Source organism: Oryza sativa, chromosome 9 (assembly GCF_034140825.1).
Source record: "Oryza sativa Japonica Group chromosome 9, ASM3414082v1".
NCBI classification, from domain to species: domain Eukaryota; kingdom Viridiplantae; phylum Streptophyta; class Magnoliopsida; order Poales; family Poaceae; genus Oryza; species Oryza sativa.
The window spans coordinates 10,461,614-10,533,702 of record NC_089043.1 but is presented as its reverse complement, the minus strand read 5'-3'; the positions used below and the strand labels follow the sequence as shown (position 1 = coordinate 10,533,702).

At 44.3% G+C, this 72,089-nt stretch overlaps 2 protein-coding genes, 1 long non-coding RNA gene and 1 pseudogene across 3 annotated transcripts; 3 read left to right on the top strand and 1 right to left on the bottom strand.

The window, feature by feature from the left end:
- The first annotated feature begins 3,290 nt into the window (after positions 1–3,290).
- On the top strand, positions 3,291–5,404 carry LOC9266502 (uncharacterized). Its single transcript, XR_001539853.3, has 3 exons — positions 3,291–3,466; positions 3,725–3,826; positions 5,034–5,404. It is a non-coding gene; the product is annotated as an uncharacterized lncRNA (long non-coding RNA).
- Positions 5,405–7,164: 1,760 nt separating this feature from the next.
- Positions 7,165–9,015, bottom strand: LOC4346618 (E3 ubiquitin-protein ligase RSL1). Its single transcript, XM_015755538.3, has 2 exons — positions 8,043–9,015; positions 7,165–7,674 (listed from the first exon to the last, which is right to left on the bottom strand). Exons 1-2 carry the CDS (start codon positions 8,930–8,932, stop codon positions 7,569–7,571), a joined length of 996 nt encoding a protein of 331 aa, XP_015611024.1. The 5' UTR covers positions 8,933–9,015; the 3' UTR covers positions 7,165–7,568.
- Positions 9,016–17,799: 8,784 nt separating this feature from the next.
- Positions 17,800–33,049, top strand: LOC136351675 (uncharacterized; annotated as a pseudogene).
- A 5,196-nt stretch (positions 33,050–38,245) lies between these two features.
- On the top strand, positions 38,246–43,402 carry LOC136351674 (uncharacterized). Its single transcript, XM_066303939.1, has 3 exons — positions 38,246–38,671; positions 42,502–42,691; positions 42,951–43,402. The coding sequence occupies exons 1-3, from the start codon at positions 38,246–38,248 to the stop codon at positions 43,400–43,402; spliced, it is 1,068 nt and encodes a 355-aa protein (XP_066160036.1).
- The last annotated feature ends 28,687 nt before the right edge of the window (positions 43,403–72,089 follow it).

Below are 72,089 nucleotides of genomic sequence, written 5' to 3'. Positions count from 1 at the left end.
AAATTTTTTTGCCAACTAAATAGGCCTTAAATGTGGGAGAGGGCAGAACAGTGGTGCCCTAGGGAGGATAAGAGTCTGCTAGGGGATCGGACTAATGGACGACGCGTCTTAACATTGACAATCATGCATTTTGATCAGGCCGCCATCATGGAAAGGAGAAAAATGTCTATCGAATAGAGTTTTTCTGCTACCAAATAGGGATGGTAAATCAAGTTTATATTGGGATGATTTATGGAATGGAAGTGTCAGAGCCTTACAATTTACAAGAGCATGTTCTTATTCCACAAACAAGACAGATTCAATTTATAAAGCTGTTAATAAATCTCTTGCACAAAAATATGCTTCGCCGTACTGTCCCGGCAAACTTATGAAGAGGTTACTCAATTGCAAAGTCAGGATGCTTCCTCTGAATTTACCCATGATAAAGATGAATGGAGATATATATGGGGCAATGCTAGTTTCTCTTCTCAAAAGGTCTATATGCTATGAATTTTATGGGAGTGCAGCCACCAGAATACTTTTTTTTTTTTGAAAACGCCACCAGAATACTTGAAATGGATTTAGAAAAGCAAATGTTCTATGAAAATTAAGGTTTTCAGTTAGTTATTGCTCATTGGCCGTCTAAACACTGGAGATTTGCTAGATAGAATGAAGTATGCACTTGAAAGAACTGATCATACTTGTGTCCTCTGTAATCATCAGATAAGAGAGACTTATATGCATCTGTTCTTTGAGTGTTCTTTTAGAAAGGAATGTTGGCATAAGCTTCAATTTTTTTAACACATCTGTTGGTCCCGGATCAATGCTTCAGCAGGCTGCAAATTAATCTCTTCCAACAGTCTCATCTCATTGAAAAGATACTTTATGCAGCTTGAAATATTTGGAAACAAATAAATAGGTTCAACTTTCAGCAAGTAACACCTTCTATTCAATCTTGGAGCCTCTTTTTAAAAAGGACATCCACCTTTTTGTTTTTAGACTTAATCTTTTTGTGAGATCGATCTATATATTGTATCTTTGTGGCTTGGAACGCTGTAATTATTTTTATTACAGGTATTAATTGTGGAGGCTTCCCCTATGGTCTTGGTCAAAATAATAGAGTTGAGGAGAATGTTGTGGATGGGGTCAAGTTAAGGATTATAGAGCATTGTCCTTGCCGATCGTGCTGGCTAGCACTGCCTAACACCAACCAACCACGCACTATCTTCGCCACCCAACAAGAATTACCCACCGCTTACCCCTTTGCTTTTGCATGCTAGTCGGATCCTTAGAGCAAGTATACTATTGTAGTCTATAAGCCAACTATAAGCTTATGTGGATAAAAGAGAATTTGAAAAATAGAGAAGGTTAGCTCTCATACAAGAACTAGCTATTCACATAGTTCAAGATAAATACATTAAATGCATAGGTGAGAGATAGAGAGAGGATGAGAAAAAAAAGATAACCTTGTAGCTCACTTATTATATATGTTAACTATTTAATATAAGCTTTTTTTTTCAGGGAAACTATTTAATATAAGCTATAAGCTCATAGTTGGCTCTATTATTAAACTTGCTCTCTCATAGTTGGCTTCATTATTAAACTTGCAAGCCAACTATGAGTTTATATGAGTTTATAGCTTATATTAAAATTAACATGTTAATAAGTGAGCTACAAGGTCACCTCTGTCGGGTCGCCTCCTCAACCAGGCTTGCCCTCATGCTTCGTGCAAACTCCAGTTACCGCCGTTACCTGGCACTGAATCATGTTCCTATCCTCATCCTCGATCTGCGTACTCACCAGACCTTGTGTAGAGGGAAGGGGATAAGAGAGGTCAGTGGTATGTGAGCAAATAAAAACATGTCTGGTTTGCATCCAATTAATTGTAAAGCGAATGACATTGAAAAATTCAGGATGAATAATATTACATATTCATAAAATGGACTTTTTCTTATTTGAAATGTGAGAAAATGTAAATAAATACCTTTTTTCTGCCCGTGTTTATAAATCCCCATCTCTAGACCACTCGAATATTCAATCAAACACTCATTTAGTTATAGATCCACCGACATTACATTTTTCTTTTACATGCAAAGCATTCGTTTCCATTGTTATAATGACTCGTGACAATTGACTTGGAACAAAGTAATTATCTATAGAGTGAATTGTACTATGCACTAATTTAGTAATTTTGATTTCCTAAGTTACATTGGATTAGGTATTAGCCAATTAATAATGTAACTTTAGACTAGGTTTTTTGTTAACAATGTTTGAACTTCTTCCTCCTCTCATGTCGCCTCGCCTCTACCAATGTCAAGCGTTCTAGTTGCAGCAGCTGGACTCCCATTACTTGTGGGCATCGTGGAAGGTCATAAATATACAACTGTAAATCAGGATGAGACCTCACCTCACAAACTATTTCCTCTATTTCATATTATAAGTCACTAGTCAAATCTTTTCAAATTTACTAAGTTTATAGAAAAATATAGCAATATTTCCAACACAAAACGAACATATTATCAAAACATATTCAATGTTACATTTAATGAAACCTGTCCATATTATATATGGGGTAAGGCCTATATAGAGATTAATTCATAGGAAAATCACAAAGGCCCACCTCATTGTCTATTGTTCAAGTTATGAGTAAGTGTTGCATGTAGTTCTAGATGGATGTTCAATCTTAACCAGTCTCTGTCAAATTGTTGGTATATAAACAGTACGTTAAAAAAGGCAGATCTCTAAAAAAAAAAAGGCAGATCTCTATATGACTTTGAGATTTGGTGTGGATTGTTGAAATTTCCAGTGGGCTAAGGCCCATATGGAGATTAATTTTTAGAAAAGAAATTACAAAGACCCACCTCATGAGAAGGGTTGCATCTGAACATTTAGAATCACCTTGCTTATTGTAAGAAAGAGAGATATCCTTATTAGGGATAGTGCTCTTCTAGTCACTTGAGCCATATGTGGTAGAACGAACTAGAAGATCTCGCCTCGCCTCTCCAGGCCAGACGCATATGCAACATGCGTGTGCGTGGTCCGTCAAAATTGGCACCTCATGCTTGCGCAGACGCGACTTCCTTTTGTAGTTTTGTTTTGTTGCAAAAATGAGTGTTTGTTTTTGAAAACTTAAACACACCGGGTTATCCAGTGCGTGGAGTGGATTGGTTATACGCGACTTATCTGGTTCGGTTATGCGTTATGGAGATTGTGCTGGCATCCTAATCATGTGTGTTGTTATCTCTATATAAACCGAGCCGTCACATCTAAGCAATATACATGAAAACAATCTAAGATTTGCATCCTCCTCTGTACTGCGCCATCGTTCGTCGTCTACTATGTCTTGCCCGTATGACGTGGACAGGCGATTGGGCGAGCAGGCTCTGGAACGTTCTCCTTCTCCCATCCTGCATCGGTGCTTTTATACTTTCGGTTGAATGTCCTGTCAGCTAACACGATCACACGTCGGATGCATGCAGGCACTAAGGTGGTGTTCTTTTCTCCTGTAGATGAAGATTAAGTTTTTTATGCAAAACGAGGTGATATTAACGTATGATTGATTGAGTTTTAATTATTACAAACTTGAAAAATAGATTAATATGATATCTTAGAGTAACTTTCATATAGAAAGTTTTCGCGCGAAATGTACCGTTTAGCAGTTTGAAAAATATACTAAAAAATCTTAATCTTCATCCAACTCTTATTGGAGAAAAGAACGGGACCTAAATCCTGCTTTGTTGGCTAGCTGAGCCACCTGGTGTGGTGTCCTGGATGGACGACCCATGGATGCATGATGCACACCGAAGTCAAGGTTGCTGCTTGGTAGCGAAGGAAGAATCAAGTAAAGGTGATAACAAGGCTATCTTTCATCCTCTTTAGGAGCATTTTCTTTTCAGAAAGACAAACCGTCCTCCTTTCATCTGCGCGTTCATATTACTATCGGAGAAGAAATGCTTTTCTATCTTGCAGGTTTAATTACGTAGCGGACGTCTTTGTGAAGAAAATACTGTGATATTTAATAAAGCCAAATTGCATGTTCCAATTGGTTGTGATTTTTGTCCGAGTAATTATCTTGACTATTGTAATATAACAAGTTCCAAGATACGTGCTGCAAAATGTACCTAACCTTAACCAAATGAATGATTGCTATAAGGAGAAAAGATTAGAATTAGGTTGGTTCACAATATGTATAACATGTATGTTGTATTTTTTACCAAATATTTTTTTTCAATAATAATCATATATATGACATTTATATATCTAGTGCATTGTATTTCTCTAACCCTTATTTTGTTTATAACATGATATTTAGTCAAAATGAGAAAACAATATATCTACTATATCACCAAATTGTCATCTTGCAAAAATAATACTTACAAAATGATATATATCCTACCATCAAAAACTACATAAACAAGGTAATTTATATAAACAAGGTAAAGTACATGAACAAGTTTTGCATACAAGAAATACAAAAATTACATAAACAAGGTATTTTACACTTGTAAAAAATATAGTATAACGTAAACATCATGCATGTTACATTTTGTTAGCACCTAATATACTTGCCCTAAGATTCGTGCAAGCTACATATAAGGTGCAGATTGTGGGTACATGTGATATATACACACACACACAAGTGCCTGTTTAGTTCGCGAACAACAATTTTTAGCGTATCACATCGAATATACGGACACATATTTAAAGTATTAAGCGTAGTCTAATAACAAAACAAACTATAAATTCCGTCTGAAAACTGCGAGACGAATTTATTAAGCCTAATTAATTTTTCATTAGCAAATGTTTACTATAGCACCATGTTGTCAAATCATGACGCAATTAGGCTTAAAAAATTTGTCTCGCTATCTGCATTCAATTTATGTAATTAGTTTTTTTCCATATTTAATACTTGCATGTGTCTAAACATCCGATTTGATATGGCGAAAAATTTGTGTTTGAAAACTAAACATGGCCTAAGGCGAAGGCTGGACCCATTTTAGTCCTGACCTGGAGCACTGGAGAGGAGAAGAAATTAAGCAGCTTCTTCCATTCAGACAAAGGTCGATCCATCGCGATTCTTCCATGGACGTCGACGAGCTTTTGTTGGTAGCAATCAGCCATATGGAAACAACGAAGACGATGGCGGCGGGGTTGTCAGGATATCGGACGAGGTGGACGCCGCGGAGATTCAGCTCCAAGAGGTAATCATGTCGTCCGCCATGGCGGCCACCGCTGCGGCGGCGGCGGCACAGCGGTAGTGTGTTAGTGATACGCATGTGTGAGTTAGTATGCTTAGTGAAAGCGGGATGAGTCTACGGGTCGAGCGTCCAATCGGTTTAGAGAAAAATCGGGCGCTGACGTCGCGCCCGATTTATGTGTAAAATATTTTAAACTGATTTTTCTCTTAAATTACTTATTCTGATTCAAATTATGATCCGATTGCATCATTAAATTCGTTGTAATTAAATCTTCAAAACAAGACCACGCATTGATATATTCCGACGAAATTTTTTTTAGCTTATTATTGAATTATTTTTAAATGTTGCACGATGTTCCACTAGGTATATCGGAATTGTTTCACTAAGTAGATCGAAAATATTTTACTCGTTTAAATCGGGTGTTGTTTTACCTTATATAAAAACAATGTTTCAGCAAATAGCGAAAGAATGTTTCAGTTCGCTGCAACATTTGATCCATACATAGTGAAACATTATAAGTACACTAGGTAAAACATTTTTCGGTGGAACAAGAAGTAAAACGAATTTCCTTAATAGGGGGTTTCCAAAATATATGGGTTTTATGTTGCAATGGAATATTTCAGTTCACTGCAACATTAGATCTATATATAATGAAACATTATGAGTACACTAGGTGAAATATTTTTAGCGGAACAAAAAATAAACCAAATTCCCTTAGGGTTTCCAAAATATATGGGTGATTTGTTGCAATGGAGTTGTTTGTGTGGATAAGTAGCAGGTGAGGACAAGAGATATGTGGTGGGGGTCCAGGTGCACACGTGATGGGGGGAGGGGGGAGCGACCGATTTTTCTCCCCTCCCCCCGCACCCCCGACGTTGAGCATTCTCGGTGAAAGCCATGAGTTCCGTTGTAGGGACTGTCTATACATCATTTGACAACAAACCCCCTAAAAATCTTACAAATTCTTCTAGACCACTTGATTACTTTAAGATTTGTGCAGAGAAACCCAATCCTAAAAATCTCCTTATCCTCCTTTCTCCCGACACCGCGCTGCCGCTCCCTAGCGCTCTCGCGCGATCCACGCCGCGCCTCCGCCTCCGCCGTTGCCGCCCGGCCTCATTGGCTAGCGGGAAGGCGTTAACAGCACTGGCGAGCTCCCCTATCGCCCGCCGACCTCCTCCCCCTCCCTACTCTTCCCTCTCCCTTCTCCTCCCTCCTCGAGCCACAGGCGGCGAGATGCCCCCACCGCAAACGCTGGCCCACCACCATCCTCCATGTAATCAGAGGTGGGATTAAGGTGTGAGGTGAATACATGCGGAGACGACGCCGTCCTCCTCTCTTCTCCGAGCGCCGAGTACCCGTCCTCCTCGGCCCCACAGGCCGGTGACGCAGCTGCGGCCCTAACCCTTGTCGCTAGTGTCGTCAAGTCCTCCTGCTCCTCGTCAGCTATGGCGCCGTCCGTCCCCACCACGTCGTTCCTCTTCTGCAAGATATGCATGGAAGACGTGCCGACGTCCCACGTGCACAGCAGCAGCCACGGCAGCGTGCGCGCCTTCTTCTTCTGCGCCGCCTTCCTCGCCAGCCACATCACCGCCTAGCTCCACTCTGGCGGCGTCTACTGCCCCGAGGATGGCTGCGCCGGCGTGGCCGACCCGGAGCTCTGCGAAAGGACACCTTCGAGCGCGTTGTGCCGAGCCATGGTGCTCGGAGCCCGCCACGTCTACTGCCCGTTCACCGATGTTTCGCTGTGCGGTTTCCGAGGGCGAGGACGGGGAGGGGGTGGAGGCGCGGTTGCCCACGTGGGGATAAATAGAGGTTAATTTCCAGTTGTGTGTATCATTGTACTAGTTATAAGGCCTGGGAATTACCAATTTCATTATCTAAAATAGTTAGAGAAAACATATACATTGAGTTTAATGTACTGACTAATTAATCATACTCCATTATATCTTGAAAAGTTAATCATACTCATGCGTGCTGAAAGTAGTAGCTAGGGAATACTCGGATAAGTACTATAAATTTGGCACTCTGTGAAGTCACAAAGGTAATTAAAATGTGACAAACAGAGCATATCTAAGATATGAGTACATGACATAAATTCTCAAAAAAAAATAATACATGACTTAAACCACCAATTAAATTGGATAGAAAACAGCTAACAATACTAGCAATAGTAAAAAATAGTTGGACTGCACACTTGTTTTTTATCTATCTCAACGACTATAATTACTAGATACCAAATTTAGGTGTAAAGAGCTGGCACCGAGATTTAAACCTAAGATGAATTAAATTCGGATAGATAGCAGATTAACAGGTGATAACATAACACTAGTTATAATAGTTTGACTGACGGGGCATGTCCAGCATCCGAATCCCGACCATCCAGGTGTTTCAAGGTCGCTGACACGAGGAATGACCAGTAGGCCCCCATTCCTGGCCACACCCGTAGCAGAACTCCAGCCCGCACCTGCAGGTGATGTGCGAGCAGCCTTCGTACCTGAAGTTAAATTTGAATTTAAGCGATTTATCATATACTACCTTCGTCCCAGAATAAGTGCAGTCATTGAAATCCGTGTCCAACGTTTAACCGTCTGTCTTATTTAAAAAATTTATAAAAATTTTTAAAAAAATTAGTTACATATAAAGTATCATTTATATTTTATCATCTAATAACAATAAAAATAGTAATCATAAAAAATTTTCAAATAAGACGAACGGTCAAACGTTGAAGATAAATAGTGCAAAATTGCACTTATTTTAGGACGGAGATAGTATTAACCTATGCTATTGATTTTTTTAAAATATATTTTATAACGATCGGAATGACATGCGGATAAAGTTTAAAATAGTTTCCCGCCTTCGTACCTGTCCACGAAGAACTTGCACCGCGGGCACCGCCGCCACCTGCTCCCCTTGGCCATCTCCACCACCGCCAGGTCCCCCTCCCCCCTGTCCCCCACCGCCAGCTCCCCGTACTCGCCGCAGCTCACGCCTCCGTGCCACGCCACGCCGCACCGCTCGCAGAACCGCCTCCGGCACGCCGGGCACTCCGTCGGCTGGCCGTCGCTGTCGCCGCCCCGCTCGTCGGCGATGATCTCTGCGCAGTCCGTGAACGGGCAGTACACGTGGCGGCCTCCGAGCACCATGGCCCGGCACAGCGCGGCGCACCACCGCTCGAAGTTGTCCTCTGGGAGGATGGGTTGGCAGAGCTCCGGGTCGACCGCGCTGGCGCAGCCATCCTCGGGGCAGTAGACGCCGCCGCCGGAGTGGAGCTTAGCGGCGATGTGGCCGGCGAGGCAGGCGGCGCAGAAGGCGTGCGCGCAGCCGTGGCTGCCGCGGTGCGCGTCGGACGCCGGCACGTCGTCCATGCAGATCTTGCAGAAGAGGAACGACGTGGTGGTGGCCGACGGTGCCATAGCTGACGAGGAGCAGGAGCACTTGACGACGCTGGCGACAAGGGTCATGGCCGCTGCCGAGGAGGACGAGCACTCGGCGGCGGGGACGAGAGCGGAGGATGGAGACGTCTTCGCATGAGCTGCAGCTGCTGCGTCCTCGCTCGACGCGTGGACGGCGCTACCGCTGTCAAGCTGATCTGCCGCCGCCGCAGCGGTGGCCGCCATGGCGGACGACATGATCAACTCTTGGAGCTGGAGCTCCGCGGCGTACACCTCGTCCGATATCCCGACAACCCCGTCGCTACCGTCTTCGTTGTTTCCATGGCTGATTGCTATCAACAACAGCTCGTCGACGTCCATGGAAGAATCGCGATGGATCGACCTATGTCTGAATGGAAGAAGCTGCTTAATTAATTTTTCTCTCCAGTACTTCAGGCCAGGACTACAATGGGTCCAGGCTTCGAGTTCTATATATACTACTCCACTACGATCCTGTTTAGATTTTAACTTTTTTTTTCAAACTTTCAACTTTTCCATCACATCGAACTTTCCTACGCATATAAACTTCCAACTTTTTCATCACATCGTTGTAATTTATTCAAACTTTTAATTTTGGTGTGGAACTAAACACATCCATAGCAAAATAGATTGTATGGAAAGTGTATACCTGAGTTTACCACTTGTTTTCCCAAATAGTCACTGTTGATCGATAATGTTTCAGCTTTGATCATTAATAATATTTTAAACTGTCAGATTACCCATAAGCACTCAAAACTATCCCTTTCCAAATTAACTCTCTTTTGTTTCAGTGGAAACCTCGCTGCAAGAAGGGGGAGACTGGTGAGATGGAGCGCCTGACAGGACGCCTCAAGATCGTAGGTGAAGAGTTGTGACTGAACTGAGTTGGAGTAGGGTAATCTTTCGTAAGGGCACAACTAGTTCGGATATAACCATAACTACCTTATATATTAATCAACCAAAGGTGCATATGTTCTATATTAGATTTACTTGTTATATATTTAAACAAACGTTGCTACACAGTGAGTTTTTGTGTTTTCGTTTGCAGAGGTACTTGCTTGAGCGAAGGAAAACAGACCGAGTGTAACGAATGCATGGATGATCAAAGAAGTTGATTGGGGACCAAACCAAGATCTCTTTCAAGTCTACTTCTACCTCACCACGTCACTTTTGGTCCATAGAAGACCAGAGATAAAATTCTACACGTTTTCGATTCGGATTCGGGCATCCTGACAGCATCAACTTCAAACGGACCTACCCGTTGATCTAGAAGGAATTTCGGGGCCCATGAGTACTTCTTGGAAATCTTATGGAGTCTACTTTCAGATGGTTTTGGTCCCATGTCAAAATTCCTACTGAGCTGCCGAGAATCTGTAAAACAAGCCACGTACCTTATCCAGTTCGAATCTGATTTGGGTTATAGGCCTTGAAATTGTGTCGTGGGCTTAGCCCAAGGGGGTGTGCACCCTAGAGCAACCCTAGGACGTCCCTAATTATATTTATTCAGTAGCCGTCATCGTTTAGAGGGGGTTTTGCTTAGATTAATCTATCAAGAACAGTTTCGCCGTTAGATCGGTTTGTGGAACCCCAAATTTGAGTGCTTAATCATTCATATGCAATTTGGTTGCAATATATCTTGTTCTTGCTAGTGTTCTTCGATTCGCATATAGGGATTAACCTTCTCGGCGAGGTCAATCGGGTTTCGGTACGGTTGATAACCAGAGGAGACGTGGTGCTGTGATTGCGGGGCTCAGTAGCGTGTTCGTTCAGAAGCTGGCTGGATCGATTTATGTCATGACTCCGCTCAAATCAACCGTTTATGAACACCTATCGAAAGATCGGGACCTAACACCCTCATCAATCTTCCTCAGCGTTTTGCTGACAGCCAGAAGGACAGAAAAAAAAGGAGTTGATGTCATTAGTCTTGTCTCCCTTGTGTAGCTTTGAGATGATCCTACAGAACTGAAATGCTGTGTTTAGCTCGTCTTGCTTTTGTGTCTATTGCAGTAGTGTTCGCATCCAGGGACTTAACTTTAGTCTCTATATTTAAGCACTAATTTAGAGTATTAAATATAGACTACTTACAAAACTAATTACATAAATGAAAGTTAATCCGCGAGACAAATTTTTTAAGCCTAATTAATCTATAATTAGATAATGTTTACTGTAGCATCACACATAGGCTAATCATGGATTAATTAGACTCAATAGATTCGTCTCGCGAATTAGTCCAAGATTATATATGTGTTTTATTAATAGTCTACATTTAATATTTATAATTAGTATCCAAACATTCGATGTGATAGGGATTAAAAGTTTTAGTCCCATCTAAACAGGGTCTAAGGGTAGTCTTCAGAGCTCGTTGCTGCCGGGGTTCTCCCCTGTTTTCTCTCTTGTCTGGCTGTAATGAACCCTATGTAAAGCTGGTCTCCCTAGCGAAACTGGGCCGCTGGCCTTTTCTCTAAAAAAAAACTCAAAACTTAATGCTTATATGTACTACCTCTATTTTTTAATATATATGACGCTATTAACTTTTTATAAACATTTGGTCATTCGTCCTGTTCAAAACTTTTATGAAAATATAAAAATATTTAAGTCATACTTAGAAAATATTTGATGATAAATCAAATCATAATTACATAATTTTATAATAAAATGAATATGTATGTATCTCAAAAAGTCTATGTCGTATTATATTAAAAAGCCGAGGGAGTATTTAATTAGGATGTAACACATTTTGTTAATACATCATCTTTGTTAGTATTATAAATATTTTTAACAAGAACTATAGTGCTTAAAGACCGGAGGAACTTCCAATTTCACAAAATATGATTTCTAGGAATATAAGCTGTTTTCTAATTTAGAAATTAAGTTGAGGATTTGACACGCTTCAATCATCTGTGGAACTTCCTACAGGCAGTGCACATGCCAGGAGAGGTTTCATATACAGGTTCACTTCTAATTAACATACAAATTTTACCTTGATTTTCGTTAAGACACTTTTCGAACTATTAAACTTAACTATTTTATGCCCTGATAGTTTTCTCGATTTCCATACTCTAACTTTATCTTCACGAACAGGGTTAGTAGGTGTTTTCAAGAGGTATTAAATTAGAACCGTAGGGAGTAGGTGTTTTCGAGAGGTACCAACATATCTATATTGTTGTACTTCTCAGTATAACTCCCAATACATTGGCCGAGTTTAGTTTCAAACTTTTTCTTTAAACTTTCAACTTTTGCATCACATTAAAACTTTTCTACACTCGCAAACTTTCAACTTTTTCATCACATCGTTTTAATTTTAACTAAACTTAATTTTGATGTGAACTAAACACACCCATAGGTCAAAACAATCAGGCAAGTATGGCCAAAGAAAAACTAGTAGCAAAAGCATTACCCAAAACTATTACTAGATGTTTTAGGTTTGTCGTAAATCAAAATTTATGCAACAAAGGGCGTAACAGACATGCTACAATAATCAAGTTAAATTACTCGGAGAAAAATCACAACCAATATTGGAACATGCAATTTGGCTTTATTAAATATTGCGGTACGTATTTTCTTCACAAAGATGCCAGCGACATAATTAAACCTGCGACATAATATGAACGCGCAATGAACGGAGGATGGTTTGTCTTTCTGAAAAGAAAATGCTCCTAAAGAGGATATTGAAAGATAGCCTTGTTATCGCCTTTACTTGACTCTTCCTTCGCTACCAAGCAGCAAGCTTGACTTGGGTGTGCATCAGCATCATGCATCCATGGGTCCATCCAGTACACCACACCAGGAAGCTCAGCTAAAGGCCTCTATAGCTAGCCAACAAAGAAGGATCCGACGCGTCTATAGTGCTTGCATGCATAATGCATCCGACGCGTGATTGTGTTAGTGTTTTTTTTTTTTTGCGTGATTCTGTTAGCTGACAGGACATTCAACCGAAAGTATAAAAGCAGAGATGCATTGCATGGCTTCGATGCTAAGCCAAGCGCATACAAAACACGATAGCTAGCGGATATATGTCGTTGCCATTAACCAGAGATAATTTTGTAGTACTGATATGGATACCGGGTACCCATTCGACCTGCATATCTTACTAGAGATAAGAGATAAGAGGTTGGCTAGATCCATATATTACGTAATAGAGTATAACTCGGTTGTAACGTTGGCTTGTGTTATGTGACAGGACCTAGAGTCCCGATTGAGTACTATCATATAACATATTAGGAAACAAATACCAATTTTTACAGCAAAACAAAACTGTAAAAGCAAACCACATCTGCGCAAGCATGACATGCCAGTTTTAGCAGACCATTCACACGCATGTCACTTACGAGCTTGGCCTGGCCTAGCGAGGCGAGGTGAGGCTAGCAAGAGCACGCGTGTTCATCTTGTTCTTTCCACCACAAAAGGCTCAAGTGGTTAGGAGAGCAGCCTTTGTGATTTTTCTAAAAATTAATCTTCATATGGGTCTTAGCCCACATATAAATTCCAACAACCCTCACCAAATCTCAAAGTCAGACAGAAATTTGCCTTTTTCCAATGTATTGTCTATATATATAGCAGCGGTTCGATAGAGACCAGTTAAGATTGAACATCTATATAGAACTATAAGCTCCACTTAGGTTGTGTTATTTTGGAGGGGTTGAGACCCCTCCTCTTCGCATGGAAAACGGAGCGACGCATTTTCTCATGATTAATTAAATATTTACTATTTTTTTAAAAAAATAGATTAATATGATTTTTGAAAACAACTTTTGTATATAAGCTTTTTTAAAAAAATGCACCATTTAGTAGTTTGGGAATCATGCGTGCGAAAAACGAGGTGGAGGGAGTTGGGAAGAAGTTAGAATGAACACAGCCTTACTCACAACTTGAACAATGGAAAATGAGGTTGGCCTTTGTGATTTTCCTTAGAATTAATCTCAATATACGCCTTTGCCCTTGATATCAGTCCTGGGGAGCCACAGGTCCTCAGGTAAGGCGGCCCCTGGGCTCTCCACCCTATTTTTAATAGGGGATGAAGTAGAGGAGCCCAGGGCTCCGACTACCACGGACGACCTTGATTATTTTCCTTGTTGCGGCAACTGTGTCCCAGGTCCCCCCTAAAAAGGGGACCCTGGTTCCTATTTCTTTGACAACGTTACAAAGTAGTCGTGCTGAGCGCTCTCCAAAACTTGATTGCCTGCTTCTCTAACAACGTTGCAAAGCAGCTGCGCTGAGTGCTCTCCAAAACTTGATCGCCTGCCTACCTGTGCAGGTACTCAAGCGAGCGGAGTTCCTAAGGCCGGCTTGTTCCAAACATTTGTGCGTGAAGTAATCAACAGGTCCATTACCAGAGTAATAATGAGAGAGAGAGAGGAGTTCCTAAGGCCGGCTTGTTCCGAACATTTGTGCGTGAAGCCCAGGCCCGGCCCGGCGCAGGCCACCATTTTAACTGGTCAATAGGTGCTCTCTAATAGCTATCTATTAAGTTGAGATCCTTCCACATCAGTTTTCCAAGATGGTATTAATCGCTTAACACTAATTGTGTATCAACAGAATTTATTAGGAATAGCCCAATTTATTCTAACAGTGAGAGCACAAAAATGCAGCAGCAAAAAACAACAAAGTCAGCCTCGGCCTTTTCCAAGCATCAGAAGGAACTCTTGGGCCGTAGTTATTTGAATATTATCTGGACATCACATATATATTATTTGAATTCTCCATGCCCACACATCATAGAGCCGCACTTCACACAAATGTTGACGAGGAGGGGGTAATATGGATATTTTCATTTGCACGCAAAATCGATGCATGGTAATTTGGATATTTTCATATAATGTTTTTTATAGTGCAAAAATTCAACAAACAAACCACCAATAATAGTAACTAATGTAAAAGTACATATATAAAAACGTTGCCCGTGATGCACATTGTTGGTGGGGTGGGTGATGTGTGGAAGGCTTCTATTACAATTTCTGTTAGTGCTTTACATATTTTTTGTGAAACAATGACACCTTGCTACCGTAAAAGAGAGAGGAAAAGAATTAGTGTGCTTGTTGCATGTCACTACCACACTTGGGAGTTACCTGTTGGTCATTACTTTTTCTGCGGGTTCCACGGTCAAACCACAAACATATTAATTATTGTGATGGGTTCACTTAAACCTACAGAAAAAAATAGCATTCCATTATTACCCCCTTTGAAAAAATGTATTTTTTAAGTTGTCTTACCGTCACTGATATTTGTAACCCCACAAAATAATAATGGCATGAGGGAGAAATAATATAGCGCTAAAATTACAGAATCACGGTATAGTTCAACAAATATTTTTACTTATTCATTGTGTAACATATCGAATGGTCCAAAATCAAATCTGATGAGACGAGGCAGCCGAAGGGGTTCTGCCTCATCTGCTGACACAACCATGGTCTGACGGTTCCGCATCCTTCACCATGCCTGGTGAACAGCCCGTGCCCACATGCTCACGCCCACGCCCTACGGTTCCGCACCACCACCGCCGCCCCTAGTGCATGCCACTGTCTCCGTCCCGTCCTCTCCATCGCACCGGAGGATGACGATTCTGCAAGGGGCACCGCCACCATCACCGTCGTCGACGATCCCGGCCCATCGTATCCTGACAATTCTGTGACTGCGAGTTGTCCTCGCCTGCAGTATTGCATGGATGAATTGAAGACGAATATGCAAAAACCAAGATGATTCTCTTATTCCCAATCTCTCTTGATTTCTCCTAGTAGTGGCGGGCCCAGGATTTTCAGACTGGGTAATCGAAATGTGAAGGAGTAATTTTTTTTACCATGTATCACATAGTACTAAACTACAAATTGTGTAACATGAATTGGGTATAATTTCATATATTTATATAATTGATTGAAACTACTAATTGCCAATTGTTCAACAAATAGAAATTACTATACTACTACTCCTTCCGTCCCATAATATAAGGGATTTTGGCTATATCCCTTATATTATGAGATAAAAGTAGTATATTTATAAGAGTGGCAATATGTGAAATAAATCTAAAGTAGTGAAATTACTAAAGTTTCTCCAATCCTGATTGTGCCACGTCATCAATTAAACATAGACCGTTGGATACACAAGGAAATCAATAGCTGCCATCAGATGCAAAGTAAAGTTGAGTTGAAAAATAAAATCTGGTCAATGGTAGAATCCTCCAGATTGTGGCAAACGGCCCATGGGCCATGGAGCCGAAGCGTCGTGTACGTATATAAAGATAAAGAGAATCACGGAGCAGGTAAGAGGATACGAAAAAGAAAAAAAAAAGAGCGCATAACCCATCTCCTCCCGAAACCCATCGCCGCCGCCTCCCCATTGCCGTTGCCTCCTCTGCCTCCTCCTCCACCACGCCCACTCGCCCCCTCCATATCCACGTCGCTTGCGCAACCCCACCGCCTCAAATCCTCCCCCTACCATCCGGCGAAGTTCCTCATATGCCTTTCTATCCACCCCGACTCCCACGATGTCGCCTTCTCCTTTCCGCCCCCGGCGTCGTTTCCCCTCCCCCTCTCTGCAACCGGCATTTCTTCCTCGCACAGTCCACCGCCTCCTCCCCTCACCCATTGCCGCCACCTCCTCGCCTCCACGCACCCTCCACTCACTTTCTCATCCCCATCCCCATCCCCATCCTATGATCCCAATCCCAATCGCAGCTCCAAAACAGCATCGGATCACAACTAAATATTTTGGTAAGTCACAAACTCAGATAATCCCATCACCTCCTATCTTTGCTTTCTCACACTGTAGCCAGGAACTACATATAAGGTCAAAAAAATATCAGTAATAGGATGGATTGACAAAGAGCAATGCTATAAAAATATATTAAAAAACACATGTACAATTATGTTTCTGTTAAAAAAGGATTGTTGTTGTGTTTTGTTCAGCAAGGGAATATTAATCTTAAAGGCGGATAGCCAACTCAAATGATTCTTTTTTCTTGGACGATGGTTTTTTTTAGCATCATCAGCAATGATCTAAAGGTTTGGTTTGGTTTGACATTAATGTGCCTTCGATGACGGTAAAAGACACTTGGTTTCTTGCCCTGCGTCAGTCTGTTGTGCAAATATGCGAATCAAGGACATCGATGTATTAGAAGTTTAGGACACAATTAAATGCTAAGCAGATAGAATATCTATTATTACCTATTCACTTTAATATTTTTGCCTTCTGAGTTTTGAAGCTAAAAACCAAGCAAACAGCTCATGGTCACTATGTTATTGGTTCTCTGGTGTGTTCATGAGGCCTGATGGCACCTTAACCTTAACCTGTTAATTAACAACAAACATCGATGGCACCTTTTTAGTTGTACACCAATCACCTGAATAGTGTAATTTCTGACTTTGCATTTAGCCTATGTAATTAGTAAATGTTAATCATATCTACTTTCTCAGGCCTACAGGGAAGAGTTGAGAAATCCTCCTTAGCTTTGGGCTGAAGGGTTTTTGGTTGGCAACAATGCACAAACAGACAAACTACACTAATTGTGATGACTCTGGATTTTTTACTACACTTCATAACAAAATTGTGCATTTTTATTTTGGGATGTTTATTATGTTATTTTCTTGAGATACTCAGAGGTCCAATGATCTTTGAGCAATTTGTGTTGGTTTCAAATCATGGACTAGATTGCCGTTTAGTTTGCTAATGTGTATTGCGTTAGGTTTGACTATTTTATGCCTTATGCATCATATTGCTGAGTAAACATTATCATCTTTTGATGGTATACGGTAAGAGGTTGATCCTGGACATATTATTTGAACCTTCAGTTCAAATATAGCTTGAGCTGAATCTATAATTCTAACTAATAGTTTATCAAGTTGTATGATTCTTGAAAAGAAAAAAAATCAAAATTAAGTATGATTGTACATTACGGGCACCCAAAGTCGTGCAACGCACGACTAAGTGGCTAGTAGAGGATTGAAAATTGTGCAGTGTTTGAGGCAAGGGACTCATGAATTGCTGATTTAGGATTCATGAACAATTGTTCAAGAGCAATACCATTCTTTCTCTTCATACTTTAGACCTAAAAATCCAACAATATGGGAATGGGATTAATGCCTCTGGATTCTTGACCAATGGCAAGCCGGCCTAAATTCTAGCTCTATTGATCAAGTGAAACTAACACAAATGATTAGCGGCATTGGAACTACTGAAAGTCTGAAAGAGACCTGAGAGTAAGAGGATGAGACAGGGAAATGGCGTCGTGGCGAGATGACGCGCGGCTGCCCTGCGGGCTGCGGCGGTGCAGCCTTGCCCCGCGCGGCCGATCGGCCGCGCTGCACTGCTGCCGCCACCACGCGCCCGTCGCTCGTGACCCCGCGCACTGCAGGTTTGGAGCCAAGCCGCACGCGCCGCGCCCGTGTCTGTCCGTCAATGCACTGCCCTGCCGCTGCCGAACGCCGTGCTGCACAGCCTTCCCGCCGGCCGCCGGCCACCAGCGCTTCACCGTCGGCCTCCGGTCTCCAGTCTCCAGCTAGGGTTTGGGGAATTAGGGGAAAGGGGAGAATCAAAGAAGCAAGGAGTCGGAATGGGCTGAGAGGGAGAGAAGAGAGGGGGAGCGGAGTGGGAAATTTGGGCCCAATAACTTGGGCCAATAGATGAGAAAGGGTGAGGTAAGGCCTAAAATGAGTGGTTTGTTTACCTATTGGGCTGTATAAGGCTTTCTTTTTATTGTTTTGAATACATATATGAAATCTATAACTAATATAAATATTTGGATTTTTCCGATCGTCACAGGTTGGACGAAGGGCGTCTTCGTCCCTCGCGGGCGCCTTCGCCCTCAACCCCCGAATCCCAATCCCTCTTAGAATCGGATACAAAGGAAACAATGCCCAAAATTGGTACAACCAAATCACTCAATAACAAAATAAACGTCCAAGAAGAACTACAATATGCATCACAACTACAAAACTACATCACAAAATTTCACTCGCCTGCGCCGGATCCGACCTCGGCCGTCGCCACCACCGCCCTCAGCCGTCGCCACGCTATCCATCTGCAGCCGCCGCCGCCGCTGCCACCGCCACCGGAGGGAGCCTTCGCCGCTGGATCCGCCCGCCGCTGCCGCCGACACTGCCACCGCCGCCGGATCCACCGCAGGAGGAAGGTGAGAGGGGGCGGAGGGAGCCGCCGCCGCTGGACCCGCTTGCCGCCGCCTGATCTGCCAGCGGCTGCTACCGACGCCGCCACCGTCGCCGGATCTGCCGCTGGAGGAAGGCGAGAGGGGGCGAAGGGAGCCGCCGCCGCTGGATCTGCCCACCGCCGCCGCCTGGAACTCATCCGCGCCGAGGCAACCTCGCCCTGAGCCACCGTCTCGCGGCAGCTCCCCTGCAACCTCCCACCCCCTCTCCCCCACCACCTCTAGCTGCAGCTGGTTCTGCGCCCCACCGCGGAGCCAGCAGGTGAGGAAGCTAAGGAGGAAGCCCTCCCAGCCGTCAATGGCCCTGGCGGCGGCGGCGAAATGACCGTGGAGGAGTGGCCGTGGTTGAGTACATCCTTGCCTCTCCCGGCTATGGTGGCTTCTGTTGTTGACGAGTTTCTTGAGAGGAGGAGGTGAGCATGGACGGAGAGAGAGGAGGAGGATGGACGTAGCGGGGAGGGGGATGGATCGACCATCGACGAGAGGGAAGAGCCGGATCGAGAAAGGGAGGAAGATGCAAGAAAGAGAGAGAACGACGGAGAAAACAAGAACCGGAGAGAAAGAACGACAAAGGGGATCGATCCGAGGGATCCCTCGATCTGATCCGATCTGGTTGACCTTATCTGCACTCGGTTTAGAAAAAACCGATCGGTCTTTTTGTTTCCGTCGTCTGTGCGAACAATATCGAGAGAAAAAACCGGGCGAAAAAATTCGGCCGAGAAAAACCGGGCGAAAGAAAAGGGGAAAAAACGAATCTGATTCTGGCAACGTGGTAAAAAAAAGGGTGAAAAAAATAAAACAAGAATCTATCCGATTAACAAAAAGGAATTATATGTGATGTGGTAAAAAAAAATCGAATCCTATTATATGTGACACTTAAAAAAAAAGCGACGCGGTAAAAAAAACAAATCAAAGCCCTATCCCCATCTACATCTTAGTATATTTAACATGAAGCACACCATTCTTTATAAATTTTCATGCCATTTTATAGCAGCAGTACATTAAATGAATTTACATTAGTACATGAGACATGTGAAAATAGCAGAAATACAATAATAAAGAAGTTGTGGTCTGTATTCTTACTTTTTTTTTACATGTTGTAAAATATCTACTTCTAGATATACAGGTTATTGATCGGCCGAAAAAAACTGGGCGAAAGAAAAGGGGAAAAAACGAATCCGATTCTGTCGACGTGGTAAAAATAGAGCGAAAAAAATAAAAAAAAGAATATGTCCGATTGAAAAAAAAATAATGTGACATGGTAAAAAAATCGAATTCTATTATATATGACACAGAAAAAAAATGCGATGCGGTAAAAAAAACAAATCGAATCCCTATCCCTTTCTACATCTTATCTTAACTAATTAAAATATTAGTATTTTTCCGTTCGTCACGAGACGGACGAAGGCTGCCTTCGCGCGGGAGGAAAGCGAGAGGGGGCGGAGGGAGCCGCCGCTGGATCCGCCTGCCGCCGCAGGATTCGCCCGTGGCTGCCGCCGGCGGATCTGCCGCGGGAGGGAGGCTAGAGGGGCCGCCACATCCGCCCTCGGCCATCGCCACCGCGGCCCTTGGCCGTTGCCACCGCCACCGGAGGGAGAAGAGATGGGAGGGAGAGAGGGAGGTGGAACGTTGCCGCCAGTGGGGGGGAAGGGGAGCGGCGCCGCCGGTGGGGAGGGAGAGGGGCAGCCGGTGGGGAGGGAGAGGTGGAGCGGCGAAGGGGGAAAGGCGCCGCCGACGCAGTAGTTTGAGAGAGAGAGGAGGGGAAATGATTTAGGGTTAGGATTAGGGCTGCCGACTTTTTATATATATGTCCGGGTCAATCATGACCATCGATCAGATCGGACGGCTGCGTATTCTCCCGTATCAGGCTGCCGTTCCCGAGCCACCACACAATTGGGTCACATGTACGGTCCGCACGGATAAGTTCAGTTTTGGTCCCTCAAGTTGTCCTCGAAACTTACTTAGGTTCTAATCAGTTTATTTTTCAAAGCAACTGATTTAATTTTTTTAAAATTTACATAAAATTGTTTGGCACTATTTTAAGCCATTTAAAATTGATACGAAATTATGATCAATTATTTAATCACTCAGTAGATTAGATTGTTTCATGTCAAAATAATTATTATTTCCTTAAATATTAAATTATTTCTAAAATTCATATTCCACTAGAAAATGCGTGTTTCTTTGCCATTGCAGATGTCTTTTACCTTTTACCTTTTGTAAAACTAAAAAAACTAAAAACATATAATAATAATAGAGTGTAATGAAACGTTTAACCCCTTTTACTAGTTCCCGTTGCAAAGCATGGGCATATTTGTTAGTACATAGTATATATACTTATTTTTTGTCTAAAATTCTTGGGTATACATCTGAATACTCTTGAATGACTAGGCCCGCCCCTGTCTCCTAGGGAATATAGAGATTACGAATCCCTGTTAACCTGTTTACAGTGAGAATTATCTTCACGTTTGCACAAGTGTGGAGATCTGGAAGTTAGAAGGTATGCAACCCAATTTATCAACAAACTTCTATTGGAGATTTCCGATATTTGTAAGAACAACCTTCTGAATAAAATTCATGTCTTACTTTACTTGCACTGTCCGTCCATTCCTGCTTATATAAGCAGTTACTCCCTCCGTTTCAAAATGTTTGACACCGTTGACTTTTTAGCACATGTTTGACCGCTCATCTTATTAAAAAAATTGTGAAATATGTAAAACTATATGTGTACATGAAAGTATATTTAACAATGAATCAAATGATATGAAGAGGATAAATAATTATTTAAATTTTTTAAATAAGACGAATGGTCAAACACGTATTAAAAAGTCAACGGTGTCAAATATTGTGAGCTTTTGTCTGTGTAGATCTGGCATAGGTAGCTTACTTTCTACTACAGAAATTGAGCGGATCAATGATGGAATTGCATTCTACTGCAAAGTGATTTGTGTCCATGCCAGATCCTAACAGGGGACAAACATGGCTTTTGAAGGCCACGGCGACTGGAGATTTATGATAAAGTAGCGGTCAGTGGAATTCCTATTCTCCATAGCCAATTAGCCTCCCATTTCAAGATCACTCTATGTTTGATGCGCCCTCTAATATTATCTCAGGATTGTTTGAACTATCGATAGTTGAGATGAGTGCTCGTGCCATCATTAATTTTTTTTGTGTCAACAGTTTTGCTTGTCCCAGGTTTGCCATGTACTTAAAATTTAGTGTTACTGTGAAATTTGCAGCTGTGACTATTTGCAAGATCATGCTGTTTTAGTAACAACCTATATAAACTCTGTTTCATCTGCATTTCATCTGTATTTTTCTCTCTCATTATGATGTCCATGATATTTGTTTCAGATTACAAGAAATTTAGGGATATTGTATACGAGTTTTATTAAGTCTCCTCTACTATTGGGCTGGTACCTGTTGAACCATCTATTCCCCTTACGTAACACACTAAAGGTCCACGATACTAGATTATTGGAAACAAATATCTATAACAAAATGCTTCTGTTTTAAAGTTGTAGTTGTATATATATTATTGCTTTTGCATTGTTTTTCTTTTTTGATTTAGTACAAAAATATTAATTTCATTAATACCGAGCATAATATTCATGAAAATCTCGTTGACAATTTTCTACAGAATATTCTTGATTTATTTGTTACTCGTTTCTGCCTGTCCACTTTTATGGGGATGATATGGAGTGGCAATGTTGTGTTGAGCCCCAAGTTCTTGCAAAAAGCTTCGGAAGTCTTATCAATGAAGTGAGACCCTCTGTCACTTATCACCATCCGCGGAGTTCTAAAACGAGGGAAGATAATCTCGTGGAACATCCGGCGGGCGTGCTTGCCATCTGCGACCCTACCCACTTTGACACGTAGTCAATGGCCACCAGGATATACTCGCAGTCATAGGACTTTGGGAAGGGTCCCATGAAGTCGATGCCCCCATACATCAAATAGCTCGACTTGAAGGTTGTATGTCAGTGGCATCCCATCCCGAGCAGTGATCCCTCCATGCTTCTAGCACCTTGGGTATCTCCGAATGAATTATTTTGTGTCATCATATATTGTTGGCCAAAAGAATCCACTCTGCCAGATCTTTGCTTGTGTCCTGAATGCTCTATAGTAACCTTCATATGGGGCAACACGACACTTCTCAATGATCTTCATGCCTTCATCTACCGGAACGCATATCCGTAGTAGACCATCTGAACAGACTCTGTAAAGGTAAAGTGCATCCCACAAGTACGTGCGGCTCTTGTAGATCAACCTCTTCTTATTTTCTCCCGGTGGCACATGCCCGCGACCATGAAGTTGATGATGGTTGCATACCATGGGTTAGAGTATGACTTTTAACAGCATGTCGTCTTGCAGATAGTCATTTATCGGTAGCTCCTACATGTTAGTTATTTGCATACGCGACAAATGATCTGCAACAAAAATTCTCCACTCCCTTTTTGTCCTAAATTTCTATGTCAAATTCTTGGAGTAGAAGAATCCATCTAATTAGCCGAGGTTTTGCATCTTTTTTAGTGAGCAGGTATTTTAGTGCAGCATGGCTATAGTGTATACTATTACCTTAGCTCCCACTAAATACGACCTGAACTTATCAATGGCAAACAGTACAACTAGGAGCTCTTTTCAGTTGTAGCATAATTAAGCTGAGCTCCAGTCAAAGTTTTACTAGCATATGCAATAGCATGGTGTTTTCTATCCTTAGTTTTCCCAAGGACAGCTCCTACTACAAAATCACTAGCATCGCATATGATTTCAAACGGCAGCGACCAATCAGAGGGTCGGATGATTGGTGCTGAGATGAGTGATTCCTTGAGGATTTTAAAGGATTTTAGACACTCATCATCAAAGTCAAACGAAACACCCTTAGCTAGTAAGGCATTTAGGGGTCTAGTGATTTTGGAGAAATCCTTTATGCAGCACATATAGAACCCCGCAAGCTACGGACTCCCTCGACATTGACAAGAGGTGGGAGTTATCGAATTACTTTGATTTTTTCTCTGTCTACCTCAGCTCCCTTTTCGGAGATTAGATGTCACAAGACTATTCCTTCATGAACCATGAAGTGGCACTTTTCCCAATTCAGTACCAAGTCTTTTTCTTGACATCTTTGTAAGACCATATCTAAGTTCTCCAGACAATGATCAAAAGTTTTAACATAGACTGAAAAATCGTCCATGAGGACTTTCATGATATCCTCGATCATGTCGGATAAAATAACAATCATGCATCTTTGAAATGACGCAGGTGCATTGCACAACCCAAATGACATTCTTCAGTATACATATGTTCAGTATGGGCACGTGACCGTGGTCTTACTTTTATCATCGGGATGGATGGGGATTTGGTGATAAACAGAATACCTATCAAGGAAACAAAAGAAAGAATGGTTCGCCAACAGCTCGAGCATTTCATCAATAAAAGGCAGCGGGAAGTGATCTTTCTTAATAGTTTTGCTGAGTTTTCTATAGTCAATACATATCCTCCATCCCATGATGGTTCGCTGTGGAATCAACTCATTGTTCGAGTTTTCAACAACCTTCATTCCTCCCTTCTTAGGCACTACTTGGACAGGGCTAACCCACTCACTATATGATACGGGATAGATAATCTCGGCATGTTAGAGTTTCAAGACTTCCTTTTTAATGACCTCTCTCATGGCATTATTTAGCCTCCTCTTAGGTTCCCTAGATGGTGTGCAAGACGGGTCTAAGGGAATGCGATGAGTGCAAAGAGTCGGACTGATGCCTTTTAAATCTTGGAAGGAATAGCCAAAAGCAGCACGATGCTTTTCTAAAACGGCGATAAGTCAGGTCGTCTCCCTCTCAGAGAGTTTGTCACTTATAATGACTGGAGACTTCGTATCACCGTTCAGAAAAGCATAGTGCATGCCTGAAGGTAAGGGCTTTAGCTCAATTGGGATTCGTGATGGCTGATCTGTTTTTGGCAGATCAATCGTTTCTCCAGGTTCATCTTCCTCTTTATTGAATTCTTCGATCGATTCATCGAGAGTAGACTCTAGGGGCTTGAATAGGGAAATGGCCAGCACTTCCTTAATTGGCTCGGGAATAGGAAGAGGCTCCATTAAACAATTGGTCGATTGCAACACAGGGACGAAGCTGATGATTATTTCTATTTTCAAGTTGAGGACACCAGTTTCGGGTACATCTATGAGTTTCTCTATGGGATGACCTATGAGTACGTCGAAATCAGAGATTTCGAATACATGAAAATCTAAGATAGCCTTAACGTTGTTGTGCCGTGTGGGCACTCCAGAGATAATCACTAAACCTTCGGTCGCAGAGTTTGTGGAAATTCAGAAGGTTTAGATGGTTAGTTCCAATGGTCTGTCCCCTAAGCAATCAAATGCAAAGCTTACAGACATAACAGTGGCACCAATAGAGGGATTATAGAGAGCACGGACCAAATTTCCTCCAATAAGACACGTAACGGTTAAGAAGGGGCAACGGATCTGAATTGCTTCAGAGGAGAGCTCTCCTTCCCTCAACCATTCGTTACTCATGATGGTGGTCAACTTCTTCACCGTCTCTTTAAGCATAGCTTTATTGAGAGGTTCATCATAATTGTCCTTGGTCGGTGGTCTCTTCTCGCAGGTATAATTCAAGGTGTTCCCATAATCTTCGAAAAGATCTTCCTCGAATTGGAATGGAATTTCTGGAGGATGAATTTCTTCTTCCTCTGGCTCCTGTGACTGGAATGAGGATTCGGCAGTTGAGTCGGGTTCCGACTCCACGTGCAGAGGTTTCTCATGGATAATCACGACCTCCGGGATGATTTCGCTTCAGCAGAAAGAATCGTTTTCTAAGATGAGATCTAGGAGTTCTCTTTCTTCAGCGGTTGTCTTGTGTGCAAACGATCCTCTGGCGGAAATATAGAGATATGTAGTAGATTACTTGTCTAACCCATACCAAAAATGTTGTAACAACACATGCTCGGGTAGAGACAAGTCTAGGCTAGACTGAGTTAACTGTGAGAACCTAGCCTAGGCTGTTCCGAGAGATTCCTTCTCGTTTTGTCGGAAATAAAGGATGTATAATCGAAGATTAATTACACGGGTTAATGGAAAGAAAGTAAGACAAAATGTGCACTTTAGCTCCTCCTATTCACCATGGAATTTCTTGACTGACAGAGTGTACCATTGCTTCGCTTTATCTCTATGAGAAAAATAAAACAATTTCCACTTTAGAGTTTCATGTGCCATGCCTATAATGGATAGGCATGAACACACTAGCTCAAAGTCCCGAAGATGGAGGTATGGGTTTTCACTAATACCACCAGAGAAGGTTTGCTCTCGAATGATGGGCTATAAAGCCAAGACTGGTTTTGTAGCCATCCGATAGGATTGGTTTTGAAGAATAGGATGGCTTATAAAGATCAGCCCCAGTGCGGGGCGAAGCCTCAACGGCCGGCGGGGTGGCAACCAGGACAGCGCGGCCAGTGGCAATTGTGAGTACGGGTGTGGCTCGGGCCGGCGCCGTGTGTGGCAGTCGGTGGCCGGTGGTATAACTCCGTGAATCGGCATTCGCCGGCGACTCGCAGTCGGTAGTGACGGAATCCAACAAAAACCACAAAAACGGAATCGAGAGGATGCAAGGAATTTGATTTTGCAATTCAATCTACAAGATGCAAAGCGGATTCTTGAGTTTCTTACCCTTCTTCTTCCTCGGTCTCCAGTAGAACGTTGCGCTGATAACGTATTATGCAACCCTTGTGCTACATCTATAGTCTAGAGGGGTTGCATAATGTCTACAAAAGTAGAGACATAAGATATAGGGGCGAGTCACTCTTCTCATTCATTGTTTCATTCTCCTGAACCACAAGTGTATCAAATGAGCAGCAATTAGTGTCGTAGGTTTAGGTGTGGGCCCAATTAGTGTATACATGGTAACTTTCCATACTTCATATATGGAAGGTTTCCTAACAGCAATGACGGTACGCTGCTGCATGCTAAACCAAGTCACAAATGAGGAGATTAGAGGGAAGGCAATGCGAGTAGAGTATTATGCAAGCAATGAAGAAAAAACTGGAAGTGACCTGGAGCTTGTGCGTAGTTCGAGTTCTGCTTTTGCTGTAGTCTCTAATTTGTAGCTGCTACGCAGTTCGACTTCTGGAGCTTGTGATAGCATCACTGACACTGAGCAGGCTGTTTCTTTTTCTTCGTTTTCTCTTTACCTTTCATGCTGGATGTAATGAACCTTGATGCGTTTGTACTAATGGAAATGGGAGAGGCTACATCTCTCTTCTTAAAAAAGTAGTATAGTGAGCTAGTGACATGACACTAAGTTCATATTATATTATGTTTAGTTCCCTTTAAACTTTCAACTTTTCCATCACATCAAATGTTTGGACACATGTATGAAGCATTAAATGTGGATAAAAAAACTAATTGTACAGTTTACATGTAAATTGTGATATGAATCTTTTGAGCTTAATTAGGCTATGATTTGAACGTAGTGCTACAGTAAACATTTGCTAATGATGGATTAATAGGCTTAATAGATTCGTCTCGCAGTTTACAGGCGGAATCTGTAATTTATTTTGTTATTAGTCTAAGTTTAATACTTCAAATGTGTGTCCGTATACGTCAATTTTTTTTTTTTGCCAAAACAACTAAACACAGTCTCAATAAGAATGTTACAAACTGAGTCGCAACACTTCGTAACTGCAATGTCAACTTGAGGATATTCAGATGATTCCCTTGCATCCTTTCGAAAAATTACTCGGATGGTGAGATCGAAAAGTTATTCAAATGGTTCATGGCATTCTTTAGGAAAAAAACTTACGGATGGTTCACTGCATCCAAAGAAAAAAAATATTCAGATGGTTCACTGCATCGTCCTAAGAAATACATATGGCATATGGCTAGGGCTTTTGAGCCCCATGCCTAAGAGCATCTCCAACAGCCCCTCTAAATCGGACTCTCGAAACATCCATATACCCAACTCTCCATTTGATTTGGCTAGTCAAACTAGTTGTTCACTGGGACCCACGTACCAGCCTCTTTCTTCTCCTTCCTCCTCTTTCTTCGCATCTTCCTCTTCTCTTGCTTTGTCCATCACTGATCGAGCTCCTGCCCAGCGAGTCGTGCCTTCGCCTGCGCCGCATTCGCCGCGGCATCCTTCTCATCACCCGCCTCCCGGCGTCGTTTCAGCGGCTGAACAACCAGTACGACACGGCGATCCCGAGACGAGCAGGTGGAGCAGCTCCTACACCTTGGCAAGAAACGCCTCCCCGCGGCCGCTGCCATCTCCCCCCGCCGCCGGCGCTTGCAACGATGGCACGAGAGGGAGCAGCAGCACGCACGCGGCGATGGCACGAGAGGCCAGGAGCAGCACGCACCATGTGTTGGAGATGCATCTAGATTACTAGAGATGGTATCTCATCTCATCTATTCTCTTTCTTTTTTTTTTCTTCCCCTCTACTCTCACAGGCAACTAGGCAAGTGTGTAGTTTGAGATGGTGAGAGAGGCTTGAGGAAAATGGTTAGGGCGCAGGGCCATTACCGAGCAGGGCGCCGTCGGCCGGAGACAGCTCGACGATGGCCGCCGAGTACTGCGCCAGCGACTGGGGCCGACACGCACACATTGTAGCCGTCGGAAGGGAGGCCATCGGCGCCGGCAAGGTCGCAGAGGCGCACGCGGCCGAGGGACGCGAGGATGTTTGCCTCTGCGTCATCCATCCAGGGAGCTCAGGGTCAGGGGAACCATCCAATCATTGCTGAAAAAGCCAAGATTCGTTCGCCGGGAAGATGCGGCCGCGGCTGGATGGCTGGGGGCAGAGGCGGCGGCGGATGTGGCCGTGGACGAAGGCAGGGATGCTGACGACGGCAGGCACGGGCGGAGATGGGGACGATGACGGTGTGTGTTCTAGCGGCGCCGGTCGGAGAGGGAGGATGGGCGTGAGAGAGGAGAGAGATGGTGGGTCCTACGTTTGGCAAGTATGTTTGGATGGCCAAATTTGGCCAGTTGGGAGAGGAGTTTGGCCAGTCATTTAACTTGACCATCCGAGTAGAGAGTCTGTTGGAGTGCTATTTTCTGTTGAAGTTGTCAAAATTTAACTTGGAGAGTTTGATGGAGAGACTGTTGGAGATGTTCTATGGGCAACCATTATATGTAGGAAAAGTAGTCATTATAGGTCTATATTCTGGTTCACCATTGTAAGAGTGGTCTATATAGTAGTCCTTATGTTAAGCTACCCATATGCATAAGACCTACCTTTAGAGAAAAAATAACAATAATTTCTCCCTCATTTCCTCTTTCCCCCTCTCATGGATGTTGATTAAGTGGGACCCAGACTAATGTCTCATCTTCCATATACATTGTACTCCCTCCATGCCATACTATAAGGGAATTTGGAGGGATGTGACACTTCCTATTGGTAGTTCTAGGAAGTGTTATATCCCTCCGAAATCTCTTATATTATGGAATGGAGATAGTACAATTTTATCTAATATCTGGACCCACCTTATGACCCAAGAAGGTATTATAAATTGATGGTGCTCTAACTTCATAATCCCCATTTTAATCTTAAAAAATGGAGTAAATTTCACTTTGGGCCAGGTTTAATAGCCAAAGTTTCAATATGGACCATTCCTAGGCTCATATTTTCACATAACACCGGGCAATATTACCTTCCATTGCACTTTGTACCAGGTTACACTGATTTGGGCTGCCATGTCATCTTCAGCCCAATCCACGTGAGCAGCGGCTGATGGACTTAGTTCACGAAAGAATTCTGCGGAGCCGCCGAGACACGATGCGTGGAAAACTCTGTAAAACAGAAGGCGTGAAAAACTATGGTTACGGCAAGAGGAACCGTGCGGGAAGTCACGCGGGAGGGCGTGAAGCCGACGCCGCGAGGGTTCCAGCGCCGCGCAGCCGGCAGCGCCGCCACCCACTCAGCAGATGGCAGCCCTCCCTCCCCCAGGCTGTAGCACTACCCTGATTTAGATTTGGTCGGCCTAATCAGGATTTTGCCAGCGCTGCTCAGTGTGGTGTGGCCGCTCGGCTGCTCTCCTCTAATCAGGATTTGGCCATCTGTTGTAGCCATCAAGCAGCAGTGGCTCCATCATTCTTGATTCTTGCACGGATTGTAAAGGTAATCTACTTTAATCTTCTTCTCTCCTGTGTGTTGGTCCCAGAAGGAGCACATTTCAAAGTTCAATCAGTGCACTTTGTATGCGACGCAATACTAATTAGGATTATTACATAAATTGCACACACTACATAGATGCACTAATAATAGAGCTTCTGCAATTGTGTACTGAATGAATTAGTTTAGTTTCTGAATGTGTGTGCATTTGCACAAGTAAGGTTGCAACCAACTATGTTGTAAGATGTAGCGGTTAGTTTTGACACTGAAAACAAACAAAGGAGGGCAGGTATATACCTGATGATGAGATATGAGATGAGGCCTTGTACAGTGAATTATTGCCACAACATAGCAAAGATTGTACTTGGGACAATTTCTCCTTGCATTGACTTCTTGTCTTTAGTGGTACTTACTACAAAATAAAACAACTTAAGTGACTGGTATCTTAATTGGCTAGTAAACTACTTATAAATTAAAATAAACTAATCATTTAAACATTTTTTTCCTAAAACATAATTTCCGATGTTATATTGGTTTAAATGAAGTTGTATTATATATGTTAGCTTCTCCTATGATTTACTTGAACAATTATTGCAAAAAACATTTATATATATACATATGTTGGTGATATAGGATGGCTGGTGAGTATTGGACACTCCGAGTTTTCAAACATGACCGTGGACCAAACACTGATATTTTAGAGAAAAAGATAGAGAGACATCCCCGTCGGATTATAGTACCCCGTCCCCGCCCCCGGACAGGTAGAAATCGCCCATCCCCCGACCCCGCCCCCGCCCTCGGGGCTACTTTTTCACCGTCCCCGCCCCCGTACGGGGTTCCGAGGGCCCACGGGTCCCTAACCCGAGAAGAATAAACACAAAATTGGGGGCATAAATAACATAAGAAAACAACATTCAAAGTGAACAAACAAATCTCCGATAATGGATCCATACGCAACAACAGATTTGGTAATACATATGGATGCACAGAGATATCAATTGGAAGTTGATCGATTCCATCCCCACAAGCACAAATAGATGAAATCAATCAACACAAAAGTAGCTGGATTGAAATTTGAACATGCTGCAGCTTCCAGAAAAAAAGAAGAGAACATGCTGCAGTTGAGGCGTTTGGGCTTGGGGCAGTGCTTGGTGGCGAGGACGGCAACGTCGAGCTGGATGCCTGGCCCTGCTTGGGAGCGACGGCGGCCTCCTCATGGAAGACCGACGTGGATGCCGGCGGCGTGGCGGGGAGGCCAAGGCACCGAGCTCGCGTCGGCTGGCCTGTGCGGCTGCTTGTGTGGATACTCACCTGTGGTGCCGACTGCCGAGAGCGCTCATCGGCTGGCCCTACCGCCCTAGGCATGTGGCGGCTGAATGGGAGGATTATTCATCAAGACGTGAGAATGACCTAGGGTTTGTTCTGAATATTTATATGCACCCATGAGATGGGCCACTCGTTGGGCTTTATTTCCTATATGGCTTGTGTGCATGTCACCTGTGAAATAGGGGGATGTGGTATACTCGGGGCCCCATGGGTATGCGGGGACGGGGACATGCTGACCGTTCCCAAACCCGCTCCACCCGATGGGGGTCTTTTTCAGCCATTTAGAGCCCCATGGGGGCTAATTTAGCCTCATCTACACCCCCTAATGGATGATTTCCCCACCGGGTATCAGGGTTCAGGGCCCCATTGCCATCCCTAAGAGAGAGATAATATATGCTACTCCAACTTGATCAGGCTACTGGAAACAGAGGGTTATGAAGCAAGTGATGACTTATTTTTCACAAGTAGCGATACATACTGTCGTGGCACTTTGACCAAGATTGAAGGTGAAACACATGTGAAGGACATGATCATGGAGAATGACAAGAGCAAGATGGCTGATCTACACTTGTTCAAGGCAATTCAGAGAACACCCTTTTCTCCTCTAAAAATTGATAATGTTGAGGTCATTGCAGGGTCATCTCTGCAGGAAGATAACATTGATTACAACCCTGAAATGATAGGCGTGGCGGACGACCAACATAGCATTTCAAGTGATGACACAGATCATGAACAAGAAAAGGTCGATTATGTTGAGAAACTAAATGAGATGAAGAGGCAGAGGGAAGATCCAATGACCCATTGTGAGGGTGACACTGATATTGATGATTTGTATACCCCTGAGGACGTTGATGTAGTTTTGGGTGTTGCAGACATGGACGATATGTCATGTGAGCTGTCTGATCCACCTAGTGAGAATGGTGGATTGAGCACACTTGAATGTGATACAGACGAAGAAAACAAACCACCACCAGGGAAAAGGAGGAGAGGAAAAGGAATTCAAGTTCAGAGGACTTATTTTGACGAGAGCAATATGATGGACACAAGCCAATTGTGCAAGGGCATGTGTTTCACCGACGCAGGACAATTTAGAAAGGCTTTGAAGTCGTACCACATTGTAAAAGGGAGGGATTATAAGTACACAAGGAATAAAGCTGATAGGATAAAAGTGAAGTGTAGTCAAGATAAGGTTAAGTGTGATTTCTTCACAAGTTGGGAGCGAGAAAACATTCATGGTTAGAGAGATGATTGCTCCCCACACATGTCCAAGTCATAGAAACTGCACCCGAGTTGACAGCACATGGCTAAGCGAAAGATATGAGGATGACTTTCGGAGTGATCCAAATTGGAAGGTTGAAGCTTTCATGGCCAGATGTCTAAGGGAAATAGGCACAAACATATCAAAAAGTGAGGCTTATAGAGCAAGGAGAAAGGCTACATAGAAGGTTCTGGGCAATAAAGAAAAGCAATACAAGAGGATTAGAGACTATTTGCAAACATTAACTGACACCAACCCAGGCACTACAGCAGTGGTGACAACCATCAATAGAGATGCTTTAGGATTAGCACCAAGATTTAGTGGACTATTCATATGTTTCAGTGCTCATAAAGAAGGTTTTATAAATGGTTGCAGGCCTTTCATAAGTGAGTTAATAGTATTTGTAAGTAATTTATGACCTACCTTTGTATGATGTCTTTCTGTACTAATATATAAATGACTGTAAATTTCAGGTATTGATTGTTGTTTTGTGAAGCTAACAAATGGTGCACAGGTGTTGGTAGCTTCAGCAAGGGATGGGAATAACAACATGTTCCCAATTGCATTTGCAGTTGTCGGAAAAGAGGACACTTAGAAATGTTGAAGTGTGCAATTGGATCCGGAGAAGAACATAGTGGTTGGACCTTCATGTCAGATAGGCAGAAGGTACATTACATGTCTAGATTAAAATCATTTCTCGTTAAGTAATGATATTCTTTCAATAAAAATGATCTTATTACTTTGTAGGGCCTTATGAATGCAATCCCAATTGTTTTTCCTGACAGCGAGCATAGATATTGTAAAAGGCATTTGTTGTAAAATATGGGCAACAAAGGTTGGAGAGGTGAGAAATACAAGGGTTTTGTTGATGCTGCAGTTTATGCCACAACTGTGTGGGACTATGATAAAGCTATGGAAGACTAAAAAAATTGAACTTGAAAGCTTGGGAATGGCTTATTGCAATTGGCAAGGAACACTTCAGTAGGCATGCTTTCTCACCTAAAGCAAAGTCAGACCTAGTTGTCAATAATTTGAGTGAGGTGTTCAATAAATATATTCTAGATGCAAGGGACAAACCCATTGTCACTATGGTCGAACACATAAGGAGAAAAGTAATGGTAAGATTATCTTTAAAGAGGCAAGGAGGGGATGCTGTACAGTGGGAGATTACACCAATTGTGGCAGGAAAACTAGAGATGGAGAAGAATCATGCAAGATATTGCTGGAGTTATCAGTCTTACTTAACTACTTGGGAAGTTCATTGCTCAGATAGATCTTTCGCAGTGGACATAAATGCAAGGACATGTGCATGTCACCAATGGCAACTAACAGGAATTCCTTGCAAACATGCTGTTTGTGCTTTATACAAGGGCATACACCCGAAGATTATGTCGCTGATTATTTTAGGAAGGATGCTTATATGAGAACATATACTGCAGTTATCTATCTAGTCCCTGATGAGCATAGCTGGACAAAAATAGATTCACCTGATATGATATTGATCCACCAAAGTTTGACAAACATGTTGGAAGCCCAAAGAAAAGTCGACGTAGAGGACCAGATGAGGGTCCTAGGGTGCAAGGACTAGCGAGGAAGACTACCAGTGCATGCTCAAACTGTAGAAGAGATGGACACACATATCGTACTTGTGGAAAACCTCTCAGGCCTGATCTTCAACTTAGGGCAGCAAACATTAAGGTTAGTTTGACCTTTATCAATTTTGCGGCCAATTTTTATATAAACAACTAATCTTTTCTGTTGTATAGGCAAGAAAACGTGGGGCTGCATCTTCGTCCCATGAAAACTCAAACGAGGCTCCTTCTCTTGGCATGATTGGTGGCAGGGGTAGTGCCAGGGGCCGACCAAGTGCAAGAGGGAGGGGCAGGGGCAGATTGAACACCTGGTTCTCAACACAGTGATGTCGCAATTTATTTTGTCTCAACAGAAGTCTAGGAGCAAAGATGTATATATGTGAATTGGCCTTTGTTTTGGAGTACATAAGATAGTGCGGGCTGTAGTACTTGTATAGGCCTTTTGGTTTATAGTTACAATGATAAACTAAAATCCTAGTAGTTATATAACTATAGACTTCTAATATATTGTAATAGTACTCTGCTATATTGTATTGTCAACCTTAAATTGTTAAAATAGGATTGAGTGCTTCATGCGGGTTTGCTCCTTCTATTTTGCTCAACATATGTAATGCAGTACACTTTTGTGGACTTGCAGTTATATAGCTTTAGCCATGAATCCTTGATGTCAATTTGAGCACTCCCTGTGTCATCTAAACCATTAGAGGCACACCCTTGCACCTACAGTTTTGGATGCTACTCTTGTGTAGATGTTAAGTTGCTCATATATTAAAGGTTCTCAGTGGTTGATTTTTTTTTCCTTCACGGTTCAGTAACTGCAGCTGCTCTTAACTTTTGTATTACAGGGATTGAGAATAAATGCTCCAAGTGTAATCTACCAGAGAATGATATCCATCTGTTCTTTCAATGTCAATTTGCCAAACTAACCTGGTTTTTTTCAGGTCTTAATTTTGACTATGGATCAATCAGTTCCTTTTCAGCTATTCAAGACATTTTTTGTCTCACCTTTTGGCAGTAACTCATGTAGATCATAATCTTCAGAAAATTTCAACGTCTTGTCCTACAATGGAGATGCTATTCTCCAATCTCTTTGGAGATGTTACCTTAAACCATGTACTTTGCTTCTAGCTTAATAAAGTTGGTAAGTTCTAAAAAAAAGATGGTTTAGTCTGAGGACAAAACAGTCAACTTCATACTATCCACATTATATTCAAGAGATAATAATATCCTGACCATAGTATTATCATTACATTTCCAAGCAGCTCCTATCTATCAAGGCTGGGCTACAAAAGAACACATTACCAAAACGATCAGATCACAACTGGCCATGGGATGTCCTTGATACTTACAAACTACAAGGTCACCATCCCTTCATACTTACAAACTACAAGTTCACCAGCATACTGATCGTACTACAAAAGAACCACATTACCAAAGGACCATATCACAAACAACTACTCTACGTGATGTCCTTCAGACTACAGAGTCACAAACAACTTAGCAACAGCACTTACAAAAAGGGTTACCATCACAACAAGACCAATTAACTTGATCTTGGCTAGGTCATCACCAATTGACTTGATCTTATCTAGGTCATTGACATGATTGATCCTTGCATCGGCTAACTTGCGGCTCCAGAGGTCATCCTCGCGCATCTTCCTCGCGTACAAAGACATCCAACTTTTGTTCACATCATCGAGCGACTTCTGAAGCACAATGTTTCTCTCACTAAGATATAAAATTGTTTTTGCGGCCAGCTCATCCCATTCAGGATCCACCCATTTAACAAAATGGCACTTAACCCACTGCATAAAACACATGCTGATAAAATCAGTTTTCACACAATATTAAGATATCTAGGTAGATGACTTAAATAAAGTACAAATGGATCAACATTTTGGCATAAGTAAAGATTATTTCACCTGTTTTGTTCAAATAATAGATAAATTAAGGACATTACTGAAAGCTTCCTCTGTAATATGCATTAATTGACTTTTGCCTCAATATGACAAGCTATGGAAAATAAAGGCACATGCATCGAATGGCACAGTACTACGTTTTTGGGGCAGCCTAGAAACCGTCTCCCTGTGTTAACTCCTGAACTCGCAACTCGACGGGCTGGCCTTCTTTGACACAAGCATCTTAAATCTGTATCATGATAATCGGGGTCATGTTTGTACTCTGGCAACTGGTCGACTTCATACTCCTGCACTCAATATGGACGAAATTCCATTGCTTAGCCACCCAAATACACACAAATCAATCTATTTCAACCAAAACGTACTCAGGTTTACCCTAATTAAACAACCCCCAAATAAATCCCTAACCCTAACTTACCCTTGCATCCTGCATCTTCTTAATCATAGAATCGATTGGCACATTGTCTGTACACGAAACGGACAAGGACATGCTTGATGCACACGAGATTATTGGCGATTCAACATTCACCCCTCGATTCGACCAATTCGAGTTGCTCGATTCCACTGCTACTGCAACCTGCTTGAGGTACCAATTCACCGGGAATCACTAAAGTTGGCATTAGAGATGGATCAAGGGTGGTAAACTGGATCACCTGATGGCTGCTGAGTAGTGCTCCCATCGTGCAAGCTTGTGTAGTCCCCTCGGCGGCGGTGATGGAGATGGTGGCAGCCGCGGCGAAGACGGCGGCGACGGCGATGGTGGCAGACACGGCGACGACGGTGGCGATTGCGATGGTGGCGGACGCGGCAGCCGCGGCGACGAGGCACCCAGCCTTCTGTGTTGCGCTAGTTTTCTCTCGAGCGGAGGAGGCCGGCTCTAGTTTTATACACGTCGTGTCTCGGCTGCTTCGTATGATTCTTCCGTGAACTGAGTCTACCAGCTGCTGCTCACGTGGATTGGGCTGAAGACGACGTGGCGGCCCAAATCAGTGCAGTCTGGTCCAAAGTGCAATGGAAGGTCATATTACCTGGTGTTATGTGAAAATATGGGCCTAGGCCTGGTCCATAGTGAAACTTTGGCTATTAAAACTAGCCCAAAGTGAAATTTACTCTAAAAAATGCTATGTAATTTATATAAATATTTGAGCTCTTATTAGCTTACCCCTATGCATCAAGATTTTCTGGCTCCAGCTCTCTTTGTTTGTCTGGTTCCTTTCAAATGTCAAATCCAGAAAATCTTGTAATCTGAAATCTTCAAAGGTCAAATCTGGAACATTATGAAACAATACCGCCTGAACATTCAGTGTAACACAGCGTCCCTCGATTTTGGCTGTGGTTGCCGATGTTTGATCGGAAGGCGTCGTTTCTGCTAGGAACGAGTCCACAACGTGTCAACGTTCGATCCCTACAAATTAACTAGCGAAGCGAATCCGGGTTCCACGCGTCTGGACCCATGCCGTCAGATGGCTCGGCCGTCCACGCGTCGCGCGTATCTGAATCAGGTGTGCACGACGTCGGATTTGTAGCTGGTCTGCACAGAATCCGCTCCCCCCGCACCCCCCCGGCCCCACCCCACCCCTGCCCCGGCCCCATTTGGCAGTCACCACTCAGGTACCCACTCACCCAGTCAACAGCTAGTCATCTTCCTTGTCTTTTTTTTTTCCAATGTATCACGTGACTACGTACTATACGAGATTACGTAGTTTTTTTTTTCGAGGGATAAGAGCAGAAGCTCTACCAATTTTATTAAAAAAAGGAGATAGAAAAGTTTACAGCACACAGTTTATATGAGTACGTACCCCTCCGTTCTAAAAAAAAAGCCCAATCTTAACTATGAATCTGAGTTTGATTTTTTTGGGACAGACTAATAGTCACTTATATATATAGCACGTACTATACGTGCACTGACGATCGACGGCAAGCTTAAGGCCAATATGGCAATGGCGATGGCATCAGAAGGCAAGGCGAACATAATTTCCGACCAGTACGCCGCCGTGTCGTCGTCGTCCTTGTGTTGCTCGTTGTTGAAGGCCTCACGCACCGGCGATTGCCAGGAGCTCAACCGTCTTCTGCTCAGGGACTGCCAGCACCAGCCACCGCCAAGGCTGCCCACGCGGCCTGCAGATCATACCCAGCGACGGCGACGAGCACATACTATCGCCATTGACACGGCTCACATACCAGGGGGACACCGCCCTCCACATGGTGGCTGCCTCCGGCTCCGACGACGCAGAAAACTTCCTCAAGAGCGCGGATATCATATGCCGCAGCGGCAGGGCCATGGAGCTCCTCGTCACGCCCAACTGCAACGGCGACACGCCGCTGCACTCCGCCGCCACGGCCGGGAACCTGGCCGTGGTGAGGAAGCTCATCCACCTGAGAAAATGTACCGCCGATGGATCAGCGGCGGCGGCGACGGCGGCGATGCTGAGAAGAGAAAACAAGACCGGGGAGACGGCGTTGCCCGGGGCGATCCGCTTCGGCAGCGTCGACATGATGAGAGAGCTCTTGGAGGACGATCCTGAGCTGGTCTGCGTCCCTCGCAGCGGCACCGGCACGTCGCCGTTGTACCTCGCCGTGCTGCTAGGGCACACAAAGATTGTAGAGGAGATACACACAAAGTTATTGCTAAAGCTCCCAATCGCATATCCTTCTGTGGCCCGGATGGCCAAACTGCCATGCATGCTGCTGTTCTCCGCGGAAAAGGTACGCCACTTTTCTGATCTTTTCTGATTATTAACATTCAGATTTTGCCTATGTCTCCATTACCATGTTTTTCAAACTACTAGATGTTAGTACGATAGCTTTCTATAGAGAAATTGCTTTAAAATATCAAATATATTCATTTGTCATATTTGTAATAATTAAAACTTAATTAATCATGTGGTAATGGATTTCTCGTTTTACATGCAACAACTTAATCATCATCTTTTTAGTATTTTTCTGAGCCAAACTTTTTTTTCTTGAAACAAGCATATAAAAAATGTACCAATATCTACAATTATAAATAATCTTACTATCAAAACATATTTCATATAGTGGATTAAATAAAAGTAATTTGATGTATTTTCTACAAACTCGGTTAAAACTAAGGCTGAATTTGAAGGAGTACTTGGGCTGAAATTTTTTCCTTACGCATGTTTACCAAACTGTTGAACGGTGCGTTTCGTGTAAAATTTTTCTACATAGAAGTGCTTTTAAAAGAATTCATATTAATCTATTTCTCAATAAATCATGTGCTAGTGGCTCATCTCGTTTTGCATGTCGCTAAGTTGTTGAGCTCAAATGATCCTTCAAAACTCAGCGTAAAGAAATTTAATTTTGGACAAAAGTAAAATAACTTACTAGTACGTACAATATGAAACGGGGAAGTACCATATAAATGCATATAATGGGAAAGATATTGTTCTTCAAAAAATATAAGAATTGTATAAGGCACTAAACCAAAAAAAAAAAAACCCCACATACATCTTCCTTACCAATTTTTGGCATAACCAAACTTTGCCAAATTTAGCATTACAAAAATTGATTAGTTTTAGCACCAAAGGGAATACACCCGAAAACTTCATTAAGGGTGTGTTTAGTTCACGCCAAAATTAGAAGTTTGATTGAAATTGGAACGATGTGACGGAAAAGTTGAAAGTTTGTGCGTGTAGGAAAGTTTTTGATGTCACGGAAAAGTTGGAAGTTTGAAGAAAAAGTTGGGAACTAAATAAGGCCATGGTTTAGAAACCAAGGGTGTGTGTTTAGTTCACGCCAAAATTAGAAGTTTGGTTGAACTTGGAACGATGTGACAGAAAACTTGAAAGTTTGTGTGTGTAGGAAAGTTTTGATGTGATGGAAAAGTTGGAAGTTTGAAAAAAAAAGTTTAGAACTAAACTCGGCCTAAGTAGGTGCCTTGGCAGCTTCGATTCCAACAGTGTTACTTAAAAAAAAGAATCTGCCGCCGACTTTTGAAAATTATAGCTCACGCTAAAATTGGAAGTTTGATTGAAATTGGAACGATGTGACGGAAAAGTTGAAAAAAAAAGCTTACAAAAATGGTATAACACCTTTCTGTCGGGCACCTTTTCATGTGCATCATAATAATTCCAAAGAATTATTGAATCGCGTTAAAAAGGATTTTAACAGCATCGGGCCGCATCATTGTGAGCACATATTGCCAAAGCAAAAAGCGCCTAAGTCCCTAGGGATCACAACGGGCCACGCTGAAAACATAATTGGGCTGAAGTACTGTACAGGCCCAGGCCCATTAGTACTCCCGATACCCTAAAAACACCAAAGTCCAAACGTCGTTTCGTCTTCCCCGCCGAGACTCTCGCCATTCCCCACTCCGTGCTATAGTACAGAACCGCGCCGACGAAACTAGGGTTCATCAATCTGCTCCAACCCACCCTCAAAAACTTCACGAAATTTCTCCCCGCGTCCACCACTCCGATTTCCCATTCCTCTCCAGCCATATCTCGGACCAAATTAAACCATCCAGTTCACATTCATGGCGGAAGAAAGAGAAAGCTTCGAGAGTCAGTGGGCACCCTCCGATGTGACAGAAGATAATCTGAAGGAGATGGTGGCGCACGGCGTTCTCCTAGCGAAGGAGATTATTGGGTGGCGACCGGCGTTCGGCGAAGCATTCCCGACCCCCGACACACACGAAATCGTGGTATTTGCTCATTTCTTCTATGGCGGATTTTCTCTTCCAACCTCAAGATTCTTCCGGGGGATTCTGAACTTCTACGGGATTAGCTTGCATCACTTGAATCCAAACTCCATAGTGCATATTGCTAATTTTATCCATGCTTGCGAAGCTTTTCTAGGCATTAGGCCTCATTTCGCCTAGTTCCGCCACATCTTCTTCCTCAAGCCCCAGCCAAACAAAAGCAAACCGTGCGTTGTTGGGGGAGCTGGTTTCCAACTTAGAGGAACCTTAAGCCAAAAATATTTCTCCATGCCCTTCAAAACCTCAAACAAAGGCTGGCATGCAAACTGGTTCTATGTTCAGAATCCTGAACCCGCACTCCCCGAGTACTGCTGTCTTCCTCCGGTTTACCAGGACACATGGAACTCATTGCCTATGGGAGATGAAGCTGCTCAGGCAGTGGAATTAATGGAACGCATGCTAAAACTGAAGGAACAAGGTTTGCAGGGAGAACAGATCACTCGGCACTTCATCAAAAGTCGATTAGCTCCAATCAAAGAGAGATCCCGCACAGCTTTTGAGTTTGATGGCAAGCATGATCCAAATCGGGAAGATCCAGATTCTCTTGACTTTAAGGTCATGAAAGAAAGAATGTACAAGATCTTCTCAAACGCTATTGTTGTCAGCTATTCACATCTGCTGCCCGTTGTGCCATTCAATGCATTCAACCCTCCTCCACCGGTATGCACTCAAACATTTCAACCTTCCTCAAAAGTATGCTTTTACCCTCTGTTAAGCTAATTGAAAGTTCGAAATATCATGCCCAGGAATTTGCTTTGATGAAATCGGATCCTCCAATTGCTCAACGCCAATCACCTCGCCAGCAGACTGGTCAGGCGAGTGGAGGACCAAAAATTCGATCTGACGCTCGACCAAGTGCTTCCGATTTAGTCGGCCAGTCAGATGCTCGCAAGAGGAAGCTGGTTCTAAGCGACGAGGAAGGCGATGATACCGGAAGGCTCGGAGACAAAGGAGCGACCGGAAAACCCCCGAAGCCAACTAATCCGAAGAAGAAAACCTCCAGTCGTCCTTTGCCAAAAATCAGAAAGTCTTCCAGGTACAAATCATTTGGCCATCTTCCTTGTCTTGCAGCATACCCACTGTTGAAATAATACTAACAGCATAACTCAAACTCGTAGGAAGCCGTCTGACATAGATCCTTCTGAAAAAGACCCCGAGCCGGCTAACATAGAGGCAAACCCTTCAAAAGAAACCGGGCCAACTGCAGAGGATCGTCCGAGTGACAAACAACCGGCAACCGACAATGTGGAACCCAGCAACGAGCCCCCGACTGGGAACCAGTCGGCCGAAGCTGAAGTCGGTGCTAACCAGGAGCCCCCGACTGGAAACCAGTCGGATGCAGGGCCAAGCCAAAAGATTCCCGAGGTTGAAGCTCAAACGAACAGTCCTCTCGGGAAGGATGCTGACAGTGAATCAGAAACCAGATCTCCTGTGAAGACACCAAAGTCCACTCGTCCCCGACCGGGAATCATCACAGGTAGACACGCTATCTGAAATCATTTTGATCCAACAGACTTTATTTGGCTGCTTCATCTTCATTCATGGATACACTAGGGCCAATAATTGATGATGAAGAAGAAATCCTCCGGATACAAGCAGCTGAGGATTCATGCCCTCCGATTCTGGTCAAGTGGTGGGATGACAACATGCAGCCTCAAGGGATCGTGATAAATAAACAAAAAGAGGACGAAGAGTTATGCCTACTGAAGAAGGCACTTGGTCAGGCAACCCGCATCGTAAATGTAAGCCCTCTGGTACCTGATCTCAACCATCTTGTTTGCCATTTAATTCATGCGCTAATTAAACTGTCTTGCAGAGGATTCATCTTAGGAACGAAGCCAAAACGGTAACCTTAGAGAGGTTAGTCCCTCATCTCGGAACCCTCGAAGCCACCAGGAATCAACTGCACGAAGCGAAAGAACTTGCCAGGAAGAATGAACATGATCTGAGGGATCGGATCGCTGAGCTTCAGGAATCAAATTTTGAACTGAGTGGCTCATCAAAAGGTACGCACAAACTCTGCTCAACTGACTCATACTGTTATCTTTGCAATCTTGATTAACCGTAATCAATGTAGTGCAAGCTGCCAAGATATCTCAGTTGGAGAAGCAGATTCAAATTCTGGAAAATGACAAGGCAGAACTGGCAAGACAAAGAGACATGGCTTTAAAGGACTTTAAAGGAAGTTGAAGGTATCAACAATCAATACCTCAAAAGCTATTATCCTCCATATGCTGACTTATTAATGTGAATCTGTTGATGCAGATCGCAAGATCAAATCTCAAGCTCAATTCGACGTCCTGGTTGGCAAGATCAAAAAACTTGAAGGAGCCCGGGATGAGGTTGCTAACGCTGCTGCCCCAATTGTTCAAGCGATGTTCTTCAATAACAACGGCCCGAGTGCACTTGATGCTTCTGAAATTTTCGACAAGATGAGAGTTGCTCCGGATACATATTTCAAGAGCATCAAAGAAGTTGGAAGTATGGGAGCAAGTCTGGCGTTGGCGATGACCAAATCTCTTTATCCGAGGGTTGACGTTGATGCCATTGATGGCTTTGCAGACGGGACGAGCGAAGGAGCTGCTCTTGACCTCATCAGCGATGCACAAAAATCTGCTGATAAGATAGCAGTTGATGTAGTTGAGAGATTTCAGGACACCGATCTTCGACCGACTGGTCCTGATAATTCTGATGATGAAAAGACTGATACTGATTAATGTACCAATGATTTTGATGATTAATGATGATGGAGGCACAATTTGTATAATACTGATGAATTTATGCTGTGCTTGATATCTTAACTTAGTTCCTGATTTCTTAAAAGTTTTTGTCAAACCTTGTTGAGCCTAAAACCCGCAAAAGTTGTTAAAAAACTTTCAGTCCTCATTGACTAAGCCAAGAAATCAAACAGGGCAATGATACATCAAGTAAGCAAATTGAATTGATAAAAATCACACTCTATTATTATTATAGTAGCCCCTTGACTGAAAACTTCAAGGAAAAACTTGAAGTTAGCAGTCAAAGAGGAAAGATACAAACGAAATGCCTAAGCGTAAAATCGACGAAGGTGTTCAATATTCCAAGAATTGTTGATGAGAGTACCGTCTTCGCGCTTGAGTCGATAAGAACCCGGCCGAGTGACTTCAGCAATTATGAACGGTCCTTCCTATAAGGGAGATAATTTATGCCGATCCTGTGTTGTTTGAATTTTCCTCAGAACCAGGTCACCGACTAAAAAGGCTCGCGATCGAACATTCCGATTATGATAACGGCGCAACCCTTGAAAATATCGAGTCGACTGAATTAAAGCTGCTTCTCGGGCTTCTTCTAGTCGATTGATGTCGTCTACTCGGCCCTCTTCATAGCTCTCCTCGTTGAAGTTCCGAAATCATAGTGATTCAAATTCCACTTCACTCGGCAACATTGCTTCTGCGCCGTAAACCAAAAAGAACGGCGACTGGCCAGTAGCCCGACTAGGAGTAGTGTGTAAAGACCAAAGTACGGACGGCAGCTGATCTACCCACTTACCAGCATAGGGACGTAGTCGGTCAAAAACTCGTGCTTTGATCCCTTGAAGTATCATGCCGTTAGCGCGCTCGACTTGTCCGTTACTCATAGGGTGTGCCACGGAGGCGTAACAAATTTTAATGCCGAAGTCTTCACAAAAGTCTTTAAATGCTCCGCCAGTGAATTGAGTGCCATTATCAGTGATGATCCGATTAGGTACCCCAAACCGATGCACAATGTTGATGAAAAAATCTCTAGCTTTATCTGCTGTGATCGTGATGACCGGTTTAGTCTCAATCCACTTGGAGAATTTGTCGATAGCCACAAAGAGATGCGTGTAACCGCCGACTGCCCTTTTAAACGGGCCGACCATGTCAAGCCCCCAGACCGCAAACGGCCAGGACAACGGGATGGTTTGCAACTCTTGGGCTGGCAAATGAGTTTGTCTAGCAAAAAATTGACAACCTTCGCATGTCCGCACAATCTTGTCCGCATCGGACACAGCTGTAGGCCAGAAAAAACCTTGCCGGTAAGCTTTGCCGACAATGATCCGTGCAGCAGCATAATTACCACAAATACCAGAATGTATATCCTTCAACAATTGTCTCCCTTCCTCCAAAGATACACAGCGTTGCAGTTTTCCTGACGGACTTTTCTTGTACAGTTCAGCTTCATGAATAATGTAAAGTCTGCTGCGCCTGGAAATCCGCTCGGCTTCATTTTTGTCTTGAGGGAGTTCTTATTTGGTCAAAAATTTTATGAGTGGTTTTCTCCGGTCGGCTTCAATCATGCTTACGCCTTGAGTATCCATGGCTTCAATTGCTTCTTTTCGGGGCACGGTTGGTTCATAAAGATGCTCAACGAACACATCAGAAGGGGCTGCTTCCCGTTTTGAACCAAAATTGGCCAGTCTATCGGCTGCCTCATTGTTATGTCAAAGGACATGGGTGAGCTCAAGTCCATCGAATTTATCTTCCAGCTTGCGTACCTCTTGTCGGTAAGCGGTCATATTATCATCTAGACATGACCACTCTTTCATGACTTGATTAACAACCAACTGAGAGTCTCCATGGACGATTAGTCGGTGAATGCCTAAAGAGATTGCAATCCTTAATCCATGGAGTAGCGCCTCGTATTCCGCCACGTTATGGGATGCAGAAAAATGTATCCACAATATGTAGCTCAATCTTTCTCTAGTCGGGGAAATCAAGACGACCCTAGCTCCAGTGCCTGTGAGCCTCTTCGACCCATCAAAATGCATAGTCCAATATTCCATCTTTTCCTCTGGCATGTCTTCTTGGCACTCGGTCCACTCAGCAAGGAAATCAGCTAAAGCTTGTGACTTGATCGAAGTTCGTGGCTTGAACGATATGTCCAAAGACATCAACTCTAAGGCCTACTTCGCAATCCGTCCATTTGCTTCGCGATTGTGAAGTATATCTCTGAGTGGAAACGATGTGACCACCGTGACCGAGTTACTTTGAAAGTAGTGAGATAATTTCCTGACGGTAATTAAGACACCATATAATAACTTTTGAACCTGAGGATATCTTGTCTTGGAGTCGGCTAAAACTTCGCTAACGAAATAAATTGGACGTTGGACTTTTTGAATATGGCCTTCCTCTTCACGCTCGACAACCAGGACTGTACTCACAACCTAGGAGGTTGCCGACACATATAACAGTAGCGACTCTTGTGGATGTGGCGAGGCCAAAACTGGTGGAGTGGTGAGAAGTTTCTTGAAGTCTTCAAAGGCTTTCTGTGCTTCGGGTCCCCACTGGAAATTGTCAGTCTTCTTCAGCAACTTGAAGAAGGGCATCCCCCGCTCGCCGAGTCGTGAGACGAACCGGCTGAGCGCCGCCATGCAACCAGTCAGCTTTTGGACGTCTTTTTGGGAGCTTGGCGGTTTCATGTTGAGGATGGCGTTGATTTTCTCCGGGTTGGGTTGTATGCCTCTTTGAGATACCATAAATCCTAGCAACTTCCCTGACGGTACTCCGAAGATGCACTTTTCCGGGTTTAGTTTCATCTTGAAAGCACGAATGCTTATAAAAGTTTCTTCTAAATCCGCAATCAGGTCATCCTTCTGCTTGGTCTTGACGACTACATCATCAACATAAGCTTCGACATTGCGACCGATCTGAGTTGAAAAACATCTTTGAATCATGCGTTGATAGGTTGCTCCTGCGTTCTTCAATCCAAAGGGCATGGTGATGTAGCAGTAGGCCCCAAAGGGCGTAATAAACGAGGTCTTCAAGTAGTCGGATTCTTTTAGTCGGATCTGATGATATCTTGAGTAACAGTCCAAGAAGCTGAGTAACTCGGAGCCGGCCGTTGAGTCAACCACCCGGTCAATGCGAGGTAACCCAAAAGGGTCTTTGGGACAAGATTTGTTGAGGTCGGTATAATCAACACACATGCGCCATTGCCCCGTCTTTTTCTGAACCAGGACTGGGTTAGCCAGCCAGTCGGGATGAAGGACTTCCTTAATGAAGCCTGCTGCTAACAGCTTGGTTAATTCCTCCTTGATCGCATCCTTCCTGTCCTGTGCAAAACGGCGGAGTCGTTGCTTGATGGGTTTGGCGTCTTCCTTAACATGTAAAGAGTGCTCAATCACCTCTCTGGGGATACCAGGCATATTGGATGGTTTCCACGCAAAAATATCTTTATTATTCTGAAGAAAGGTGATGAGCGCGCTTTCCTATTTACAATCTAACTCAGCGCCTATTACAGCAGTCTTATCAGGATCGGAGGGATCTAAGGGAATCTTTTTCGTCTTGGCATCAGTTTCTTCGGTCTTCGTCAGCTTGGTCGCAGGCACTTCTCCCTCGCTTGTCGTGGTCACAGCCAGTCGGATCTCTTCGCGGGCGAGAGTAGTCTCGTGGGTTTGGGCCATCTCGCAACTTTCTTTGTCGCATATGATGGCCTGCTTGATGTCGCTCCGTAGTGATATGACTCCTCGAGGACCAGGCATCTTTATCATCATGTAGGTGTAGTGTGGGACGGCCATAAATTTAGTTAAAGCCGGTCGTCCAAGTATAGCATGATATGCTATCTTGAAATCAGCAACTTCGAAACAAACATTTTCTGTGCGAAAATTCTCCCGAGTGCCGAGGGTAACTGGAAGAGTGATCTGGCCGAGTGGTGTAGCTGACAATCCTGGGATAACATCGTGGAAGGGTGCATTACTCGGCTTTACTTTCGTGCGAGGAATCTGCATATCGTCCAGGGTCTTAGCGAAAAGGATGTTGAGTGCGCTGCCGCCATCGATGAGAGTCCGTCGGAGCTTGACATTGCGAACCACTGGGTCTAGTACCAGGGGGTACCGCCCCGGGTGGACCACTCAGTCGGGATGATCCGAGCGGTCGAACTTAATTGCTATCTCTGACCACCGAAGATATTGGGGCGTGTTAGGCTGAACCGCATTGATCTCCCGTTCTGTTAGCTTCTGTTTTCTCTTAGACTCATAAGTCAGGGGTCCGCCGAAGATGTGATTAAGTTCTTTGCGATGATCTTGAAAACCAGTCGGGGCATCGTCTTCATCATCTTTCTTCTTTGATGTGCCTTGATCTCCGTCTGAAGGTTTACGTGCGTTCTTGACGTATTGCTCCGTGAACTATTTGTAGACGAAGCAATCTTTGGCCACGTAGTTGGAGTTGGGATGATGCGGACATTGGGAGTTCACTATCCTGTCGAAGGTGTTGACGCGGGAACGTTGTCGGGAAGATGGAGAGGTGGTCGCCACAAGTTGTTCGGGCTTACGCTTGCGATCCTTGTGGTTGTTACTTCCACTCCCTCCTGCGGTCGGCGTGTCCTTCTTTGGCTTCCAAGTGGTGCCCGACTGTTTGGACGCGGTAATAGCATCTTCGGCTTTGGCATACTTGTTGGCTTTTTCGAACATCTGCTTAACCGTCCTGGGAGGTTTACGTCCGAACTTGCCGACTAGGTCCTCGTGGCGAATGCCTTTAGTGAAGGCGGCGATGATGACGTCGTCGGTGATGTCGGAGATCTTGTTGCATTGTTCGGAGAAGCGTCGGATGTAATCTCGAAGGGATTCTCCAGACTTCTGAACGATGTTGTAGAAATCAAACTGTGTGCCGGGGCGTTCAAAGGTGCCCTGGAAGTTGGCGATGAAGTGAACACGAAGTTCCGCCCATGATCCGATCGTGCCACGGGGTAGCCCGTGGAGCCAGGATCGGGCGGAGTCCGCTAGGGCCACAGGTAGATAGTTTGCCATGGCCTTGCTGTCTCCTCCTGCTGCGCGGATTGCCAGTCCGTAGACGGTGAGCCAAGACTTCGGATTAGTGGTGCCGTCATACTTCTCGATTCCAGTCGACTTAAAGCCGGCTGGCCAATCCACTCGACGCAGGTCATTAGTGAAGGCGGCTACTCCATCCACGTCATCATCGTAGCGATTTGGTGAATGGCGGTGACCTCGTGCTGCACGGCGCTGGTTGATCGTGTCGCGAAGGTCGACGGGACGCTGGTGAGGTGGAGAGCGAGGCCGTTCGACTCGGCGCTCCCTGTGACGTTCGGGAGGCGAGTGAACAGATCGTTCGTCGTGACCCCTGCTCCTGCGACTAGATTCGGCGCCGGCAATGCTGAGGCTTGGCTGATGATAATCATGAGATCGGAGGTGAGGGACTCGGCTACCAGTCGGGGTGCGGGTGCTTGCGGTGTTGGCTGGAACCGAGGCAGCGATCATGGTCTTCGTCTGGTTCAAGATGTTGACAACATGATCAGCTTGGTTGAGTGCGTCTTCCTTGAGGAGGGTGTCGAGGAGAGTGATTGCTGCAACCGCGTTCTGCTGGGGGGTGCGAAAGACCGCTGTTCCATCGACGTCTTGTTGCCCAATGAGCTCTCTCGCTCGGCGCCTAGATTCCAAGGCGCGTTGTCGTCAATCTTCAGCCTCCTTTGCAATCCGTTCGCGATCTTGTTGCTCACGCTGTAGTCGTTCTCGCTCTTATCGTTGTCGCTCTTCCTCCAGTCGGCGACGTTCAGCTTCTTGCCGTGCGCGATCTTGTTCCGCTTCTCGGGCTTGGCGCTGTTCCTCCGTTTCGTTGTCAGCCATGAATACGCCGAAGAAGAGGGGTGTGTAGTTATCCTCATAGCTGTCGTCGAAGTTGTCGAGGTCGCTGTGGTCGTAGTGGTAGCCGAAATCGTCGTAGTCGAGGATCTCGGTTGGTCGAGAACTGACGCCGGGGGAGCTAAGGTAACCATTCAACTCTTCCGTCGAGATTGTCCCAAGAGGTTGGAGTATAACGCCAACCTCTCTGGATCTAGATTGGATCGGGGCTGAAGCCAGAGCTCGCCTAGATCTTCGAGTGCGAGATGTCTTGGCAGTGAAGACAGCGGCCAAATCATCAGGAAGTTTCATCAGGATTGAGGGATAGGACCCGTCATCTTGATCTTGCCGCGGAAGAGTAGATTGGATCTCGTCCGAGTGGTTTGAAGCCGACTCGGGAGAGATGATCTTGGAGTAGGCCTCGGCCGAGTTCGGAATACCGAATGGCATGGGCACCTGGTCTCTCCCCGACTGGTTTGAGTCCGAGTCAAGGAGAGAGATCTTGCCGAAGTCGTTGGTGATGAAGTTGAGGCTGCCGAACCGGAACGCCTGCCCAGGAGGGAAGGCGAAGTCGACGATGCTAGAAACGAAACCCATCACACTTAGTCGGCGAGAACTTGACGCTACCCCTACCTGGCGCGCCAACTGTCGAAACAAGATTTCGGCAATGATAAAAGGGGGTGGCTATCAAGCTAGGAAAGTGGATGGGTTTGGAGACAAGGAATTTTATACAGGTTCAGGCCTTCTTATTCAAGAAGTAATACCCTACTCCTGTCCGGGGATGCTTCCGCCGAGTGTGTTATTGATTGTATAATTGGGAGAAAAAGAATCGTCCCGAGAGGAACTCGGACCCCTCCTTATATAGGGGAAGGGATCCGTATTACAAAGTACAGTCCATATCCTAACGGAATATGGGATTATAGATAAAATACAATCGTAACCGACTAGGATCCCGGGTATTTTCTTGACATACAAGTCTAGAATCTAACCCGAGTCCTTATAAAGATATTCTATCTATATTTGGTACCGTATATCTAGCTGGAATATAACCGCCATGTAGATATGGGGTAACCATAATCTCCACATTGTTATTGGTGCCTTGAAAAATTTATTGTCCTACGTGTTGATCTTTGCCTTGCCTCTTATCCTCAAAAACTGATATATATATCACGAACAAACCAGACTCAACATGCATGTTTGGTTTGGTGTTATAAGTATATGTTGTGCTTATATGTTTGTTCATTTTTTTTGAAGACCTATATCTTTGTTCATGAAAATACAATTAAGATATATAATATGAAGACTTTTATGGTGTGCATTCAAATTATTTTAGGTCATGCATTGATTCACCCTTTTTTTTATCTGAGATTCACTTAATTTTGATTAAAAGTTCGTTTCACGTACATATTTTGCAGCACAACGTAGAACAGAAGCATATATCGGTTTAAATGTATATATTGACTTGACCTATACTCGTAAAATGTTTCATTATCTTTGAGTAATCGTGTACCATGAAATAGTATTCTGTTTGCAGACCGGGAATTCTTAACTTATACAGGCATATGACACTATAAAAAACAATCTTTCCAAACTGCTAAAATGAAATTTTGTAGACGATCGAGACTGGCAACCGACTACCCCAGGTGTACGTAGAAATAGGGACTTTTCCGGGCGAGCAGTACGAACAGTCGATCAGGAGGCGGCCGGGCAAGTTATGCGGCTCGGCTGGAAAAAGAATTTTTGACAAAACAAAATTCCAAAAAAATAACAATATTATAAAACCCTAGATCCCGAAACCGCCGCCATCACCACCCCCAGATCCGCTGCCGTTGTCGTCATGCCAAAAGCCATCACCGTCATCGTACCTTGATCTGACGCTGTCATTGGTCGAAGCCACCGCAGCTGTCGTCGCGCCCAAAGCCACTGTTGTCGTCGTGCCTAAAGCTGCCATTGTTATCGTACCGGGATCCGCCACCATCGCACCCGAAGCCATCACCACCATCATCGCTCCTAAGGGTAGGGGCGGCGGATCAACCCCTTCCGAGGCCAACATCGGCCACTCCCAAGCCGCCGAATCCGCCATCATCCCGAGCCATTGGATCCGTTCTGTACCCTGCTCTCCTCGTGAACTCCCGCCATTGAGGTCGTTGTCGTGTGGTTGAGGTTGTAATTGCCGCATGCCTTGGCTCCTCTGTTTCCACCATCAGCGGATTCGTCGCTCCCATAGCCGCCGCTATCGGAACCATGGCCCCTTCCGACACCACCCCCTCGTGACCTCTATCCAATTGCCACCAAAGCCACCACCTCCACCATCGCGCGCCGGATCTGCTGCCGCCAATGCATGCTAGATCTGACGCCACCTCCACCACCATTTATACCGGATCTGTCGCCGATTCATCAGCGCGTGTGCCAGATCCGGATCTGAAACTGAGAGGAAGGGAAAGTGGAGGAAGGAGGAAAAGAGGAAAAAAGAGAAGAAGGAGGAGATAAAAGGGACCGAGGAGATAAGAAAAAAAAAGAGGGGTCTTGAACAAGAATAGGTCGGTCTGTGCCTTTGGTGGAAGAGAGGAAACACCGATAGATTTTCACAATCGGGTTTTTGACCGAACACCGCAGGCATATTTTTGCATGTGGCTTAAGTCCATAGTGAGCATAGCGCGTTGGAGCTAGACATCCTCACACCGAAGGTAATTGAACTTCTCGGAGATGCAGTGAACCAGTTTATCTTGTGGCACTATCAAGACATCCTAACTGGACAATCATCATCAACGCCAACACCATCGTATTAGTTTTAAAAAGAGTAAATTACGCTCACGGTACATGAACTTTTGTGGTGGGTGTAAATAGGTACAACATGTAAATTGCTCATTTCGGTACAATAACTTGGCTAGTCCGTGAGAACCTAGGCAAAAATGATACACATAAGTAAAATTGATCTCGCCTGACGCATAATGATATGTAATTATTATTACACAAAAATTTAAAGTTACAAAATATGTTGTTATTATCCACGTGATATTTTTAAGATTTAGATTGATAAAAAATTAAAACAATTAAACATGCCTGGTCACGAAAATAAACTTTCAATAAAATGGAGCTTCTGAACATAGAAATTAAAATGAATTTCCTGGTGTTACTTGCACTATGGCATGCCAGAAATTGTCTTGGCACAAAAGATATAAATAAACATAACATGAGTTATAAAAGAACAAAAATTCCTGAGAAATGAAATGAAATAAACTTTTGCATCACTAATTTCTCTTTTTATTTCGATTGCAAATAAGATCTCCAAAACATAATCTAGCGTGTAAATTAAACTGCTACCTCAGTACGTGCTAAGTTCGAACAATTTTGCTTGTTTGAATCATTATGGTTGAATTCGCACAATCTAGGTAAGTTATTGTACTGAAATGAGTAATTTGCAACTTGTTGTACCCATTTGCACCTACCACACAAGTTCATGTACCATAAGCGTAATTTACTCTTTTAAAAATATAAGAGAATGGATTAGAATGATTTTAATACAAGTTTGATATAAAATTTTTTAAAAAAAACACACCGTTTGGCAATTTAGGAGGCGTGCGTGGAAAACGAGGGAGAATAAGTTGGGAACATGATAAGAGAACACAGAGAAAGGAAATTAAACAACTCATTACAAGAGGTCCGTCTATATTTCTGTACTAAAAAAATATTTACATATTTATAACATATTAGTGATATGCCCCCGCTTTGTAACAGGACTGGGAGGATTACGGATGAATGGTTTAATAGATTTAATTTAATAGATGGCTTTTTTTGTTGGTTTTTTTTAACTTCTTACTATCTAAATGCCCGTGCGTTGCACGGATACATAAAAGTGTAATTATACATATACAACAAATATAATATTATTTCAAGTGGCACGACAGCTACGTTGAGCTCATTGCCGACTTATATTTCTATCAAAGTGGTTTTATTATTGATAATCAATGTATTTTTATTAATATTTTTAAATTTTGTAGATGAACTAATGGTAGTTAATGCGGTCATGAGCAGACACAACGAAGACCAAGAAGCAGGAGTAGGCAGAAATGACCAGGACCAATACCAAGGAATGCGGTCACCAGCCACTCTCGGTTAACTGAGTTAATTGAATAGACCGAAATTTAGCCAATGCCAGCCCAATACGCCCGAGTGCGAGGTAAACCCTGGACTACCGTGGAGGCCTCACGAAGTGACAAGTTAAACATGCAGCTACCACTCTCCTCCCATCCACACCTCTTGTTTGATGTGGCGCCGCCGTCTCTTGCTTTCGCTGCGGTCATCGACGTCTCCTCATCTCCTTCGCGCTGCCGCCCAATGCCACCAGCTAGCAGCAGCGGGGGCCGTGTCGTAGCCAGCCGCAACTCGACGCCTCCTCTACTCCAGCACCAATGACAGGGCTGCAACATCCGCCACACCAGCCGCCGCCACTACTCCAGTGAGTCGGTGACAATGCTGCCGTCTCCTTCCCGACTCCAGCCTTGTGGAGATTATGGATACCCCATATCAACATGATAGTTATAATTTAGTCGGATATACGGTACCAAATATAGATAGAATATCTTTATGAGGATTCGGGTTAGTTTCTAACTTGTATGTCAAGGAAATACCTGAGATCTTAGTCGGTTACGATTGTATTTTATCTGTAATCACATATTCTGTTAGGGATATGGACTGTATTTTGTAATACGGATCCCTTCCCCTATATAAGGAGGGGTCCGGGTTCCTCTCGGGACGATTCTTTTTTCCCAAATCATACGATCAATAACATACTCGGCAGAATCATCCCCGGACAGGAGTAGGGTATTACTTCTTGAATAAGAAGGCCTAAACCTGTATAAAATTCCTTGTCTCCAAACCCATCCACTTTTCTAGCTTGATAGCCACCCCCTTTTAGTATTGCCGAAATCTTGTTTCGACAGTTGGCGCGCCAGGTAGGGGTAGCGTCAAGTTTTTCGCCGATTAGCGCGATGGGTTCCCTCTCCGGCATCGACGACCTCGCCTTCCCCCCGGGCAGATGATTCGGTTCGGCAGCCTTGAGTTCATCACCAACGACTTCGGCAAGATCTTTCGTCGGTCGGCCGATTTCCACAATAGTCCCGGATGCAATAAAAACCGGGGCTAAAGATGATCTTTATTCCCGGTTCAAAAGGGTAACGGGCATATTTGATCTTTAGTCCCGGTTTGTGTTACCAACCGGGACTAAAGATCATCTTTAGTCCCGGTTCGAATGCTGTCAGGACCTGTCAGGCCCCCCCGGGATCTTTAGTCCCGGTTGGTAGCACCAACCGGGACTAAAGATCTTAACTTTAGTCCCGGTTGGTAATACCAACTGGGACTAAAGATCCCGGTGATCTTTAGCCCCGGTTGGTACTACCAACCGAGACTAAAGATCTTAACTTACCAACCGGGACTAATGATCCCGGTGATCTTTAGCCCCGGTTGGTGCTACCAACCGGGACTAAAGTCCCACCCCTATATATATGTCTTCTTCCTCCTCCAGCTGCCCGAGCAAGCTTCAAAATTTCTTCAAAAAAGAGGGGAGGTCATGCCAAAATTTCTATTGAATTTATTTTGGTGATTACATACAAATCGGAGGTGCCTAAAAGGTTTGCAACTTCATCCTCCAATGTTTTTTTTGTCATACTACATTTGCACCTATGTTTTGCACACTTTTTTTGTCTCCAAAATTTAGTTGTAAGTTGATAAGAGAGAAAATGTGTGTGGGGAAGAAAGAATATATAGAAATTTAGTTCATTTGCTAAACAAGGTTTTATAAAATAGTTGAGAAGGAAAACTCTAGTGAAAGTTAATATTAAATAATAGAAAACAAACTAAAATAAAAATTAAAAGAAGTAAAACACATTAAAATTAGTTTAAAACTTTACAAATAGTTTTTAAGAATTATTTGGTGTAATATTTTATGATTTTTGTATGAATAAAGATATCTTATAATTATTGTATGACAGTCATTATTGTAAGAATAATTATTTGTGTGCGGTTTTTTTGACTCATGTAGATGGATCGGCAATGGATGTACGCTGACCGGCGGTCCAAAGAGTTTATTGACGGCGTGCACTATTTTTTGAGAGTGGCCGAAGCTAACAGGCAAAGGGGTTTTATTTGTTGTCCATACAATAAGTGTAAGAATCAGAAGGAGTATTCTGCATCCAGGACTATTCATTTCCACTTGTTTGAGTCGGGGTTCATGCCAAGCTATAATTGTTGGACATCCCACGGAGAGCAAGGTGTTGAAATGGAAGAAGATGAAGTGGAAGACGACAATATTCCGGACTTTGCTCAGTATGTTGGATTTGAAGGAAATCAAACGGGCGAGGAGGAAATAGCTGCTGATGGTAACGACGTTGCGGATGATCTTGGTCAGATGTTGCAGGACGCCAGGGAAGACTGCGAAAGTGAAAAGGAGGCCCATAAATTGGACAAGATGTTGGAGGACCACAGAACTTCGTTGTACCTAGGTTGCGAGCAGGGGCACAAAAAGTTGGATACCACTCTGGAGTTGTTGCAATGGAAGGCAAAAAATGGGGTTAGTGACAAGGCATTTGGCGATTTATTGAAACTCGTCAAGAACATTCTTCCGGGGGGAAACAAATTGCCCGAGACAACGTACGAGGCTAAGAAGATAGTCTGCCCGTTAGGACTGGAAGTTCATAAGATTCACGCATGTCCGAACGATTGTATCCTATATCGCGGTGAAGAGTATGAGAACCTAGAAGCATGCCCTGTTTGCAAAGCACTACGATACAAGATTAGACGGGACGATCCAGGAGAAGTTGACGGGCAGCTAACAAAGAAGAGAATTCCTGCTAAGGTGATGTGGTATTTCCCTATAATACCACGGCTAAGGCGTTTGTTCAGGAACAAGGGGAATAATAGAATGTTGCGATGGCACGCTGAAGAGCGTCAACAGGACGGGATGCTGAGACACCCCGCCGATGGTTCGCAGTGGCGAAACATCGACAGAAAATTTAAAGAATTTGGAAAGGACGCACGAAACATACGGTTTGGTTTGAGTACGGATGGCATGAATCCTTTTGGAGAGATGAGCAGCGGCCATAGCACTTGGCCCGTTACGATGTGTATCTACAACCTCCCCCCTGGCTATGCATGAAGAGGAAGTACATAATGATGCCGATTATTATTCAAGGCCCCAAGCAACCTGGTAACGACATTGACGTGTACCTAAGACCACTGGTAGAAGATCTTAAACAGTTGTGGAAGAAGGAAGGTGTCCCCGTGTGGGACGAGGACAAACAGGAGGAGTTTAACCTACGAGCGCTGCTGTTCGTAACCATCAACGATTGGCCTGCACTTAGCAACCTATCCGGACAGTCCAACAAGGGGTACAAGGCTTGCACTCACTGTATGGATGAAACAGAAAGTACGTATCTTAAGCACTGTAGGAAGGTTGTATACATGGGTCATCGTCGATTCTTTGCAGCAAACCACCCGGTACGGAAGAAAGGCAAGCACTTCGAACATAAGGCCGACCACCGTACGAAGCCTAAACATCGCAGCGGGAAAACAGTGTTTGCTATGGTTAAAGATCTTAAAGTAGTGTTCGGAAAGGGGCCTGGAAGCCAGCATATAGAGAGCGAAGATGGTCACGCGGCGATGTGGAAAAAGAACTCTATATTTTGGGAGTTACCATATTGGGAATTCTTGGACGTACGCCACGCAATCGACGTGATGCACCTCACTAAGAACCTTTGCGTAAACCTTCTTGGCTTCCTAGCTGTATACGGAAAGTCGAAAGATACACTGGAAGCACGTAATGATCTGAAGCATATGGAACAACGCGGCGACCTTCACCCGGAACCAAAGGAGAAAGGAAGCCATTACTTGAGTCCAGCCAGCTACACTCTTAGCAAGGCAGAGAAGGAAAGTATGTTTGAATGCTTGGAGAGCATAAAGGTACCGTCTGGATACTCCACGAATATCAAGCGAATAATAAGCACGAAGGAGAAGAAGTTCACAAACCTAAAGTCTCATGACTGTCACGTGTTGATGACACAACTGCTACCAGTTGTAATAAGGGGTATCCTTCCAGACAATGTCCGGGCAACAATAACAAAGCTATGTGCATTCATGAACGCAATTTCGCAGAAGGTCATCGATCCGGATAGATTAGAAGCCCTTCAGAATGAAGTGGTGCAATGTCTCGTCAGTTTTGAGTTGATATTTCCACCTTCATTTTTCAATATAATGACGCACCTGCTTTGTCACCTTGTGAAAGAGATCCGTATTCTCGGGCCTATGTACCTACACAACATGTTTCCTTTCGAGAGGTACATGGGCGTTCTGAAGAAGTATGTTCGTAACCGTGCTCGTCCAGAGGCAAGCATCGCCAAGGGTTATGGAACAGAGGAGGTCATCGAATTTTGCGTAGAATTTATCGAAGACCTTCGCCCAATCGGGGTACCTGAATCACGCCATGAAGGGAGACTACGGGGAAAGGGAACTCTCGGAAGGAAAGCAATAATGACGGTAGACAACAATTTATTCCGTAAAGCCCATTTCACTGTTCTGCAACACTCTTCATTGGTAGCTCCTTACAGCGAGGAGCACTTGGCTCTAGTTCGCGCCAGGAACATCGGTAAGTCCGATGCATGGATTACACGGCATCACATTGATACTTTCCCCGCGTGGCTACGACAATATCTCATGGGTAACGAGTCGATCAACCAACAACTTGCCTTCCTGGCGAGGGGACCGTCTGGGTCGATCGCGACATTCCAGGGATATGAGATCAATGGGTACACATTCTACACGAGAGCCCAAGACATGAAGAGCACGAACCAAAACAGCGCTGTTCATGTCGATGCCATGGGACACGATGGAACAACTGCCACGTATTACGGTGCCATCGAGGACATATGGGAACTTGACTATGGTCCTCTCAAGGTTCCTCTGTTCCGGTGCCAATGGGTTAGGTTGACTGGTGGAGGCGTAATGATTGATGACAGTGGGATGACAACTGTTGACCTTAACAAGGTTGGATACTCGGACGAACCTTTTGTCCTTGCCAATGATGTAACACAAGTCTTTTTCGTGAAGGACATGTCTAGCAAAGGAAAGAAGGGCAGAGGGCCTGATGAGCCTAAGCGTCAAGTGGTTCTCCCAGGCAAAAGAAAAATCGTCGGAGTTGAGGACAAGACTGACGAGGATTACGATCAGTTGGATGGGCAACCCCCTTTCACGGTGACGATTGACCCTAGCATCCTCCTATCAAATGAAGACACCCCTTACTCACGCAGCGATCACAAGGAGGGAACAATAGTTAGGAGAAAGTACGTGCGGTCAACCGTCACCGCCGATGTAATGCCGTAATTATTGTGTACACGATGTAAACTATTTTGGATGTATTGATTATCCATATAAATCAATTGATGTATGGCATATGTTAATTACGCACGATTATTAGAGGTTTCAACAAGTTTAAATCATGTATATGTTAGTTATATGTGATACTTACAATTTTTAAAAGTTTTAAATCACACAGGTGGCAATTTCATATGTATGTTAATTAGAGTTTTTAACATTTAATTTACTAGCATTCATATGCTAATTATAATTGACTAGAGGATTTTTAAAAGTTTTAAATCACGCAAGTGGCAATTTCATATGTTAATTAGAGTTTTTAACATTTAATTTACTATCATTCATATGCTAATTATAATTGACTGGAGAATTTTTAAAAGTATTAAATTTAATATATTTTTAAAACTATCATTCATATATTAGAGTTTTTCACAATTTAATTTACTATCTTTCATATGCTACTTATATATGACTATTCGAATTTTTAAAAGGTTTAAATCATGCATGTGGCATTTACATATGTTAATTAGAGTTTTTAGCATTTAATTTAATATAATTCCTACGCTAAGTACATATGATAATTACAATTTTTATTAATTTTAAATCATGCAGTATGTACATTAATATCTTAATTAGAGTTTTTACCAATATAATAATATCATTCATATATATGCTAAGAATATATATATATTGGAATTTTTATTAATTATAAGTCATATATTTGCTTATTACGATTTATCCACTTAATTTATTACAGACAAAAATAATTTTTCGAAGTAATTGTCATCAATCTTTGTACTTTAAATAATGTTAATGCATTAACTTCTATTTTATAAACACATATGTAAGCGAAAATCATATGCAGTGCTATAATCTTTAGTCCCGGTTCTTAACCCTAACCGGGTTTAAAAAGAATTTCGAAATAGCGGGAAAAGATATTTACTCCCGGTTGTTCTCAACAACCGGGAGTAAAGAAAAGATCTTTAGTCCCGGTTGTTCTCAACAACCGGGAGTAAAGATTTTTTCTTTACTCCCGGTTGTTCTCAACAACCGGGACTAAAGATCTTTAGTCCCGGTTGTTGAGAACAACCGGGAGTAAAGATCCAGGGTGTATATATATTCCCGGTGCGCCCTCGTCTTCTTCACCAACACTTAAACGTTTTCGGCCGATCGATCTCTCTCGGCCTCTCTCCTTCGCCGCCACTGCCTAGGGCAAATCCCCGCGCCGACGCCGCCGTATCTCGCCGTCGTCTTGAGCTCGTCGTCCTCGCCGCCGCCTCCGCCTCCTCCGCTGCCGCCGCATCTCTGGGGTGAGAGCCGCCACATCTCTGGGGTGAGAGCCGCCGCATCTCCCTTCATGCATCTCGATCTCTCTCCGTCGCCTTCGACGCCGCCGCCTTCGACGCCGCGCAACGCCGCCGCCGCATGCCAACGCCAAGCCGCCGCCGCCTTCGCCGCCGCGCGCGCAATGCCGCCGCCGCCACGCCACGCCGCCGCCGCCACGCCACGCCACGCCACCGCCGCCACGCCACGCCGCCGCCGCCACGGCCCCACAACGCCACGCCGCCGCCGCCGTCGCCACGCCGCCGCGCCAACCGCCGCCCCGATGCCGCCACACCGCCGTTAACGAACGAGAACGAGAACGATCGAACGAACGAGAGCGAGAACGAACACGTCAACGTACGTTGCCGCGACAACGTGAACGAGAACGAGAACGATCGAACGAACGTGAACGAGCTAGGGAACGTGAACGAGTGAACGAACGAGGACGAACGTTAACGTGAAATGCAATATATATATATATATATATATATACATGTATATATATATATATATATGTTACTTCGCATTTATCCTAATACATTTTTTTTATCTTGCAGAAAAGACGTGTTGTCGGAGTCGTCCGTCAAGCCTGAGTGGAAGAGCTAGCCCTAGAAGGAATTGGAGCAGGCAAGTGACGTAATAATATAAATGATTGTTATATTTGTAATGCAATTAATTAAGATTATTAGACCTGTAATTAGACTTATCATATAAGATTGTGTAGTGTTCTAATATTATTTGAGTTTTAATATAAGATTATTTTATTGCAAATTAGACTTAGTATGACATTATTGACTACGGAATTGGTGCGACTCCTAGGAATTGACTATTGTAGTCTTAATTAGACTTAGCATATACGCACGAAACACTTAGCATACATTACTATTTTAGTCTTAGCATGTAATATTATTTGAGTTTTAATATAATATTACTTTATTTGTAATTAGACTTGGTATGTAATTATTGACTACGGAATTGGTGCGACAAGTAGCAATTGACTATTGTAGTCTTAATTAGACTTAGCATATACGCACGAAACACTTAGCATATACATGACTATTTTAGTATTAGCACGTAATATTATTTGAGTTTTAATATAAGATTATTTTATTTGTAATTAGACTTAGTATATAATTATTTACTAGCTAGGGTTGTATAATATACGTCACCTAGACTTAGCTTATATCACGATTTGTAATTAGACTTAGCACGTAAGGTTGTGTAGGGTTCTAATGTACGACATTTACACTTAGCATACATGACTTAGATTGTTAAAACATAAATGTCTCGTGACTTAGCAGATGTTTCTTGTATCAACAGATGGCTGACCGCGATGAGGAACAGATATTGTACGATACAATCGCGGAGGGAAGCAGCCAGTACTGGAATGAAGAAGAGGGGAACGAGGATCCAAACCAGTACTTGAACGAGGAAGGGAACGTGGAGAGGGATGCGGAGGGGAACCAGCAGGGGCACGTGGAAAGGGATGTGGAGGGGAACCAGGAGGAGGAGGCTAGTGGTAGTCAACCCTCCGTTGGACAGAAGAGGGCACGCGGGCAACGAGGTGCAGCGAAGAAGCTTGAGGGTCGGCACGTCATAACAGAAGTGGAAGAAGATGGACGTCCTAGTGCCCCGGCCGAAGCCGCCAAGAACTATGTACGTCACAGCGGTTGGGTTGTGCGGGATAACGTGCCTGTCAGTACGGTGTACTGGCGAAGAACAAGGGCACGCGGAGATCATGAGAGCTTTGTCCCAGATTCGGAGAAAGAGATGATGTGGACCACAATGCTCGAGACATTCACCCTTCCTGCGGGTACAGAGGACAAAGTGAAAAGGTGGACTCTGAAGAAAATGGCAGAACAATTTCAGAGCTTCAAGGGAGATCTGTACCAGAAGTATATACTGAAGGGGCAGACACCGAACTTCGACACATTCCCAAAGCTAAGGGATCACTGGGACGAGTTCGTTGCATATAAGACAGGTGAACAAGGGAAGGCGATGATGGAAAGAAACAAAGAAAATGCCGCCAAGAAGAAGTACCATCACCACTTGGGGTCAGGAGGCTATAGCGTCGCGATGCTGAAGTGGGAGCAGATGGAGGCTAGCTTGATTGAGAGGGGTATCGAACCGGCAACAGCCAATTGGCCGGAACGATCGAAGTTCTGGTACTATGCTCACGGTGGAACGCTCAACCCAGCTGATGGCTCACTGGTCTTCGGCTATCAGATACAAGAGGCTGCGCGACGACTAACAGATGCAGTGGAAGCCTCCTCTCAGGGCACGTTCCGACCAGACAGAGATAGGGACGAGCTGACACTCGCCCTGCAGACTCCAGAGCATCCAGGACGAACTCGAGGGAAAGGGGTGATTCCTTGGAAGATTGGTTTCAAGGAGGACATCCACACGTACAGGAGTCGGATGAGGAGCAAGAGAGATACCGAGGCGAAGATTGCAGACCTAGAGTTCCGGGTATCGAGCTACGAACTCAACATGCAAGAGGAGGTGGCAAGGAAGGTTGATGAACGCATGGCCGCACATCGGTCCCATGATCCCCAGCCGACCATTCCTCCTGCAATGGTGAGCCCGTTAGGAAACCGTAGCAGCTGCGCCTCAACGGGGCAGGTAGGATCACAGAGCATGGACGCCATGCAAACACAGGACGAATCGACCTGTCCCGTTGATGACATCACTCAGCGGACACCATGTGAGCTGCATATTCCTTTGAAGAACTTATCAATAAAGGTAAGATTTAGCCATTCCGCTAGTTGCTGCTTATATATGTTGATTACTAATAAATAATCTCTCACAACATGAAGGTGGCGTCGGGCATGGCCATCCCAACGGACCCTTCAGGTACTTACCACTGCAGGCCGATTCCAGCAGGATACTCCAAGGTCGAAGTTGAGTTGGTCGAAGGCGCGTACGAGGACCTCGAGCTGGATTACCCTGGAGGAGACGGTGAGACGCATCTACGAGACACATGCCATGCCATTATTCTATGGCGCAGGCGGTACATCATCCTCCCTGGGCGACAAGCGGCGTCTCGTGCACCATCTCCTCCGGCTCCACCATCTCCTCCTCAGGATCCTGCACCGTCTCCTCCTCATGCTCCGCCAGCACCGTCTCCACCTCAGGCTCCAGCATCGACTCCTCAGGATCCTGCACCGACTCCTCCTCGTGCTCCTACACCTACTCCCCCGCAAGCTCCTCTTCCGGCACCTTCAAAGTCAAGGGCCCCCCCAGCTCCACCGCTTGCCCACACAAGGGCAACAAAGAAGGCGAAAGTTGACGCCGCCAAGATCAAGGACCCGGGGTACGATTGCACGCAAGAGGAGCTTGACGCTTACGTTGCATCAGAAGTCAAGAGACAATTCAAGCCTCGAAGTCCAGAAAAGAAGATTCCTATAGACCCCAGTGTCAGGAACTTCTTCAGGGGTATGTCTGCATCTGTCAAGGAGGCCATCAAGCTATCGGACTATGAGCGAACGCTGAAGAAAGCATCTTTTGGAAAGTCCAAACCAGTCCCTCAGCTTGGAGAGCAACCAAACCAGGAGATCGAGCCGTTGGTGACCGGTAAAGAAATGACGATAGAACAATTTATTACTGACACCGGTCTAACTACGGATCAATTGCTAGGAGTCGCACCAATCGAAAAGGCGGAAGTGAAATACATGTACGAACTCGGTAAACCGCTTGTCAAGCCTGAGCTGCTGCAGTCCCTACCCACACAAATGTACAAGTTCCATCAGCTGTACATGGAGATGAGCGCCACCGGTAGAGAGTTGATCGGAGCGAGGATCAGGGACACGGACTTCTTGCAAGGAGATGACATTCTCTGGATCAATTTCAGGGGAATCTACGAACTATACCAGCTGGACGCCCTCGACGTCTCTATTATGAGTTGCTGGATTTTGTAAGTATATCGTTCAGTTAGATTTCTTACTATACGTCTCCTTTAATTAATTAGGTCCTTGTATATAAGTAGACCATAGAAAATAATATACTCCCTTTTATCGTTGTAGAATGGAGATTCAAAGGGCCCGACGGCGGAGGGTTTTCGATACTGGATTCATCGACCCTCGGAAAGTAAACGTCGCAATGCTCGACCAATATCCACAAGAAACAGAGGACAATCTCGTCCATCTCCTGAAGGCGCAGCATTACAAGACGTTCATACTGTTGCCATACAACACAGAGTTAGTTTAATTTTACTGTCTTCCTACATACCAAATTTCATTCCCGTACGAACTTGCTAAGTGTTTCATATGTAATGCATCCCACGCACATTGCAGATTCCACTAGGTGTTTTTACTCATCGACCTGGAGGCCTGCACCGTCAACGTATATGACTCAATGGATAAAAAAGAGTCTACGTTTGACAAGGTTTTCGAACTTATAGACAGGTACCGTCATAAGTTCCTTTGTTAATTAAGAAAATCTTGTTATGTTAATTGCTACTACGAATCATAGCTTTAAACTCCATGTAGGGCTTGGTATCGGTTCCGTCATTTGGTCCGCGGCAAATGGAGAGAAAGACTTAGGCGGAAGTTCAAATTTCCTGTGAGTACACATGCTCTACATTTATATTTCTCCGATTCAAATACATACAAGTGTATATTAATTAGATCTCTCGTTGTTTGTCATTTATTTGTAGTGCGCAAAGCAAAAGCAGGGAACTAACTTGTGCGGCTATTACGTGTGCGAGTATTGCCACTGCCTTGCAGACCAAATCATCACCACAAGAGAGCTTGATGTACGTACAAATAAATTCAAAATTTCATTACGTAGCGATTTCTTGTTTAATTACTAATCAATTTCATACATTCATATAGTTTATTCGCATGAGGGATAACCTGACCACACACAAGGAATTTATCGCGGCGGTTCAAGACCAACTCATGGGATTCATCAACGAAGAAATCCTTGATCCCAAGGGTGAATTCTACTACGACGGAAACACAATTCACCGGTTCTTAGCTTCTGAGCTAGCAGCGAGTACTACTACGTCGAAATCGTAGCTAGCTAGGACATATAATGGATTGTAATTAATACATGACTACATATGTTTCTATATGCATGTGTACACATTTTCTATAATGTAAATATATTTTGTTCATATATATATCTATATACATATGCATTTGCATAACATATATATGTATAAATACATATATATATGTATGCATATATATGTATTGAAACATATATATGCATGGTTTATATATATATATATATATCTATATATATATATATATATATATATAAACCATGCAGCAACAGGGGCATGCAAAAAAAAAAAGGTCAGCTCTATCTTTAGTCCCGGTTGGTAACACCAACCGGGACTAAAGATGGCTCAGCCACGTGGCCGGCTGAGCCATCCGGGACTAAAGATCGCTATCTTTAGTCCCGGGTGAAATAACCGGGAGTAAAGATCGATCTTTAGTCCCGGTTGGTAAAACCAACCGGGACTAAAGATGGCTCAGCCGGCCACGTGGCTGAGCCATCTTTAGTCCCAGATCGATCTTTACTCCCGGTTATTTCACCCGGGACTAAAGATAGCGATCTTTAGTCCCGGATTGGTACTCCCGGTTTGGAAACCGGGACTAAAGGGGGGTTACGAACCGGGACTACAAAGAGTTACTCCACCAGTGATTCTGTTTGCAGACCGGGAATTCTTAACTTATACAGGCATATGACACTATAAAAAACAATCTTTCCAAACTGCTAAAATGAAATTTTGTAGACGATCGAGACTGGCAACCGACTACCCCAGGTGTACGTAGAAATAGGGACTTTTCCGGGCGAGCAGTACGAACAGTCGATCAGGAGGCGGCCGGGCAAGTTATGCGGCTCGGCTGGAAAAAGAATTTTTGACAAAACAAAATTCCAAAAAAATAACAATATTATAAAACCCTAGATCCCGAAACCGCCGCCATCACCACCCCCAGATCCGCCGCCGTTGTCGTCATGCCAAAAGCCATCACCGTCATCATACCTTGATCTGACGCTGTCATTGGTCGAAGCCACCGCAGCTGTCGTCGCGCCCAAAGCCACTGTTGTCGTCGTGCCTAAAGCTGCCATTGTTATCGTACCGGGATCCGCCACCATCGCACCCGAAGCCATCACCACCATCATCGCTCCTAAGGGTAGGGGCGGCGGATCAACCCCTTCCGAGGCCAACATCGGCCACTCCCAAGCCGCCGAATCCGCCATCATCCCGAGCCATTGGATCCGTTCTGTACCCTGCTCTCCTCGTGAACTCCCGCCATTGAGGTCGTTGTCGTGTGGTTGAGGTCGTAATTGCCGCATGCCTTGGCTCCTCTGTTTCCACCATCAGCGGATTCGTCGCTCCCATAGCCGCCGCTATCGGAACCATGGCCCCTTCCGACACCACCCCCTCGTGACCTCTATCCAATTGCCACCAAAGCCACCACCTCCACCATCGCGCGCCGGATCTGCTGCCGCCAATGCATGCTAGATCTGACGCCACCTCCACCACCATTTATACCGGATCTGTCGCCGATTCATCAGCGCGTGTGCCAGATCCGGATCTGAAACTGAGAGGAAGGGAAAGTGGAGGAAGGAGGAAAAGAGGAAAAAAGAGAAGAAGGAGGAGATAAAAGGGACCGAGGAGAAAAGAAAAAAAAAGAGGGGTCTTGAACAAGAATAGGTCGGTCTGTGCCTTTGGCGGAAGAGAGGAAACACCGATAGATTTGTGAATTTTCACAATCGGGTTTTTGACCGAACACCCCAGGCATATTTTTGCATGTGGCTTAAGTCCATAGTGAGCATAGCGCGTTGGAGCTAGACATCCTCACACCGAAGGTAATTGAACTTCTCGGAGATGCAGTGAACCAGTTTATCTTGTGGCACTATCAAGACATCCTAACTGGACAATCATCATCAACGCCAACACCATCGTATTAGTTTTAAAAAGAGTAAATTACGCTCACGGTACATGAACTTTTGTGGTGGGTGTAAATAGGTACAACAACTTGTAAATTGCACATTTCGGTACAATAACTTGGCTAGTCCGTGAGAACCTAGGCAAAAATGATACACATAAGTAAAATTGATCTCGCCTGACGCATAATGATATGTAATTATTATTACACAAAAATTTAAAGTTACAAAATATGTTGTTATTATCCACGTGATATTTTTAAGATTTAGATTGATAAAAAAATAAAACAATTAAACATGCCTGGTCACGAAAATAAACTTTCAATAAAATGGAGCTTCTGAACATAGAAATTAAAATGAATTTCCTGGTGTTACTTGCACTATGGCATGCCAGAAATTGTCTTGGCACAAAAGATATAAATAAACATAACATGAGTTATAAAAGAACAAAAATTCCTGAGAAATGAAATGAAATAAACTTTTGCATCACTAATTTCTCTTTTTATTTCGATTGCAAATAAGATCTCCAAAACATAATCTAGCGTGTAAATTAAACTGCTACCTCAGTACGTGCTAAGTTCGAACAATTTTGCTTGTTTGGATCATTATGGTTGAATTCGCACAATCTAGGTAAGTTATTGTACTGAAATGAGTAATTTGCAACTTGTTGTACCCATTTGCACCTACCACACAAGTTCATGTACCATAAGCGTAATTTACTCTTTTAAAAATATAAGAGAATGGATTAGAATGATTTTAATACAAGTTTGATATAAAATTTTTTAAAAAAAACACACCGTTTGGCAATTTAGGAGGCGTGCGTGGAAAACGAGGGAGAATAAGTTGGGAACATGATAAGAGAACACAGAGAAAGGAAATTAAACAACTCATTACAAGAGGTCCGTCTATATTTCTGTACTAAAAAAATATTTACATATTTATAACATATTAGTGATATGCCCCCGCTTTGTAACAGGACTGGGAGGATTACGGATGAATGGTTTAATAGATTTAATTTAATAGATGGCTTTTTTTGTTGGTTTTTTTTAACTTCTTACTAGCTAAATGCCCGTGCATTGCACGGATACATAAAAGTGTAATTATACATATACAACAAATATAATATTATTTCAAGTGGCACGACAGCTACGTTGAGCTCATTGCCGACTTATATTTCTATCAAAGTGGTTTTATTATTGATAATCAATGTATTTTTATTAATATTTTTAAATTTTGTAGATGAACTAATGGTAGTTAATGCGGTCATGAGCAGACACAACGAAGACCAAGAAGCAGGAGTAGGCAGAAATGACCAGGACCAATACCAAGGAATGCGGTCACCAGCCACTCTCGGTTAACTGAGTTAATTGAATAGACCGAAATTTAGCCAATGCCAGCCCAATACGCCCGAGTGCGAGGTAAACCCTGGACTACCGTGGAGGCCTCACGAAGTGACAAGTTAAACATGCAGCTACCACTCTCCTCCCATCCACACCTCTTGTTTGATGTGGCGCCGCCGTCTCTTGCTTTCGCTGCGGTCATCGACGTCTCCTCATCTCCTTCGCGCTGCCGCCCAATGCCACCAGCTAGCAGCAGCGGGGGCCGTGTCGTAGCCAGCCGCAACTCGACGCCTCCTCTACTCCAGCACCAATGACAGGGCTGCAACATCCGCCACACCAGCCGCCGCCACTACTCCAGTGAGTCGGTGACAATGCTGCCGTCTCCTTCCCGACTCCAGCCTTGTGGAGATTACGGATACCCCATATCAACATGATAGTTATAATTTAGTCGGATATACGGTACCAAATATAGATAGAATATCTTTATGAGGATTCGGGTTAGTTTCTAACTTGTATGTCAAGGAAATACCTGAGATCTTAGTCGGTTACGATTGTATTTTATCTGTAATCACATATTCTGTTAGGGATATGGACTGTATTTTGTAATACGGATCCCTTCCCCTATATAAGGAGGGGTCCGGGTTCCTCTCGGGACGATTCTTTTTTCCCAAATCATACGATCAATAACATACTCGGCAGAATCATCCCCGGACAGGAGTAGGGTATTACTTCTTGAATAAGAAGGCCTGAACCTGTATAAAATTCCTTGTCTCCAAACCCATCCACTTTTCTAGCTTGATAGCCACCCCCTTTTAGTATTGCCGAAATCTTGTTTCGACAGTTGGCGCGCCAGGTAGGGGTAGCGTCAAGTTTTTCGCCGATTAGCGCGATGGGTTCCCTCTCCGGCATCGACGACCTCGCCTTCCCCCCCGGGCAGATGATTCGGTTCGGCAGCCTTGAGTTCATCACCAACGACTTCGGCAAGATCTCTCTCCTCGACTCGGATCCAAACCAGTCGGGAGAGAACCAGGTTTCAGCCCCGTTCGGTATTCCGAACTCGGCCAAGATCTGCTCCAAGCTTATCTCGATCGAGTCGGCTTCAAACCACTCGGACGAGATCCAATCTACTTCAACTTCACCAGATCAAGATGATGGGGCCTACCCGCCAATCCTGTTGAAACTCCCCGACGATTTGGCTGCCGTCTTCACTACAAGGGCGTCTTCTCCCCGTAGGCCTAGGCGGAAGTCGGCCTCAACACCGATCCCGCCTAGCTCCAGGGAAGTCGGCGTCATACTCCAGCCACTCGGCACGATTTCGACGGATCAACTCGAAGGCTACCTCAGCTCTCCCGGCGTCGACTCACGACCAACAGAGATCGTGGAATACAACGAATTCGGCTACCGCTACGACAACCGCGACCTCGATGACTTCGACGAGAGCTTTGAAGACAATTACACCCCTTTCTAGTTTGGCGTCTTCATGGCCGACAACGAGACGGAAGAACAACGCCAAGCCCGAGAAGCAGAAGCACAACGTGTATAGCAGGAAGCCGAGCGACGCCGACTCGAAGAGGAGCGCCAAGCGCAAGAACAAGAACGGCTGCGGCGAGAACAACAAGAATGCGAACGGGCTGTAAAGGAGGCTGAAGACCGGCGACAACGAGCCTTGGACGCAGGGCGACGAGCGCGAGATCTTATTGGGCAACAGGACGTTGAGGGGACAGCGGTCTTCCGCACCCCCCAACAGAACGCTGTCGCTGCGATCACCCTTCTCGACACCCTCCTCAAGGAAGACACACTCAATCAAGCCGATCACGTCGTCAACATCTTGAACCAGACCAAGACCATGATCGCCGCTTCATTTCCGGTTAACTCCGGCAGCGTTCGCATGCGAACTGGTAGCCGGGTTCCCCATCTCCGATCTCATGATTATCATCAGCCAAGCCTCAGCATCATCGGCACAGGATCCAGTCGCAGGAGCAGGGGCCACGACGAACAATCTGTTCACTCGCCTCCCGAACATCACAGGGAACGTCGAGTCGAACGGCCTCGCTCTCCACCTCGCCAGCGTCCCGTCGATCTTCGCGACACGATCAACCAGCGCCGTGCAGCACGAGGTCACCGCCATTCACCAGATCGCTACGACGACGACGTGGATGGATTGGCTGCCTTCACTAATGACCTGCGTCGAGTGGATTGGCCAGCCGGCTTCAAGCCGACTGGAATCGAGAAGTATGACGGCACCACTAATCCAGAGTCTTGGCTCACCGTCTACGGACTCGCAATCCGCGCAGCAGGAGGAGACAGCAAAGCCATGGCAAACTATCTACCTGTGGCCCTAGCGGATTCCGCCCGATCCTGGCTCCATGGACTACCCCGTGGCACGATCGGATCATGGGCGGAACTTCGTGATCACTTCATCACCAACTTCCAAGGCACCTTCGAACGCCCCGGCACACAGTTTGATCTCTACAACGTCATTCAGAAGTCTGGAGAATCCCTTCGAGATTACATCCGACGCTTCTCCGAGCAATGCAACAAGATCTCCAACGACGTCATCATCGCTGCCTTTACTAAAGGCATTCACCACGAAGACCTAGTCGGCAATTTCGGACGCAAACCTCCCAAGACGGTTAAGCAGATGTTTGAAAAAGCCAACGAGTATGCCAAAACCGAAGATGCTATTATTGCGTCCAAACAGTCGGGCACCACTTGGAAACCGAAGAAAGACACGCCGGCCGCAGGAGAGAGGGGAAGTAACAATCACAAGGATCGCAAGCGTAAGCCCGAAGAACTTGTGGCGACAACTACTCCATCTTCCCGACAACGTTCCCTCGTCAACACCTTTGACAAGATAATGAACTCCCAGTGTCCGCATCATCCCAACTCTAACCATGCGGCCAAAGATTGCTTCGTCTACAAGCAATTTGCGGAACAATATGCCAAGAACGCACGTAAGCCTTCAGAGGAGATCAAGGCACATCAAAAAAGAAAGATGACCAAGACGATGCCCCGACTGGTTTTCAGGACTTTCGCAAGGAGCTTAATCACATCTTCGGCGGACCCCTGGCTTACGAATCTAAGAGAAAGCAGAAACTAACCGAACGGGAGATCAATGCAGTTCAGCCCAACACACCCCAATACCTTCGGTGGTCAGAGATAGCAATTAAGTTCGACCGCTCGGATCATCCCGACCGAGTGGTCCACCCTGGGCGGTACCCCCTGGTACTAGACCCAGTGGCTCGCAACGTCAAGCTCCGAAGAACCCTCATCGATGGTGGCAGTGCGCTCAACATCCTTTTCGCCAAGACCCTGGACGATATGCAGATCCCTCGTATGGAATTAAAGCCAAGTAATGCACCCTTTCATGGTGTCATCCCAGGATTATCTGCTACACCACTCGGCCAGATCACTCTTCCGGTTACTTTCGGTACTCGGGAGAATTTCCGCACAGAAAACGTTTGTTTCGAAGTCACTGATTTCGAGACAGCGTATCATGCTATACTCGGAAGACCAGCCCTAGCCAAATTCATGGCTATCCCACACTACACCTACATGATGATGAAGATGCCTGGTCCTCGGGGTGTCATATCCCTACGGAGCGACATCAAGCAAGCCGTCACATGTGATAAAGAAAGTTGCGAGATGGCCCAGACCCGCGAGATCACACTCGCCCGAGAGGAGATCCGACTGGCTGCGACCATGGCAAGCGAAGGAGAAGTGCCCGCGACCAAGATGCCCAAAAGCGGAGAAAGCGATGCCAAGACCAAAAAGATTCCTTTAGATCCCTCTGATCCTAATAAGACTGCTGTAATAGGCGCTGAGTTAGATTGTAAATAGGAAAGCGCGCTCATCACCTTTCTTCAAAATAATAAAGATATCTTTGCATGGAAACCATCCGAT

What these genes read in the sequence shown, in the direction of transcription:
- LOC136351674 (XM_066303939.1), top strand. Translation starts at nt 38,246, where the DNA reads ATGGAGCTCCTCGTCACGCCCAACTGCAACGGCGACACGCCGCTGCAC. An exon ending in TGCTGTTCTCCGCGGAAAAG is followed by an intron (nt 38,672 to 42,501) that starts GTACGCCACTTT and finishes ACTGTCTTGCAG; the next exon opens with AGGATTCATCTTAGGAACGA. An exon ending in ACTGAGTGGCTCATCAAAAG is followed by an intron (nt 42,692 to 42,950) that starts GTACGCACAAAC and finishes CTGTTGATGCAG; the next exon opens with ATCGCAAGATCAAATCTCAA.
- LOC4346618 (XM_015755538.3), bottom strand. Translation starts at nt 8,932, where the DNA reads ATGGACGTCGACGAGCTGTTGTTGATAGCAATCAGCCATGGAAACAAC. An exon ending in TGCAAGTTCTTCGTGGACAG is followed by an intron (nt 7,675 to 8,042) that starts GTACGAAGGCGG and finishes ATTTAACTTCAG; the next exon opens with GTACGAAGGCTGCTCGCACA.